Source organism: Phoxinus phoxinus (genome assembly GCF_949152265.1).
Source record: "Phoxinus phoxinus genome assembly, chromosome: 4".
Lineage (NCBI taxonomy): Eukaryota > Metazoa > Chordata > Actinopteri > Cypriniformes > Leuciscidae > Phoxinus > Phoxinus phoxinus.
In genome coordinates this window covers 472578-544666 of record NC_136879.1, presented here as the reverse complement: position 1 = coordinate 544666, position 72089 = coordinate 472578, and the positions used below count along the sequence as shown (strand labels likewise).

The 72089-nt window shown below is 43.5% G+C and overlaps 6 protein-coding genes across 6 annotated transcripts; 4 read left to right on the top strand and 2 right to left on the bottom strand.

Moving 5' to 3' along the window:
* Window positions 1–33029: 33029 nt before the first annotated feature.
* Window positions 33030–34262, top strand: LOC306996470 (uncharacterized protein). The gene has a single exon (XM_079608989.1). It carries the CDS (start codon window positions 33093–33095, stop codon window positions 33726–33728), a length of 636 nt encoding a protein of 211 aa, XP_079465115.1. The 5' UTR covers window positions 33030–33092; the 3' UTR covers window positions 33729–34262.
* Window positions 34263–34469: 207 nt separating this feature from the next.
* LOC306996472 (histone H2A-like) lies at window positions 34470–34958 on the top strand (the record flags this gene model as incomplete). Its single annotated transcript, XM_079608991.1, has 1 exon — window positions 34470–34958. One exon carries the CDS (start codon window positions 34470–34472, stop codon window positions 34956–34958), a length of 489 nt encoding a protein of 162 aa, XP_079465117.1.
* Window positions 34959–41032: 6074 nt separating this feature from the next.
* On the top strand, window positions 41033–41663 carry LOC306996475 (histone H3.2). The gene has a single exon (XM_079608994.1). It carries the CDS (start codon window positions 41116–41118, stop codon window positions 41524–41526), a length of 411 nt encoding a protein of 136 aa, XP_079465120.1. The 5' UTR covers window positions 41033–41115; the 3' UTR covers window positions 41527–41663.
* Window positions 41664–42778: 1115 nt separating this feature from the next.
* Window positions 42779–44750, top strand: LOC306996476 (histone H2B-like). The gene is made up of 2 exons (XM_079608995.1): window positions 42779–44224; window positions 44316–44750. Exon 1 carries the CDS (start codon window positions 43122–43124, stop codon window positions 43494–43496), a length of 375 nt encoding a protein of 124 aa, XP_079465121.1. The 5' UTR covers window positions 42779–43121; the 3' UTR covers window positions 43497–44224; window positions 44316–44750.
* A 10096-nt stretch (window positions 44751–54846) lies between these two features.
* On the bottom strand, window positions 54847–56319 carry LOC306996478 (histone H2B-like). Its single transcript, XM_079608997.1, has one exon. The coding sequence runs from the start codon at window positions 56288–56290 to the stop codon at window positions 55916–55918; it is 375 nt and encodes a 124-aa protein (XP_079465123.1). The 5' UTR covers window positions 56291–56319; the 3' UTR covers window positions 54847–55915.
* A 1374-nt stretch (window positions 56320–57693) lies between these two features.
* On the bottom strand, window positions 57694–58379 carry LOC306996474 (histone H3.2). The gene has a single exon (XM_079608993.1). It carries the CDS (start codon window positions 58294–58296, stop codon window positions 57886–57888), a length of 411 nt encoding a protein of 136 aa, XP_079465119.1. The 5' UTR covers window positions 58297–58379; the 3' UTR covers window positions 57694–57885.
* Between the last annotated feature and the right edge of the window lie 13710 nt (window positions 58380–72089).

The following is a 72089-nucleotide window of genomic DNA, read 5'->3' as shown; positions in this document are numbered from 1 at the left end:
TGTTTGTTTTTCAAAAGTATTTTGTTACAAGAAAACAGAGTTATAGCTAGCTATTTATTTATTTATTTGGCTTTTAAAATCCTCCCTCCTCGCAAGAATCGCGGTTTGTATCGAATCGTGGGTCAGAAATCGGGATACGAACCGAATCGTGGGTTTGCTGTATCGTTACAGCCCTACTAGTCAGCATGTCTCTTTAACATTCTCATATGAAAAAAAAAAAGGTGACGGAAATGGGATGATATTACCATAGACAGTATGGATATTACATGCCCTTCATGAGGCACGCGCGCGGTCTCTTTCTCTCTCTCCCTCTCTGCCGTGCACACGCTACACGGTTTGGAGCACAGTCTCTGTCTCGCGGGCGCGCTCGCTCTAGATTCAGGAGATTTTAACTAATTCACGGGCGTCAGTGAGCCGCTATCAATATGCGGGAGACTCCCGGAACGCTATTTTTTTGGTGCCCCCTCAGCTCTTGGTGCCCTACATGCAGCGCGTGGTGGGAGCGGCGACACTGTCTGCTAAAGTCGTTTACAGCCACGTTCACTCCGGTATTTCGCTCGCATCATCATGTGTTTACAGTGTAAGTTCGATCATAGATTTGAGTTCGATGCATGATGTCTGTGGTTCGATGCGGCTGCTCAGGCGCATAACATACGTCCTAACTAAACTTATCTGATTGGCTTACGGGTAACCAATGATTTTAAACTTCAGACAAGCGCCCCCTATCGAGAGAGAAAACACTTCTCTATTATGCCATTTAAGACTCGGTCTACGAAGCAAAGTGAAGTAGCAGAGTCTGGTATTACCAGGCTAACTGTATATACTGACTGTTACCTAAAACAGTTAGACTCCACTGTTGCAAAGGGGTGTAGGCCTTTCACTGTGAACTTGGTCAAGGCTAAGTGGCGTTCGTTGACCCTCTCCTCAGGCATCCTCCCACTAGCTGCCAGGGTGAAGGGGCTTTGGGCTTGTCTTTGACTTGGACCAGAGGTATTAGGATGAGTGGGTTGGTTCATATAGCTTTAAAAGCTATAGCTTTATAGCTTTATGAATCCATGTTCACATGTGCCTGCATTTTATCATTACAAATTCATTTCTGGGTATAATTTCTAAATATTTAACATCTATTTGTTAATCCACCAGTGTGAAGGCATTTTTTTAGTGTTCAAGATTTATATACTGCAGAAAAAAATACTCTAAATATTTATATGTAGGCTATTTGTAAACTAACTTAAAGTGCTGTGCGGTTAGCCTAATGTTTACATACTGATTTGTCTTTATTTGGGATTTTAAAAACAAGCAACGTTAGAAAATATGTTGAATGCATAACGTCGACGTTTCTCCCAAATGAAATCAACATAATTTCAACGTAAGGTAAGCAAACCAATTAGGGAGATTGTATATTTATTTTAAATGGCATGAACAACGTTGATTCAACATGATTTTAATGAGCAAAAAGATGTTGGATCAGTGTCGGAGATTGTTGACATCGATTATGCAATGATTTTGTCATTGTTATCTGGGAAGGCTGCTAGCATACATACCTGACGTAGATGGGGCAACCAGAGACGAGCTAGCTAGACAGTCAAAAACTTCATTTCTCTGTCTGCACATGATGCACTTTGAAAAGATGCTTTGACAGATTGCTTGTTTCCGCCCTTACATGCAAACATCTTGTTGCACTTCTGACAACGAGCGTTGTCTGCATCGACTCTAGTGAAGTGTAACCACACTTCGAACATTTTAGTCTCTCCGACATTATCACTATTTGTATTAAGCGGGAGTTTTCGTGCGGTTGTGTGTGTGTGCGCAGCGCTCGCTGTTGTGTGTGTGACAGGCAGCCTCCGCCGAGCCTGCGCATGAGAGATCTCACTTCTGAATTGCGAATAACGAAAATGTGGACAAATGTCTTAATATTATTGCAAATTAGAAATGGTTGGTGAGATAAAATGTGCAGGATAACATTATTAAGCAATAATAAATAGTAAATATATTTTCTTAATTTCTCCAGTACTGAAAGCAGAACCGATAGCATCAAATCTTATCGATACTACAGTCTTTCATAATTTAGCACCAGGGCCAGTTTAATACCGGGTTTCGGTACCCATCCCTAATTATTAGTCCCTGTCATTTCAACATTAACAGTGTTCATACTAGTAAAATAAAAAACAAAGAAAACTAAAACACTTGAAGATGACATTTGTCACTATACCTTGAGGTCCAAGTGGAACAGCAAATTCTGATCCAGATAGGACTGGTTGGAGCTCTCTGTCACTATTACCTCTGGAATCTGAACCGCTTCTGCTGCGAAGCCTGATCAGGGACTGGTCTTCTCCCTCAGAGGTTTGGGAGCTTTCATCACCTTGTAGATCTAAAACATAAATCAAATAATACCATGTTAAATATGCATCTATGAAGTGGGATCATGTGAACTGGCTGCAAAGGTAAAAGCTAAGAAAATGCATGAAAGGTCCATGTTCTGACTTCCAGCTGTTGCTGCAGATAGGTGGTGCTGACGTAGCCCTCACTGGTCCTCTCAGGCCCCATCCACACTACTGCGTTTTCGTTTAGAAACGGAGACCTTTTGCTACGTTTGCACCTCCCGTCCAGACTACAACGGCAAAAACGAAGACCTAAAACTGAGAAGTTTAGAAACGCTCCGACCCCATTTTGCGTTTTGAATCTCCGGAGGGCGTTTTAGTGAAGACGGTCAAAACGGAGGACTTTAGAAACGCTGACGCAGAGGCTCACGCTCGGCTCTATGATCGGGTGTCATCAGTCATGGCATATCCTTCCCTGATTCGTCAGACACCCATCACATGACCCGTCCCCGGGAAGAAAACATACAAACCAGCCTGGACTACGTAAAGTTAGTGACTGCAACATGGATAACGAATTACAAGCGTTACTGACGTTGATGTCTTTGCTAACAGTTGTTGTGCAAGTAAATTCTGCATTTTACAATGCTATCACTGCCTACATGCGCCCGTGTACACCGGCACACACACGCCCAGTGTTGGTGAATGGTCACGTGATCCACGTTTTAATGTGGACGGAGAACAATTCTAATACGCAGCTAAAACGCTGGTGTGGACTGAGATCGTATTCGTTTTAATTCTCCGTTTCTAAACTAAAACGCAGTAGTGTGGATGAGGCCTCAGGCTGGCTATACACTGTGCTGGCAGCTTCTTGCTCATTTGTTGGCCCTGCCTGGTGGAATTTTGGCTGTGACCTGCACCGGACTGTCCCCGACAAGGCGTCTTCTTAAAGAAACCTTGGATGTCCTGTTGCTGTGTCTGACTCTGTCCTCTTTTCATTCATAACTTTTTTTTTACTAAATGCTACCTTAAAATAAACAAACACATTTAATAATATGAATAGTTCACTTTAAATAAATTGTCATAACTTACTCATCCTAAAGTTAATTTAAACCTGTATGAGTTTTTCTTCCGCTGAACACAAAAGAAAATATTTTGAAGAATCTTGGTAGCCAGAAAGTTGATGAACCCCATTGACTGCCATGTTATTTTTTTCCTACTTTGGAAGTCAATGGGGTTCATCAACTGATTTTGGTTACTGACATTCTTAACTCTATTCTCTTTTGTGTTCAGCAGAAGAAACAAACTAGGTTTTAGGGTGAATAAATTACCATTTAAATTAAGTGAACTAATCCTTTAAGTAGGCAAATTTATCTAAATTACACAGAGTTGCATGTAGCTGGTATTAGTTAACGTTCAAACATTTCAGTGTTTATCAGGCCTTTTTGGGAAAATAGTATTGTGCCTTTCTTTAGTCTTTAAAACAACAGATAAAGTAATATTTATCTAATGTATGTGGTTGTGTGTGCATTGCTGCTGAATAACACTTGACAAAGTCAATTATATTCAGTAGCCTGCCGAAGTTACGTTAGCTAACGTTAATCTACTACAGTTGTCTCAAACCGGTTCCACGGAGGGCCTAGTGTATGCAGGTTTTCTCTTTTACCTTGAACCAAACTGATTGAGTAGGTCACTAATTGGTTAAGATCTCCCCTCACCTGGTAGTCTAGGTCTTAATTGGGCACTAATTGAAGGGAAAGACCAAAAACCTCCATACACTAGGCCCTCCGTGGAACCGGTTTGAGAACTCTGATCTACTAGCTAGCAGCTACATGCAATAGCTTGGTCAGTCACACACATGAAAGTATCAGACTACTAACATACGATGCAATATTTCAAAATATATAATTTAGTGTGTACATACCGATGTGTCGTGGTGTCTCTCCTCCTGTTTTAAAAACGCTCAACTGCTTGCTTACTCTTTGCGCCAGTCTCAAATCAAGCAGATTGTTGAATCAAAATAGCAGTGATCCAAAAACAAATATCAAAATCAAAACAAAAATGGGTCACTGAGCACAAAAGCAAGTATCTGCAATGGCCATCCAAGTCCCTGGCCTGAGCCATATAGAAGATGAGTGGAGAACTGAAGAGAAGAAGCGCCAACATGGATCTGGGAATATGAAAGGATCTGGAGAGATTCTGTGTGGAGGAATGAAGGATCTGGAGAGATTCTGTGTGGAGGAGTGAAGGATCTGGAGAGATTCTGTCTGGAGGAATGAAGGATCTGGAGAGGTTCTGTGTGGAGGAATAAAGGATTTGGAGAGATTCTGTGTGGAGGAATGAAGGATCTGGAGAGATTCTGTGTGGAGGAATGAAGGACCTGGAGAGATTCTGTCTGGAGGAATGAAGGATCTGGAGAGAGTCTGTATAGAGGAATGGAGGATCTGGAGATATTCTGTGTGGTGGAATGAAGGATCTGGAGAGAGTCTGTGTGGAGGAATAAAGGATTTGGAGAGATTCTGTATGGAGGAATGAAGGATCTGGAGATATTCTGTGTGGAGGAATGAAGGATCTGGAGAGATTCTGTGTGGAGGAATGAAGGATCTGGAGAGATACTGTGTGGAGGAATGAAGGATCTGGAGAGATTCTGTGTGGAGGAATGAGGGATCTGGAGAGATACTGTGTGGCGGAATGAAGGATCTGGAGAGATACTGTGTGGAGGAATGAAGGATCTAGAGAGATTCTGTGTGGAGGAGTGAAGGATCTGGAGAGATACTGTGTGGAGAAGTGAAGGATCTGGAGAGGTTCTGTGTGGAGGAATGAAGGATCTGGAGAGATACTGTGTGGAGGAATGAAGGATCTGGAGATGTTCTGTGTGGAGGAATGGAGGATCTGGAGAGATTCTGTGTGGAGGAATGAAGGATCTGGAGAGAGTCTGTGTGGAGGAATGAAGGATCTGGAGAGATACTGTGTGGAGGAGTGAAGGATCTGGAGAGATTCTGTGGAGGAGTGAAGAATCTGGAGAGAGTCTGTGTGGAGGAATGAAGGATCTGGAGAGAGTCTGTATAGAGGAATGAAGGATCTGGAGAGGTTCTGTGTGGAGGAATGAAAGATCTGGAGAGGTTCTGTGTGGAGGAATGAAGGATCTGGAGAGGTTCTGTGTGGAGGAATGAAGGATCTGGAGATATTCTGTGTGGAGGAATGAAGGATCTGGAGAGATTCTGTGTGGAGGAATGAAGGATCTGGAGAGATTCTGTATGGAGGAATGAAGGATCTGGAGAGGTTATGTGTGGAGGAATGAAGGATCTGGAGAGATTCTGTGTGGAGGAATGAAGGATCTGGACAGGTTCTGTGTGGAGGAATGAAGGATCTGGAGAGATTCTGTGTGGAGGAATGAAGGATCTGGACAGGTTCTGTGTGGAGGAATGAAGGATCTGGAGAGATTCTGTGTGGAGGAATGAAGGATCTGGAGATATTCTGTGTGGAGGAATGAAGGATCTGGAGAGAGTCTGTGTGGAGGAATGAAGGATCTGGAGAGATTCTGTGTGGAGGAATGAAGGATCTGGAGAGATTCTGTCTGAAGGAATGAAGGATCTGGAGGGGTTCTGTGTGGAGGAATGAAGGATCTGGAGAGATTCTGTGTGGAGGAATGAAGGATCTGGAGATGTTCTGTGTGGAGGAATGAAGGATCTGGAGAGGTTCTGTGTGGAGGAATGAAGGATCTGGAGAGGTTATGTGTGGAGGAATGAAGGATCTGGAGAGGTTCTGTGTGGAGGAATGAAGGATCTGGAGAGAGTCTGTGTGGAGGAATGAAGGATCTGGAGATGTTCTGTGTGGAGGAATGAAGGATCTGGAGAGAGTCTGTGTGGAGGAATGAAGGATCTGGAGATGTTCTGTGTGGAGGAATGAAGGATCTGGAGAGATTCTGTATGGAGGAATGAAGGATCTGGAGAGATTCTGTGTGGAGGAATGAAGGATCTGGAGAGATTCTGTGTGGAGGAATGAAGGATCTGGAGAGATTCTGTGTGGAGGAATGAAGGATCTGGAGAGATTCTATGTGGAGGAATGAAGGATCTGGAGAGATTCTGTGTGGAGGAATGAAGGATCTGGAGAGGTTCTGTGTGAGAACCTGTGTGTTCTGTTCTGAGTCATAACGATACGATGCGATAATTCAGCATTAGTTATTAGATCAAGTTTATGTGGTGATGTGAAAGAGGATGCTGTGCCATTGAATGAGTTTGATTATTTGATTATTTATTAACCAAGTAAAACCAATACTTTTTTACAAACTGGCTTTTCTCTCAGAGCCTGAGTGTCGGTTTTACAGTAGAGGGCCATTTTAGAACACATGGCACATATTATTTAAGTATTTTAAGTATTTTAAGATAAACAGAAGTGCAATATATACTAAAAAAAAAGGTTTGCACTCTTTCAACAGAAAGAAGGCTTACCATTGCACAACAAGAATTGTGATTTTACTTTTCAACAATGAAAATAAGTTTTACAAAGAGATATTTTGCCACTGAATTCAAAACTTAACGTTGTGAACTAGAAGTGTTATGCTGCTTTTACTTTGAAACATCACGGTCACTGTAAACAACAGGCTTATTAAATTAAAGAAAATTTTTATAAAATTCTAAATAAAAAAAATGTCTTTTAAAATAGTGCACATTGGTCAGTCACCTTCAGTTAAAGGTTTTTCTTCAGAAATATCAACTGATCAACATGTTCAGGGTGAAGCAAGCTACGCTGAGATGTAACTATGTCTCCAGCTGTGCTGAAAACTCTTTCAGCTGGTACGCTTGTTGCTGGGATGGACAGATATCTCTTTGCTAAAGCTGCAAGTAGCGGAAGATCTACTTGCAGTCTCCACCACTGCAACACATCCTCATCCAAACCTAAAGTGTCCCTTTCTCTATATTTTAAGATTTCATCCTTAGCTTTCTCCCTGATGGTCTTTGCTGGTGGTCTTGCACTCAGGAAATCTCCAAACATCTGGTCCATGGCAGTCTTTTTCTTTGGAGGGGCATCATCTACAGAAGAGAGCAGAGGAGAGGCTCATTAGTTGTGCTAAAAATATTCCTTTCATTTACAATCTGAAAATTACTTCACTATATTGAATCTTCACTACACACTTATGTACATTTTTGGCATTGTCTCCATTTAAACCAACCTGTCTCGTCCTCTTTGGAAGGGCTTTTGTCACCTTCTGTTTCAGCTGTCTGGTCCTCTTCCAATGTGCCGATTGCATTCGGCATTGCTGTGTCACTGACTTCTTCCTTAAAAAGGCATAAACATGTAAAATAATGCATATTCATATATTATTAGTTCTAAACTGCAATAACAATCTTACTTTAAATGTTCTTACCTCTCCATTCATCTGTACCACCTCTGTTGTTATCTTCATGAATACCATATCCTTGGCATCACTGTCATCCAGAAAAGCCAGGTCTTTAAAACGCGGGTCAAGTGCTGAGGCACAGTGAAGAGTGCCTTTAAGATATGTATAACGGCCATCAAAGTCCTGCCTGAATCTGTCTTTCATATGGAAAATAACCTCTAGATCACTCTCATCTGGTTGGAATTGTCTCTGCAATTTGGCTTGAATTGGAGAGATTATGGAGATGGTAGTATTTTTTTCCTGACTGAGGAGTGTGGTTGCCACTTTCAGAGGTGACATTAATTTGATGATCTCTGGGATCAGTGTCATGTCATCTTCTGTCAAACTGGCCATAGCCTCACGCCTCTTTATCTTCCTGGACAGCAGGGTGTTCAGCACAGCAGGCTGCTGCTCCCAGAAACGCTCCAACATGTCGAGGGTACTGTTCCATCTGGTGGAAACGTCATGGATGAGCTTGTGGTTGGGTAGGTGTAACTGGGTCTGCATTTCACGCAGCACTTCAGTTGCCTTGGGGCTTTTGTGGAAAAAGGTGACAAGCTTCCACCACCAGCTCAGAGACACTGTCCACCTTAAAGGCTTTTTGAGAAGCCAAGTTCAATGTGTGGGCGATGCATCTCACGTGTGGGTCCATTTTGGCACTTGCACCAGCCAGGATCATGTTTCTGGCGTTATCTGTGACTAACGCGGGGCTCTTCTCTTCGATCTTCCACTCGCGGCAAACATCTTGAAGTAAAACGGCTAGATTATTACCCGTGTGAGCCTCGTTGAACACTCTGGTTTGCAAAACGTGGTTTTTGAGAACCCACCAGTCATCTATGTAGTGTGCTGTGACCGTTACATATGATGCTGTAGCGCACGATGTCCAACCGTCCACTGTTACAGCAACTCTTTGAGCTTTTTGCAGAGACTCGTCTATCTCTCTTCTGACTTTGTCATACAGAGCAGGAATCTGTTTATCGGAGAATAGCTTTCGGTTTGGTATCTTATAACGAGGCTCCAAAACATGGAGGAGGTGTTTAAAACCTTCGTTCTCCGTGACACTACAGGGCTGAATATCTTTGCAGATGAACAATGCAATAGCATCTGTTATTGCCGTAGAGCGCACGGAATTGTTAGCAAGCGGAGCATGGAAAAAACTTTCAATACTTTTCTCACCACTTTTGGAGCTGGTAGCTACAGGTAATTAGAGCAGGATGCAGAGGCACTGGCAGATGCTTCCACATCAACACCGTGGCGCCGCTTCAAGTGAGATATCAGATTAGTCGTACTGCCCGTGTATTTTACAGATGCGCGGCACATTTTACAAATTGCACCTGTCTTGTCAAGTCGTTCATCTTTCTTGTAAAATCCATAGTGTTTCCAAACTTTAGATTTAAAACTCAGTGGAGGATAAATTATCTCGGCATCCGACATGTTTGTTTTGCTTACTCACGCTTCCCGGCAACTACCTTTGGGCGCATCACTGGCTTCATCCGTGCAGCTGATATATTGAGTTGTAGTGTACACATCCGCAAATCCGTTGCTTAGTCCTACTTTATGTAGGTCGATTAAATTATGTGCCAAAAACAAGTTGACAACACTTGCTAATAAATAAAGAAATACATTCTGTAAGCTGTATCTCGCAAAAACCGATGCATCTCGATTTGCTTCCAAAATTGAATTCATCCTCTGCTGCTCTACCGATGCACTCGCATTGTGCACGCGCATGACCGCATATCGATACATATCGGTTAATCTTCCCATCCCTAGTGTGGAGGAATGAAGGATCTGGAGAGATTCTGTGTGGAGGAATGAAGGATCTGGAGAGAGGTCTGTATGGAGGAATAAAGGATCTGGAGAGGTTACGTGTGGAGGAATGAAGGATCTGGAGAGGTTCTGTGTGGAGGAATGAAGGATCTGGAGAGATTCTGTGTGGAGGAATGAAGGATCTGGAGAGGTCTGTAGAGAGGAATGAAGGATCTGGAGAGGTTACGTGTGGAGGAATGAAGGATCTGGAGAGGTTCTGTGTGGAGGAATGAAGGATCTGGAGAGAGTCTGTGTGGAGGAGTGAAGGATCTGGAGAGATTGTGGGTGGAGGAATGACGGATCTGGAGATATTCTGTGTGGAGGAATGAAGGATCTGGAGAGAGTCTGTGTGGAGGAGTGAAGGATCTGGAGAGGTTCTGTGTGGAGGAATGAAGGATCTGGAGATGTTCTGTGTGGAGGAATGAAGGATCTGGAGAGGTTATGTGTGGAGGAATGAAGGATCTGGAGATATTCTGTGTGGAGGAATGAAGGATCTGGAGAGAGTTTGTATGGAGGAATGAAGGATCTGGAGAGATTCTGTGTGGAGGAATGAAGGATCTGGAGAGAGTCTGTGTGGAGGAGTGAAGGATCTGGACAGATGCTGTGTGGAGGAATGAAGGATCTGGAGAGATTCTGTGTGGAGGAGTGAAGGATCTGGAGAGATTCTGTGTGGAGGAATGAAGGATCTGGAGATGTTCTGTGTGGAGGAATGAAAGATCTGGAGAGGTTCTGTGTGGAGGAATGAAGGATCTGGAGAGATTCTGTGTGGAGGAATGAAGGATCTGGAGGGAGTCTGTATGGAGGAATGAAGGATCTGGAGAGGTTATGTGTGGAGGAATGAAGGATCTGGAGAGATTCTGTGTGGAGGAATGAAGGATCTAGAGAGGTTCTGTGTGGAGGAATGAAGGATCTGGAGAGAGTCTGTGTGGAGGAATGAAGGATCTGGAGAGGTTCTGTGTGGAGAAATGAAGGATCTGGAGATGTTCTGTGTGGAGGAATGAAAGATCTGGAGAGGTTCTGTGTGGAGGAATGAAGGATCTGGAGAGATTCTGTGTGGAGGAATGAAGGATCTGGAGAGAGTCTGTGTGGAGGAGTGAAGGATCTGGAGGGAGTCTGTATGGAGGAATGAAGGATCTGGAGATGTTCTGTGTGGAGGAATGAAGGATCTGGAGAGATTCTGTGTGGAGGAATGAAGGATCTGGAGAGATTCTGTGTGGAGGAATGAAGGATCTGGAGATGTTCTGTGTGGAGGAATGAAGGATCTGGAGAGATTCTGTGTGGAGGAATGAAAGATCTGGAGGGAGTCTGTATGGAGGAATAAAGGATCTGGAGAGGTTCTGTGTGGAGGAATGAAGGATCTGGAGAGAGTCTGTGTGGAGGAGTGAAGGATCTGGACAGATGCTGTGTGGAGGAATGAAGGATCTGGAGAGGTTCTGTGTGGAGGAATGAAGGATCTGGAGATATTCTGTGTGGAGGAATGAAGGATCTGGAGATATTCTGTGTGGAGGAATGAAGGATCTGGAGAGATTCTGTATGGGGGAATGAAGGATCTGGAGATATTCTGTGTGGAGGAATGAAGGATCTGGAGAGATTCTGTATGGGGGAATGAAGGATCTGGAGAGGTTCTGTGTGGAGGAATGAAGGATCTGGAGAGAGTCTGTGTGGAGGAATGAAGGATCTGGAGAGATACTGTGTGGAGGAATGAAGGATCCGGAGAGAGTCTGTGTGGAGGAATGAAGGATCTGGAGAGATACTGTGTGGAGGAATGAAGGATCTGGAAAGATTCTGTGTGGAGGAATGAAGGATCTGGAGAGATTCTGTGTGGAGGAATGAAGGATCTGGAGAGATTCTGTCTGGAGGAATGAAGGAACTGGAGAGATTCTGTGTGGAGGAATGAAGGATCTGGAGATGTTCTGTGTGGAGGAATGAAGGATCTGGAGAGGTTCTGTGTGGAGGAATGAAGGATCTGGAGAGATTCTGTGTGGAGGAGTGAAGGATCTGGAGAGATACTGTGTGGAGGAATGAAGGATTTGGAGAGATTCTGTATGGAGGAATAAAGGATCTGGAGAGGGTCTCTATGGAGGAATGAAGGATCTGGAGAGAGTCTGTATGGAGGAATGAAGGATCTGGAGAGGTTATGTGTGGAGGAATGAAGGATCTGGAGAGAGTCTGTCTGGAGGAATGAAGGATCTGGAGAGGTTCTGTGTGGAGGAATGAAGGATCTGGAGAGATTCTGTGTGGAGGAGTGAAGAATCTGGAAAGATTCTGTGTGGAGGAGTGAAGAATCTGGAGAGATGCTGTGTGGAGGAATGAAGGATCTGGAGAGATTCTGTGTGGAGGAGTGAAGGATCTGGACAGATGCTGTGTGGAGGAATGAAGGATCTGGAGATGTTCTGTGTGGAGGAATGAAGGATCTGGAGAGAGTCTGTATGGAGGAATGAAGGATCTGGAGAGGTTATGTGTGGAGGAATGAAGGATCTGGAGAGAGTCTGTGTGGAGGAATGAAGGATCTGGAGAGATTCTGTGTGGAGGAATGAAGGACCTGGAGAGATTCTGTGTGGAGGAGTGAAGGATCTGGATAGATGCTGTGTGGAGGAATGAAGGATCTGGAGAGATTCTTTGTGGTGGAGTGAAGAATCTAGAGAGATTCTGTGTGGAGGAGTGAAGGATCTGGACAGATGCTGTGTGGAGGAATGAAGGATCTGGAGAGGTTCTGTGTGGAGGAATGAAGGATCTGGAGAGATTCTGTGTGGAGGAGTGAAGAATCTGGAGAGATTCTGTGTGGAGGAGTGAAGGATCTGGACAGATGCTGTGTGGAGGAATGAAGGATCTGGAGAGGTTCTGTGTGGAGGAATGAAGGATCTGGAGATGTTCTGTGTGGAGGAATGAAGGATCTGGAGAGAGTCTGTATGGAGGAATGAAGGATCTGGAGAGAGTCTGTGTGGAGGAGTGAAGGATCTGGACAGATGCTGTGTGGAGGAATGAAGGATCTGGAGAGGTTCTGTGTGGAGGAATGAAGGATCTGGAGAGAGTCTCTATGGTGGAATGAAGGATCTGGAGAGATTCTGTGTGGAGGAATGAAGGATCTGGAGAGAGTCTGTGTGGAGGAATGAAGGATCTGGAGATGTTCTGTGTGGAGGAATGAAGGATCTGGAGAGGTTCTGTGTGGAGGAATGAAGGATCTGGAGATATTCTGTGTGGAGGAATGAAGGATCTGGAGATATTCTGTGTGGAGGAATGAAGGATCTGGAGAGATTCTGTGTGGAGGAATGAAGGACCTTGAGAGATTCTGTGTGGAGGAATGAAGGATCTGGAGAGATTCTGTAAGGAGGAATGGTCTCTGATCTCTGGTCAGGTGTTCTCCAAACTCATCAGGCATTATAGGAGAAAACTCAGAGCTGTTATTTTGGGAAAAGGAGATTGCAAACATATGTAATAAAAGAGGGCAAATAATTGTTCCCAAAGTATTTTGGAGAAAAACATTTATTTCATAATGTGATTTCTCCCCCACTTTCAATTATTTTACTTCAATGAAAGGTTAGATTTTTGCAAATTTTTATAATATAATATCAAAAGGATTAACAATGCAGATTTATTTTTTACAGCCATCTTTGATCACCAAGGGGGCAAATAATTCTGACCAGCACTGTACATTTGACAACTTACATGCTTAACCACTCTAAGTCTGTTAGCCTTCTGAGAAGAGTAGACATGAGGATTGACTGTGTTGTTCCTCTTCTCTGAGGTCTGAGGTCCTCTCCAGATCCAGAGAAGCCGAACCATCTCGAACAAGCCTGGTGTGATTTTGTTTGGCGCTGCCGCGCTAGCGTTGCTGGGCAACATGAGATGTATACAGTGACGTAAGATCTGGCTATGTTGTGGCTCTCTAGCCTGTGGAAAGGCAAACCGGTTCTTTGAAGACCCGTCAGTAACTCTGAACCAGCAAAAAGTATTATTGTGGCTTCATAACATTAAGATTGATCCACTGTAGTCACATGGTCTATTTTAACAATGTCTTAATTGACTTTCTGGACCTTGAAAGTTGCAATGATTTTGCTGCCTATGTGTGGTTCAGAAACCTCAAGGATTTCATCAAAAACATCTTAACTTGTGTTCCGAAAATGAACGAAGGTCAGTAGTTAATTAATCACAGACATTTACTTTTTGGGTGAACTAATCCTTTAACATATACACATTTATATTTAAGTAAACTGTTACCTTTGAACAAATTCAAGTGTGCAGGATGCCTCTTGCTGGTACACCAGATTAAAGTTGTAGTAAGTTGCCAACAAAGCAGCAAATCCAGCCATAAAATTGGGGTGTCAACCACTTGACCCTCAATACTCAGCATCCACTGGGTTGCAGTGAGAATTTCACCTAAAAATAATAAATATAAGAAACACTTTATAAAAATGTATGCTAAAAAAAACAACAGGCAAAATGTATTAAGTAATTTAAAGATTTTGGAACGTACATTACCTAAGACAGTCAGTCTCGGAGAGTCTGGAAGTGTATAACTTTTTTCCACATCAGCTGCTGTTGCTGACATCTACAAGAAGGAAAAAAAATTGTAATTAAATGCAGTATATGAAAACAAAATATAACCCCACAACTAAATCTGGCAAATCGGTGTTGTGTCTATTTGGTCAAATCTGGCACCTTTACGAGACTTCTGATAACCAGTATAGTCTCTGTATAGATGAGACATAAAAGCTGCAAATGTTGTAAATGCACGGGCAAAGTCATGTACACCACAGGTAAACACCAGTTTGGAACATTACTGTGACCTTTCATATGCTTAGTAAAACCTACTCTGTTACCTAACGTAACCTCGGTTCTCTCTAGTAGATGAAACGAGTACTGCGTAATGAAATTACGCACCGGGTAAAGTCATCTTTGCTCGAGATATGAAGACAAAAATGTATCCTTAAATTTGTATATATTGTCAACGCAGTGCAGCAGCAGGCAGACCTAGAGCGGGCTGTCTTGTGCGCTCATTGGCTGCCTCGCGGCAACTGCAGCAGCCTACCACTGAGCCGGGCGTAACGTCGCGCCCTCACATAGCCCGCCAGAATGGGGGTGGCTAAGCGTATATAAGACGGCTCGGGGGCTGCTTATACTGGTTTTTCATCGCCTGAAGCGAAGTGAGCTTGGGGCGCGATCACGGCCGGGGAACGCAGTACTCGTTCCCTCTTCTAGAGAGAACCGAGGTTACGTTAGGTGAAATGATCTGCGCTCTGAAGGGGGTGCCGATCGCTTTGGGGACATAACCATGTCTCGGTTTAAGGACAACTTTAGAGTCATTAGGTCCGAACTCGAGACACGCGGCGTTAACAGATCACCCACACGTCTAACTGATGCGAGAACGATCAGAAACGCAGTTGAGCGCAAGGTACTTCAGATCCAAAGAGTGTAACGGTTCAAAGGGATGTGCTTTCAGGGCGTCCAGGACCAAGGAATGATCCCAGATAGAAACCGATGGGGGCCGCGGGGGATTCATCCTTCTGGCTCTAAAAGCGGATGAGCTCGTTCCTTCCTATTGTCTGGCCGCGCGTCGATTCAGCGAACGCTGCGATGACCGCGACATATACTTTGAGCATGGAGTGGGACCTGCCCATGTCCAACAGCTCTTGAAGGAAGCAAAGCACCCATGAAACCCCACAAGTTTGTGGATCTAAGCCTTTGTCAGTGCACCATTTAGTAAACACAGACCATTTTGACGCATAAAGCCGCCTGGGAGAGGGGGCTCTAGACTGCGCGATCGTGTTCACAACCCCTTCTGGCAGAGCAACGGGTATCTGTTGATTATACATGCATGCAGAGACCAGCGCTCTGGATGAGGATGCCAAATCGACCCGCTGGCTTGAGGAGATCCTTCCTCACCGGGATCGGCCATGGGGCTGAGTCTGACAGCTGCACCAACTCCAGGAACCATGTCTGGTTCTCCCATCGGGGGGCTATGAGGAGCACCGGATGGCGCGTTTCCCTGATTCTCCTGATTACCTGAGGTAACATTGAGACCGGGGGAGAACGAGTACAACGGGCATCTTGGCCATGTCTGGGCCAGGGTGTCCTCGTTCTTCGAAAAGAACCTTGGGCAGTGGGCGTTGTCTTTCGACGCTAACAGGTCGACTTTCGCCCTGCCGAACAGTCGCCACAGTAATTGGACTGACTGCGGGTGCAGGGACCATTCCCCCGGGGGAACGTTGTCCCTGGACAGTTTGTCTGGACCATCGTTCAGGCGTCCTGGCACATGCGCGGCTCTGAGCGAGTGCAATGAGTGCTGAGCCCAAACAAGCAAGCGTTCAGCCAGATTGCAGAGGGCTCTGGATCTGACACCGCCTTGGCGGTTCACGTATGATACCACAGAAATGTTGTCCGTGCGAACCAGTACGTGGTGGCCCCGCAGAGATGGGAGGTATTTCAAAGCGTTTCGACCGCTATCATCTCCAGACAGTTTATTTGGAGGCGCTTCTCCGGGTCTGACCAGAGGCCAAAGACCGGTCTGCCCTCGAAAAGACCGCCCCAACCTATGTTGGAGGCGTCCATCAAGATAACTTTTCGGTACGAGACAACTCCCATTGTCACTCCCCGCTGATACCAGTTGGTCACTATCCAGGGCTCTATCCAGAGTCACTCTGATTGGCGAGCTACCGGCGGCCCAGGCTTGGTGAGGCACATGAGCATTCAGCCAGCGTTGCAGAGGGTGCATACGCAATAGACCCAGCCGGAGCACTGCTGCAGCCGAAGCCATAAAGCCCAGCATTCTCTGAAACGTTTTCAGGGGAAAAACACTGCCTTTCTGGAAAGACGCGGCCAGACGCTGAACACGGCGCGCGCTGTGTTGACAACGAGTCGAGCTCTATTCCCAGAAAAGAGGCTGACTGACGGGGCGGCAGTGAGCTCTTGGTCCAGTTGACCGTGAGACCCAGGCTTTCTAGATGACTGAGTATCACAGTTCTGTGAGACGCGAGTTCCGCCTCTGTGCTAAAATCAGCCAATCATCCAAATAGTTCAGAATTCGCATACCCTGACTTCTCAGGGGAGCGAGAGCCACGTCCATGCACTTCGTAAATGTACGGGGTGCTAGTGACAGGCCGAACAGTAGGACGGTGTACTGATATACCTGACCGTCGAAGGCGAATTTGCGCGAGGATTTGTCTGGTCGTGAGCATTTTGAACGGTTTCCTCATGAGAGCTTTGTTCAAACGTCTCAGATCTAGTATAGGTCTGAGTGCCCCGTCCTTCTTGGGTACAAGAAAATAACGGCTGTAAAAGCCTGACTCGCTTATAGAAGGATGTACCGGCTCTGTCGCCCCTTTGCACAGCAGTTTTGCTATTTCTGTGCGAAGTAGGTGTGCTACTTCTGAGTTCATGCTCGTCACGGTCCGGGCTCGAAAGCGCGGGGGACGGCGATCGAACTGCAGCGAATAGCCCTGCTTTACAACGTTCAGAACCCATTCTGACACGCCTGGAATCGCTTCCCATGCTTTCGCACGCATAGCTAGGAGCAGAATGGTCTCCGGGTTCTGATCGCCGCACTGCGCAGGGTCGAGAAACTGAGACGGAGATATCAGCGCGGCACGCGCTCTCATTGTTTGAATAGGGCGGCTCGCTGACAGCGGCGGCCGGCTGTTTCACATTCAGTGACTCTGTCGCTTTGGTCGGAGAACAGTTTGTGGCACGAACATGTGAGCGGCGTTGGGGTTACGGTGTTTGTTAGTAAGCATGAGCGCTTGTGAGCAGTCACAGAGCTTACTACACGGCCGGTAGGCTTTAGTGGTTTCGTCCCCTGGGATAACTGTGTAACAGAGCGGGCAGTGTGTAGGTGTGGGCACTGGGACGTGGGCACAAATCCTACATCTAACACTCGAGCGGCGCGTGCCGCTTTATGTGAGTGGGCTCTGTGACAGAGAGAAACACCGGGGGGGACGTGCTTGTGTGTAGGGGTGAACACATTGGTGTGGGCACATTGTCTACACTTATAACACAGTCGACGTGAGCCGTATAAACAGACATTACACTCTTTTTGAGATTTATCTGGGTCGTGTGTGCAGGCGAGCGGGTTGCATAACTGGCTCGTTGGCTGCTGAATACACTGCTGCAGTAGCCTTTCCTAAAGGGGACTGTCAGAGAGGGTTGCTTTGATGGCGGTCCGGCTGCAGCGGGACTCGCGCATCTCTTCCTCTCTGCAAACGCAAGGAGTATTTCGCAGGCTCGGGCTTCAGCGTCCCTCCCGGGGGAGGCGGCTTGTGACGGCTGTTAGAGCGCGATCTAGGGCAGCCGCCCTGTCGTCGCTGCGAAGATGGCAGAGGCTGGGACGGGCGCTGTGTGGAGCTTCGTGCAGGAGGCTGTGCTTGAGAGCGGCCTGCAGAGGAGCTAGAGCGCCATGGAAGGAACAAGTTCATGGCCTGTGACGTTTTCTGAACCTCCGAAAACCGATCCACAATCCCGCTTACTGCTGGGCCAAAGAGACCGGCGTGAGAGAGTGGGGCGTTGAGGAACACAGCACGTTCAAATTCGCTCATGTCAGCCAGAGGTGCCTCTCCGTAACAGTCATGCACCTTCCCATAGCCTGGGCTGCGGATTTAGTGGCATGGAGGGAAAGGTCCGGTGTCGCGCTGCGCAGATCCGTGACGACGTCCTGAACCGGGCACTTCTCGTCCATACGGCGGTGGAGATCAGCCTGGAGGATCTGGAGGACGGCCATTGAGTGCAGGGCGGAAGCGGCCTGTCCAGCGGCGGTGAAGGCACGGCTGACAAGGGCTGAAGTGGTCCTGCAGGCTTTAGACAGGAGGGCAGACTTTGAGCGCCATTTTGCAGATGGCGGGAAAAGATGCATTGCGACCGCCTCTTCCACTGGGGGAATCCGGCTGTAACCTTTCTCAACGGCTCCGTCCACGTGGGAGAGAGTCGAAGAGGCAGGAGAGCGGAGTCTCGTGGAGAATGGAGCGTTCCACGTCTTCGAGAGCTCGGCGTGGAGCTCTGGCAGGAAGGATGCTGACCTAAAAGCGGGCGCTAGGCGGCTAGGTAGAAAGCACCCGTCGAGCCTGTTAGGCACGGGCGCCTCGGGCGGAGACCACTCGAGGCCTAGTTGTTCGACGGCCATGGTGAGGAGGCGGAGCAGTTCCGTGTCCACTTTAGACCAGGCCCGGCCAGATTCCTGTGTCGAAGAGGATGCGGAGCGGAGAGATCCGGACCACTCTTCACTGTCCGACGCAAGGAGAGAACAGCTGTCGTAGATGGCATCCTCATCCCCTAGGTCGACGGCAGTGAGGGCCGAAGCCAGCATCTGCACGTCGGGAAGCGGGGGGTGGTTAAGGGGAACGCGAAGCTCAAGGGGAAAGTTCCGGCGAGCGTTCGCATGTGACGGGTTCCGGAGGTCTCTGGGCACGGCGCTTCTTTTTCCGTGGCCACTGGAGAGAGGCGGAGCGACAGCTCGCTCTTTTAAACACGCGAGTTGTGGCGGCGAACTCACGGAGAGATTCTCAGTTTGAAAAGAATACGTTATGTCACCAGATAGCGTAGCAGGTACGGATGGCTGAAGGTGGCGAAAGTCACGTGTTCCTCAGACACTTTCCAAGGCTTGCTGGTCGCTGGTTTCAACGGCTGACGGCTTCTCTCGGAGTCCAGCGATGCGTAGAGCTCGCTGAAGAGATGAAAAACCAGTATAAGCAGCCCCCGAGCCCTTCTTTTATACGCTAAGCCACCCCCATTCTGGCGGGCTATGACGCGTGAGGGCGCGAAGCTTTATATTAAGAAAACGATAACTATGGGAACTTTGAACAGAAAATAAAATGAACATTCAAATCTTCTGCCAGTCATTTTGAATTTAATTTTGACGCGGGCCTTTGTTAAACACTGGTTTACATGCTCTCAATAAGAAATCCAAACTAGTGAAATAAATGAGAAAATGGCAGCATCCAACGATGTAAATATATATTCTAATGTTTTTTATCAGCAAAGCTAACTTCATGTGCGTATAGTTTTGTCTCACCAACACTTCAGTGGATTTGTATTGTCTGCCAAACTGCAACTGCTCTAAAAATCTCTCTCTCTCACACACACACTTTTTTTTTGTCCTCATGTTTGTGGTCTATCACATTTGGAAAATATGATGTAAAAAATATTTTGGTATGTACCTAGCATAAGCTAAATAATAACTTCTACTGCTGGGAACACACCAAAATATTTTTTACATCTTATAAGATTTTGTGATAGACACAAACATGAGGACAAAAAATCCTAAATTTAACCGGTTTGCTCCAATAGTGTGTGGTGTGCCATGATGTGACAAAGACGGCCCACACACACCAACAGATTTACAGAGTCTCGACTGTGAACACAGGAAATCCCACAAAGTGTGTGTGTGTGTGTGTGTTCCGGCATGAGAGAATGGAGCGCAACTGGAAGAAAACAAAACTAGAGGTATTTTGGATTTCATGGAAGGAGAGCTCGATTGCTTACAGAGAGGCTTTAAAAGCTGCTCGATCTGCTTATTTTTCAACCCTATTAGAAGAAAATAAACATAATCCTAGGTATTTATTTGAAACGGTGGCTAAACTAACGAAAAAGAAAGCTTCAAGCCCAGAAGTTTCCAAGCAACACAGCAGTAATGACTTTATGAACTTCTTCACTTATAAGATCTATAATATCAGGGACAAAATTATAACTATGCAACCGTCTAATACAGTATCGCATCAGGAAGTGCATTGTAGTCTCCCTGAGGGAAAATTTTATTCATTCGTTGCTATAGGAGAGGAAGAATTTTTATAACTTGTTAAATCATCTAAATCGACAACTTGTATGTTAGACCCTATACCAACTAAGCTGCTGAAAGAGATGCTTCCAGATGTCATAGATCCTCTTCTTAATATCATTCATTCATCTTTGTCTCTAGGATACGTACCAAAAACCTTTAAGCTAGCTATGATTAAACCGCTTGTTAAAAAAAACAACTGGATCCTACAGAATTAGTCAATTACAGGCCGATCTCGAATCTACCTTTTCTGTCAAAGATATTAGAAAAAGCAGTATACTCACAACTGTTCCTTTCTTGAAAGAAATGATATCTGCGAGGATTTTCAGTCCGGATTTAGACCGTACCATAGTACCGAGACAGCTCTCGTTAGAGTCACAAATGATTTGCTCTTATCATCCGATCGTGGTTGTATCTCTTTATTAGTGTTACTGGATCTTAGTGCTGCATTTGACACCATTGACCACAACATCCTTTTAAATAGACTCAAACATTATGTTGGCATTAGTGGAATTGCACTAGCATGGTTTAAATCATACTTCTCTGACCGTTATCAGTTTGTAGCAGTAAATGAAGAGATGTCTTATCAATCACAAGTTCAGTATGGCGTACCACAAGGCTCAGTATTAGGACCGCTGCTGTTCACTCTGTGCATGCTACCATTAGGAGATATCATTAGGAAACATGGAATTAGCTTTCACTGTTATGCCGACGATACTCAGCTGTATATTTCTTCATAACCTAACGAAAGCTACCAATTCACAAAATTAACGGAATGCATAGCTGATATAAAAAGTTGGATGACTAGTAATTTCCTACTACTAAATAAAGAAAAAACAGATTCTAATTATTGGACAAAAAACTTCCACACGTAATAACCTAGAGTACTGTCTAACACTTGATGGCTGCTCTGTTAAGTCTTCGTCGTCGGTTAGGAACCTGGGTGTGCTCTTTGATACCAATCTTTCATTTGAAAGTCACGTGTCTAGTATCTGTAAAACCTTAAAATGATATCTAAATTACATCATATGCTCTCATTGACAAATGCGGAACAATAAGTTAATGCGTTTATGACCTCAAGGCTAGATTATTGTAATGCTCTACTGGGTGGTTGCCCTGCACGCTTAATAAACAAACTACAGCTAGTTCAAAACGCAGCAGCTCGAGTTCTTACTAGAACCAGGAAGTATGACCATATTAGCCCCGTTCTGTCAACACTGCATTGGCTGCCTATTAAACATTGTATAAATTTTAAAATATTGCTGATCACTTACAAAGCACTAAATGGTTTTGCTCCGCAGTACTTGAGCGAGCTCTTAACGCATTATAGTCCTTCACGTCTACTGCGATCTCAAAACTCCGGCCAGTTAATAATACCTAGAATATCAAAATCGACTGCTGGCGGTAGATTATTTTCCTATTTAGCACCAAAACTCTGGAACAGTCTTCCTAACATTGTCCGGGAAGCAGACACACTCTGTCAGTTCTAGACTAAAAACACATCTCTTCGGCCTAGCATACACAACACATTATAGACTTCTATAACTCAATGTTAGGCTGCATAGATTAGGTCAGCCGGAACTGGGAACACTTCCCTTAAATCCTGACATACTTGTTACATCATAAGAAGAATGGCATCTACGCTAATTTTAGTGTCTTTGTTTATCCCCAGGTTTTCCCGGATCCAGGCCGTATCCAGATCTGAGGAAGGACCTTCGCCTGGACCCGATGACAACGCAGTGCTGAAGTGCCAACTAGCCTCTCCCTATGGAGGATCCCTTTACCACTCTACAGATAAAGCGTTGTGGGAAATTCACGTATCTCCCCCGTAGTGATAAAATAAAATTCTGTATCAAATTTATAGGCCAGACAAGTAGTTTGTTTAGGCTTGGTTTGTATAGAATTACAAACATGCGGAAGATGCGCATGCGCAGCGGACGGTGATGGCTGCTTAATATCGACGCTCCACCTCAGTGCCTATTTTTCGCCCTTTTTCAATCCCTACTAAGTTTTTGGCCGCATTTTATGATAATATCTGGATCTAGTGCTATTCTAGATGGCATCTAAAAGAGATTTAATCCAGTCCCCGGCGAAGAAAAAGCAGAAAGATGACGATCGCCTTCATGACGCCATTGCCGAAATGCTTGATAATCAACTGAGCGCCATAAAGCAATCTATGACGATGATTGTTCGCGAGGAAATATCGACGATTTCAGCACGACTGGATTCGCTGGAAAAAGATGTCAAATCGTTCGGCAGTAGATGTGACAAGATGCAGGCAACGGTCCGGGATGTTAAGAGGGACTCGATTGCTAACAAGTCCGGTCTGGAGGAGCTCCAGGAGAAATTACTTCTTTATGAGGATAAATCCAGACAAAATAACCTAAGGTTGGTGGTCCTAAGAGAAGGAGCTGAAGGCGGGAATGCAATTCAGTTTCTGCAGACCCATATTCCCAAGTGGATTCCGGCTCTTAAAGGGAAGACGATAGAGATCGAACGCGCGCACCGCCTGTACGCGAATGAGGATTCCTCTAGGAATAGAGCGCGCACTTTAATTTTCAAGCTTCTTCGTTACAATGATCGACAGGCGATTCTACAGGGAGCCAGGAGCGCTTCACCTCTGAGTTTCGAGGGGGGTATCTTACGGTTCTTTCCTGACTTCAGCAAAGGAACGTCCCAAAAAAGGAAAGCTATGGCTGAAGGTCGGAAACGTCTCCAACTACTAGGGATCGAGTCATTCCTGCTCTACCCCGCGTCGGTTAAAGTTCGTCACGGCCAGGAGCAATTGTTTTTCAAGACCCCTGCAGACCTGGAGCGGTATATCTCGTCTCTGAGCGTCGCCACCACGGAGATTGATACCTCCGCGCTTTTAGATATGATAGATCAGAATAGACATTTTAAAATGATAGCTTTCTCTTCGCATAATAGTGCCTCAAGAGGAGTTATTATACTCCAGAACAGGAAATTCCCGTTTCTAATAGAGAAAATAGGAGGGGACGAAAACGGGCGGGTTACATATGCTTCTGGCTCATGGAATAATTTAAAAATAGTTCTCTTCTCAGTTTATTCTCCAAATAACTACGATGTAGATTTTTTCCCATCTCTTACTAAACTTTCTTAATTTTGTCGACTACAAACTGGTCGTAGGTATGGATGCTAATGCAGTTTGTAACCCCTTAATTGATAGATCCCTTGTCGCTGTCCATGGTGATCCGGCTCCACAGTCATTAAACGATCTCATTGTTGATAACAATTTATGTGATATTTGGAGAGTGAAAAATGGGAACTCTAGAGATTATACTTTTTACTCGGCACGCCACAAATCATTTTCGAGATTAGATTACATCTTAATTTCTAAATCTCTTATCCAAGGAGTAAACCACATTGATATTCTACCTATTCTGATTTCAGATCATTCCGCTGTGATTTGTAATCTATCTCCTCCGATAATTCCCTTAAGCGCCAAAAGGTGGCGTATGAATACAACTTTCTTGCAAAATGAAGATTTTTTGTCCCAATTACGTTCTAAATTATCTCTCTTCCTTCAAGAAAACTTAAATTCATCTATTAATCCTCAAATTCTATGGGAGACGACTAAATGTATTTTGAGAGGATACTGCATTTCTTTTGCCTCCCATGTAAATAAATCCAGGGGGGAAAAATTAACCCATCTGGAGGCCCAGATTAAACATGTAGAGAAGGATCTTAAAAAAACCTTTACGGAAAATAAAAGCAGACTCTTGGGCAATTTGAAAACTGACCACAAGGCTATTCTATTAAAAAGGGAATTTTTCATACACCGTACCAAACAAAATTACTATCTTAATGGTGAGCGGCCAGGAAAACTTATGGCTTTAAGGTTGAAACGTAATGAGGCCTTGGCCTCAATAACAGCCATTAAGGATAATATGGATGTTCTTCATACGGCTCCAGGGGATGTAAACAGAATATTTAAGGACTTCTATGAGTTGTTATACAGATCTGAGGTGGGAGCGAATGAACAAGCTGTTAGTGAATTTTTGACAAACTTAGATCTCCCTCAATTAAGTGAGGAGCAATGTGCTTTTCTCGATTCTCCAATTGATTTAAAAGAGTTGGAGGCTTTAGAGGTTTTGAATAAAGGTAAGACCCCGGGTTTGGACGGGTTACCTCCGGAGCTGCATCTGGCAATATGGGATACGATTGGACCACTCCTCCTCGACTCCATAAATTTTGCTTTAGATACTGGTTGTTTTCATAGAGACCAGAATACTGCTCTTATCTCCCTGCTGCTGAAAAAGGGAAAAGAACCCCTATGCTGCTCTAGTTATAGGCCGATTTCACTAATTGGTACGGATGTCAAGTTATATGCCAAAGTTCTAGCCCACCGTTTGGGAACGGTTGCCAGTTTTCTAATTGCCCACGATCAGACAGGTTTCCTTAAGGAACGTTTTGCTGCGGACAACTTGCGACGTCTTTTGAACATTATTGACTCACCCGACCCGGTTAACGAACAACGTGCTATCCTCTCGCTAGATGCTGAGAAAGCCTTTGACCGGGTCGAGTGGACATATTTATGGTCTGTCTTAACCCGTTTTGGCTTTGGCCCGCGTTTTATACATATGATTCAGACCCTTTATGTTAACTCGTCTGCACGAGTCTCAACGGGTTTGTGCTGTTCGGAGGCAATTCCATTGAACCGGGGAACTAGACGGATGTCCGTTATCCCCGTTACTATTCGCAATTTCTTTAGAACCCTTAGCACATGCAATTCGACAAGACCATATTATTTCCCCGATTACTGTAGGTGACTAAGCATTTTATCTCTCTTTTTGCAGACGACATCCTGCTCTATATGTCTAATGTTTCCTCTTCTCTTCCTCAATGTCTTAAAATATTTAATAATTTTAGCATTATAAGTGGTTACAAAATTAACTGGGGAAAATCTGTATTAATGCCCTTGTCAGCGTTGAATAGTACTGCATTAGCATCTTCCTTGATCCCAATTAGCTCGATCCCAATCAGCAAGACATTTAAATATCTCGGAATTCAGATTTTTCCTTCTCTGCAGACTATCTCTAAAGAAAATTACAGTTCGTTATTTTCTTCTATCAGGCAAGATTTACAGAGGTGGGATGTTATTTTAACCTCACTGCAAGGCAGAATTTCTATCATCAAAATGAATATTCTCCCTCGACTTTTATTTCTGTTCTCCATGATCCCTTTATCTCCCCATAGAACTTTCTTCAAAGAATTAGATTCCTTGATTACCAAATTTATATGGAATAAGAAGCGACCAAGAATTAAACTTTCAACACTGCAGAGAAGATCCAATAAAGGAGGTTTGTCACTTCCAAACTTCCATTTGTACTTTTGGGCATGTCAGTTGCGATCTCTTAAGGTTTGGTTAAAGGACGATTCCCAGATCGCCTGGAGGGATGTGGAAGCATCCGCTGTGCTCCCGCATCGGCTCCAGGATATTTTATTCACGGGTATATTAAAGAAAGAGGTGAAGGTTGGGAACACAATTGTGTGTAATTCTCTGAAAATCTGGTATGAGGTATGCAAATTCATGGGTTGTTCATTTAAGTTCACATCTTTCGTCAGCGCAGGATTCTACACACTGCTCTAACTGCAGCCAAAAAGATAATTTTTAAGATCTGGCATGAGCCTACGGTCCCAGCAGCCAAACTATGGCTTTTAGAAACTAAATATATTGCACTACTAGAGCTCTCTACAGCGAGAATCAACAAAGCTAAACCAAAGACACTTAAGGCCTGGACTGAATTGGTTACAAAAATATCTCATATAATAACTCGTTAGCTCGTAGGTACTGAATGTTTCAGAGTGTTATTAAGGAGCAGTGGAAATCCTAGAGCTGTGCTAACGTTAATCATTCCCCTAACTTATTCATCTATGTGTAATGTTATTAATTTATTAATTTATTTATTTATTTTTCTTATTATTATTATTATTTTTTATGTGTTTTTTTTTCAAAGCAAACCCTGGTCCTGTATATAGTTAATGGTGGTCTCATATGGACCATGTTTAACCTTGCAAAAAATTAATAAATAAAGAATCATAAAAAAAAGAATTACAAACATGCGCACATATATTCAAACACACAACTATAGAATTAATTCTTGATGCGCACGTGAGCGCCATCAGTGTTTCTCGGAGGTTCAGTTTAAAGTCTGTGTAGAGAGAACGGTGTCGTCTTAGCGGCCCCTAATTTAATAACTAATGATCGTTGCGACGGAAGTGAATCAATCAAAACTAACTTTAGCTGGAAAATAACATTATTCAAGAACCGCTATAAATCCAAAACAATCTGTTACCTTAAATTATAAGTTTATCTCTGTAAAGCAGCTTTGAAACAATCTACATTGTTAAAAGCACTATATAAATGAAGATGACTTGACCCAGCATCAAGCGCTAGCTGTTGTTGTAACTGTAGTTTAGACATCAACGCGATTTTGTGCTTCTACCATTTATTTTTTCATTTCCGTTTTAATTATCAACTGTTTTTTTGTGTTCAAATGTTAGATTAGACATTGATGTTGCACTAACAAAAGCATCTTCCAAAGATTGAGAATCAAAAACTCCGCGTTCAGATAATTATAGTTTTGATACTATCTTTTAGACGTTTGTCTTGACAAACTAATTTTGTAATGAGTTACTTGCAGCGGGTTTTTATGTGTTTGAAATGGCAACCGATTAACAAGTCACCATTACAAAACACGGACGTGTTCCCGAGACAACTGCTCTTGCCTTCACCACAAAACAAAACAAAATAAAAAAGATCGGAGCATTCCGGTGTTGTGCCGAAAACTACGGAGCCCGGGAAGTCACCTGTGGGAGAAAAAAAAAAACAATCCGTGGCGACGGTTTTGCAATCCGTCCGCTCAGTTTATAAACCGCACTCACGAATTCTCAAACTGTTCCCTCGGTTTAACAAATCATGCTCACAGATTAATAAACCGTACCCACGAGTTTCTAATCCGCGCTCTCAGATTTGTAAACCATGCGTTCATTTTTTACAATCTGTACCCACAAATTCATAAACCGTGCCCACGCTTTCGCAATCCGTTCCCACGGGTTTGTAAACGGGACTTTCTTCCTCACCACAGAGAAAGCACAAATCTTTCAGATCATCTATGACAATGCCAGGGGAGAAGAGCCAATATAAGAGGACAAGGCCAAACCTCACATTACTTTAAACAGGCTCCTGAATAGACTACTTTAAACAGACAGTCTGGATATGTGGATTTTTTGGCAAGGTGATAGTATTCCACACGTACCTGTGTTTTGTAGGAGGCAAGTAGCGATGTCCAATCTGATGGAATTCACACTTGTCGTGCTTGTTGAAAACAGAACAGGCTTTTTTTCCAGCATACATTCAGCAAACTAAAAATAAACAATCAATGGAGAACAATTTAATTGTAATAAAGACAAACAGCTGTGTTGGTATAAAAGATGGCAGCCAATACATTGACATCAATAAAGAACACTATGTAAATCTTACTGTGTAACTGTCAGTGAGTGGTGAATGTGGTCAGCATATTAACGCTGGAGTTTGAGCTGATTTTTATGCCATTCATTAGGGACTACGGTCTTTTTATTCAGTACTTTTAGCCAATTCCATCATTCTTACTTTTAGGACAAAGGCCCCACAGGAACTGCTGTCCTTTTGCTGTGGATGTGGCAGTGTGTCACATGCCCACGTGGACACATGGATGCCTTTTTCATTCATCAATGACCTGTAATCAATAGAAAAAACTCAGAACAGCACAATTTTTTTCCATTCAACATTCATTGATAATTTGTCCCATCGTATGACTTGTTTAAAAGGTGTAATTACCTTGTCACTTCTTGGCATCTCTTAAGGTCAGGTTGCCTCTCCCCAAGAGGATCCAAATACAGAACCCGCTGTTCCTTTGGGATCATAACCTTAATAATTGGAATATTACAAATGTTTTTTTAACAAAAGCCACAAAAAAGTCCCACCTACTCACACATTAGATGTTGTATTATTGGCACAATTATTATTTAAACTGTATTTATACATATTTGAAGTTACTACCCACAATGGATTTTAGAACTATAAAATATTACCAACAAAGTCCAGTGATGACAGTCATTGATGATCCCAAATATATATTTGTACAGCATTGGATCCATCTAAAATTTAAACCGTTGTAATCTTACATGTAGTTCTGAAATGTGTAAAAGTTACAATGAAGATTTGAGAGTGTAATTAAAAAAAGAAATCGACCAACCTTCACTTTGGCGGTTTCCTCTTCCCAAACGCTCATCATTTCAAAAGAATCGATTGCTGTACTAGATAGTACATATAGGCGATCATGACCTTACAGGAATCAATGGAGTAAGATTATCCGTTTCAGGTGAAATAGGACAACACACAGTAACAGACAGTACATAAATAAATAGTAGATTTTGATGATCTTTGCAAAAGAAGTTAATCAATTAATCAAAACTAACTTTGGCAAGACAAACTTTATTCTAGAGCTGCTGTAAAGCCAAAACAATCTCTGTTACTTTAATTTCCTATTATCACTGATTTGAAACAATCTATATTGTTAAACGCGCTATAAATGAAGGTGACTAAGCATACCCCGCTAAACCTAAACAGGGGAAAGCATAAACCTCCCCTCATATAGTCAATACTTACCGAAGCCAAACTCCCGTGAAGCAGACCGACCTAAAAAAAAAGAAAAAGAAAAAAATACTATAATCCTCCACGAAATTTCAAAATTAAATAATTAACAAACATTAATAAGAATAAATACATATTTTACAAATTAATCATCGAAAAATTAACTAACGAAATCAACTATTTAACCAACACACTTGGACGAGCCTCCACATTTGTCACGACCGGCTAAAAGCCATGGCATACTGGAGGACATAGTGAATGGTTTGCAGAAGACAAAATACTAAACCAAATAACAAAAGCAAATTTAACCTCAGACCAAACCAGAGCCCAACTCAAAGTAACCCGCGAAAGACCTCTCCTCTCCTCAACACTAGCCAGCCCAAATGAACAGGTGGACCTCGTTCCCTGATGAGTCTCCAGCCACACCCACCAGCCACCGTACAAGAGTGAGCGACTCGCCACGCCTCCTCCTGGCCACTGTTAGCCCCTCCCTCCTGAACAACTCAATTATATCATTCATATTTATTAATATCCTACATGAATGCCCTGATACTAATAATTCGGGGGAAGGATTAGATAAGGTGAATGTTCAAACTTATTTATATATTTTCTATAGATGCACTTTGATGATGGATAGATGCAATTTTATGATGAATAAATGCACTTTTATGATGATAGATGCACTTTTATGATGGATAGATGCAATTTTATGATGAATAAATGCACTTTTATGATGATAGATGCACTTTTATGATGATAGAAGAACTTTTATGATGAATAAATGCACTTTTATGATGAATAAATGCACTTTTATGCTGGACAGATGCACTTTATGATGGAGAGATGCACTTTTATGATGGATAGATGCAATTTTATGATGAATAAATGCACTTTTATGATGATAGAAGAACTTTTATGATGAATAAATGCACTTTTATGATGAATAAATGCACTTTTATGCTGGACAGATGCACTTTATGATGGACAGATGCACTTTTATGATGATAGATGCACTTTTATGATGATAGATGCACTTTTATGATGATAGAAGAACTTTTATGATGAATAAATGCACTTTTATGATGGACAGATGCACTTTTATGCTGGACAGATGCACTTTATGATGATAGATGCACTTTTATGATGATAGATGCACTTTTATGATGGATAGATGCACTTTTATGATGGAGAGATGCACTTTTATGATGATAGATGCACTTTTATGATGGACAGATGCTTTTTTATGATGGACAGATGCACTTTTATGAAGGACAGATGCACTTTTATGATGGACAGATGCACTTTTATGATGGATAGATGCGCTTTTATGATAGAAGAACTTTTATGATGAATAAATGCACTTTTATGATGGACAGATGCACTTTTATGATGGACAGATGCACTTTTATGATGGACAGGTGCACTTTTATGATGGAGAGATGCACTTTTATGATGATAGATGCACTTTTATGATGATAGAAGAACTTTTATGATGAATAAATGCACTTTTATGATGGACAGATGCACTTTTATGATGGACAGATGCACTTTTATGATGGAGAGATGCACTTTTATGATGATAGAAGAACTTTTATGATGATAGAAGAACTTTTATGATGAATAAATGCACTTTTATGATGGACAGATGCACTTTTATGATGGACAGATGCACTTTTATGATGGACAGATGCACTTTTATGATGATAGATGCACTTTTATGATGGATATATGCACTTTTATGATGGATATATGCACTTTTATGATGAATAAATGCACTTTTATGATGATAGATGCACTTTTATGATGGATATATGCACTTTTATGATGGACAGATGCACTTTTATGGTGAATAAATGCACTTTTATGATGATAGATGCACTTTTATGATGAATAAATGCACTTTTATGCTGGACAGATGCACTTTTATGATGGAGAGATGCACTTTTATGATGGATAGATGCGCTTTTATGATAGAATAACTTTTATGATGAATAAATGCACTTTTATGATGGACAGATGCTTTTTTATGATGGACAGATGCACTTTTATGATGGAGAGATGCACTTTTATGATGGACAGATGCACTTTTATGATGGACAGATGCACTTTTATGATGGAGAGATGCACTTTTATGATGATAGAAGAACTTTTATGATGAATAAATGCACTTTTATGATGGACAGATGAACTTTTATGATGATAGATCCACTTTTATGATGATAGATGCACTTTTATGATGGACAGATGCACTTTTATGATGGACAGATGCACTTTTATGATGGAGAGATGCACTTTTATGATGATAGATGCACTTTTATGATGATAGAAAAACTTTTATGATGAATAAATGCACTTTTATGATGGACAGATGAACTTTTATGATGATAGATCCACTTTTATGATGATAGATGCACTTTTATGATGGACAGATGCACTTTTATGATGGACAGATGCACTTTTATGATGAATAAATGCACTTTTATGATGATAGATCCACTTTTATGATGAATAAATGCACTTTTATGATGGATAGATGAACTTTTATGATGGACAGATGCACTTTTATGATGGACAGATGCACTTTTATGATGGACAGATGCACTTTTATGATGGATAGATGCACTTTTATGATGAATAAATGCACTTTTATGATGGATAGATGCACTTTTATGATGGATAGATGCACTTTTATGATGGATAGATGCACTTTTATGATGAATAAATGCACTTTTATGATGGATAGATGCACTTTTATGATGGATAGATGCACTTTTATGATGGATAGATGAACTTTTATGATGACAGATGCACTTTTATGATGATAGAATAACTTTTATGATGAATAAATGCACTTTTATGATGAAACAAAGCTGGAAACACTGTTAGTTTATGAATAAAATAACTCTATGATTGTTTAATCAGTTTCAAGAGCAAAATTATATTCAACATTATATTAAAATGTTTCAGGTTGAGAAGTTTCTCAGTTTTGGTTCAGAGTTAATGAGAGATGAGTATGTTTGGTTTTACATGTGAATCCCAAAAATATCTGCACTAATATAACATGAGGAAAATTATGATTCATAATTACTGTGTTTCATGAGACCCATTTATTTCCACAAGAACAAGAGAAAGAAAAATATATTCCTGGGTCAGAAAACTAATAGTTTGACCAAAACCCCAACATCTGTGCAAATATAGCAAACATATACTGTAAATATATGACGATTTCATTTCAAATTAGCTTTTAATAGTGGTTTAATCAAAATATAACAAAATTACAATGAGTGACCTGTGCTTTATTATTTACATTCATTCATTTATTCAGGCAATGATATAAGAAATGCAATACAAAGTTTCAAACAGTGTCCAGAAAAGTACAAGCCAGAACACGGAGGGAAATAAGAACGAGTGAGGAAAAGCAGTTGTTGTGAAGTAACTTGCTTTAAATGAGAAACTCAGATGAGCTTTAACACGTTCATCATTCACAAGCTGAAGCCTGAGAAACAAATGAAGATTTACATTTATTGACGTGATATGATGTACATCCGCTTATGAAAACAAGTAAAACCTTGATTCTGTGTGATCAGAAGTATGGATGATTATGAGGATTATTATAAGGCAGAGATGAGAGTCACAGACTCGGATGATGTTCTTGTGCTTCAAGCGGCCAAACCAACATCTGTACCAAAGCCTCCTCACGACCCTCACGGAAGCTGGTTTCATTAAAGTCTCCCTCAGACTGTTTGCTGGACACACACAGGACGCCTTCAGACTTCTACACACTTTTACATTAAAACTATCCACCACATTTACCCGCAGCGTTTCCCCGCGGCTGATGCTCGCCTTGGGTTTGATCTGACGGAGGCAAAAGAAACATTTCCTCTTCGCGTATTTTAGTCTCTAATGAAAGCCCAGAACCTCTGCTTGGTGTTCACTTTGTTTTGACCGCGACAAACTATTTTATCGCTCCAGTTTTGGCCCAAATGTAAGAGAAGAAAACACAAGAGTCCGCGGCTCGTGGACGCGCACAGACGCCGAGCGGACGGGTTGAGTCTACGAGGTTCTCATGTGTTGTTTAAGAGCGCGGCGCCGCGCGAGGGCTGTTCATTCGCTGATCGCTGAAAGCAGACCGTGTGTGGAAGCCCGCAGATCATCATCCGACCAGAGAGAGAGATGGCAGAAACCGCGCCCGCCCCGGCCGCTGCCGCCCCGGCCAAAGCGCCCAAGAAGAAGTCCGCTACTGCGAAAGCCAAGAAAGCAGGTCCCGGCGTCGGCGAGCTGATCGTCAAAGCGGTGTCCGCGTCCAAGGAGAGGAGCGGCGTGTCCCTCGCCGCGCTGAAGAAAGCGCTCGCTGCCAGCGGCTACGACGTGGAGAAGAACAACTCCCGCGTCAAGATCGCCATCAAGAGCCTGGTGACTAAAGGCACCCTGGTGCAGGTCAAAGGAACCGGCGCCTCGGGCTCCTTCAAGCTCAACAAGCAGCAAGCCGAGAGCAAGAAGAAGCCCGCGGCCAAGAAACCCGCGGCTCCTAAAGCGAAGAAGCCCGCGGCCAAGAAACCCGCCGCCGCCAAGAAGCCCAAGAGCGCCGCGGCCAAGAAGCCCGCAGCCGCCGCTAAGAAGTCGCCCAAGAAGGCCAAGAAACCCGCCGCCAAGCCCGCTAAGAAGGCGACGAAGAGCCCCAAGAAGGCGAAGAAGCCCGCGGCCGCGAAGAAAGCCGCCAAGAGCCCGAAAAAGGCCAAGGCGGCGAAACCGAAGGCGGCGAAGCCTACAGCCGCCAAGCCCAAACGGGGACCTCCCAAAAAGAGATAAAAACTAAAAACCTGCTGTGTTCCCCAACGGCTCTTTTAAGAGCCACCCACAACTCCCAGTAAAGAGCAAAACTCGCGTGTCGAAAGCAAACAGCCGCTGTAATCTGAACAAACGATATATAATGGTAACACTATAAGGTTCATTAGTTAACATCAACTACCAACGAACAATAGCCTACTTAGAACTACAGCATTTATTAATCTTAGTTCATATTAATTTCAGCATTTACTAATACATTATTAAAATCAAAGGTTGTAAAATAACATTATGCACTGGAAAAACATGAACAGCTGTATTTGCATTAACTAACATTAACAAAAAATAATATTGCTCATTGTTAGATTGTGTTAGTTATGACATTAACTAATGAACTTTATTGTACAGTGTTACATATAAAACACAATATCTAAAATGAGTCAAAATAAAATGATTACAGGTAAAAATGGCCAAAAAGGTTATGAGGGTTCAGACAGTTATCACTCAATGTATAACAGTGCAGAATATATACAACAGAACTGTCACAATACAAACAACAATAAGCAGTGATTTAATTCCAATATTACAATAGGAACATCATTAATGTGCAGAATATGTGAAAGGTGAAGCACTTTTGTTGTTACTTTGTTCAATTTTTGTACGAATATTTAACTGGTTTCATCTCCTCTGTCTGCATAATTAAGGGCGGTTGGGCTTGGGAGGGAAGGTCAGTGATTGGTTGAAATCTTCTCAGACTCTAAGCCAATGAATGGGCGACTGGCTCTCTCGTGTAGGCACAGTGTGTGGAGGCGCTGCTCTTCATCTGTTAACTTCTTCGGCTGTGGCGGTTGTAGGAAGACTGTTAAAATGAGCGGCAGAGGCAAAACCGGCGGCAAAGCGCGAGCGAAGGCCAAGACCCGCTCGTCCAGGGCAGGGCTGCAGTTCCCCGTCGGCCGCGTCCACAGGCTCCTCCGCAAAGGCAACTACGCCCAGCGCGTCGGGGCCGGAGCTCCTGTGTATCTGGCGGCTGTGCTCGAGTATCTGACCGCGGAGATCCTGGAGCTGGCTGGAAACGCCGCTCGGGACAACAAGAAGACCCGCATCATCCCCCGGCACCTGCAGCTGGCGGTGCGCAACGACGAGGAGCTGAACAAGCTTCTGGGCGGAGTGACCATCGCTCAGGGCGGTGTGCTGCCCAACATCCAGGCCGTGCTGCTGCCCAAGAAGACCGAGAAGCCCGCCAAGGCCAAATAAGCGCTCCGGCCAACGGCTCTTTTAAGAGCCACACACTTCATCTGAGAGAGGCTCTGTGTTCATGGTTATAAACCCGTTCGGTTGAGGAGAAACATGGCATCTTTAGTGTCGCAAAACTGGGACCCATTCACACCCAACCCATCTCTCCTTATTACATTCTGTCTTCCAAGACGGATATTAATAAATTATCCAAAATAAAAAATGCTGTTCCTGGGATTCGCTCATATTTCAGTCCCCCAGACTTTTTAGATATTTTATAAAACTAAACGAACACAGACTATAAAGTTAGTCGCATATATCTTCTCATTGTTTAATGGTTAAACATTTGTTTTTCCCTTGATTTATGAATCATTTTAATAAAATAAAAAATAGTCATGTTTCAGTAAAGATATAATCATGCCAATTAATAATTGAGTTATGAATATAATATGTGATGTGTCAGTGAAACCCTGAGGAGCCTCTGGTCTCAGAAATGGAGCCGCTTCAGCAGCAGAAAGACTTTATTGTTCATGAAGAAATGATGACCAGAAAGACGGCACAATATGAGAGAATTAAACATATCATATTGAAGGAAATGTCTCCCTTCAAACCGGTTTCAGTCTTTAACCCCGTCACAATATCAACTATTCTTTTGGGGGAAAATATGGAAGATGATTAAAAATGAAGACATTTTTTGCTGATCACTGACACAATAAAATAGTGCTATTAGTCTAAATTGAAAACATTTTTTTTTACAAAAATAAAGACCACAGACAAGCAATTTGTCTATTTTTAACTTCCGCCCCATAAAAATGTGAGAATTATCATAAACATTTGTAGTTATTAAATTGTTATGAGGGACACTGGGAATTATTTCAGAACAACTGAATCCAGCAATGTGAGAATAAAGCCTGTTACACCGACTGATGAGCAAAGTTTGTTCCATTCATAGTTTTTATGAAACATTACAGAGCATTAAAGCAATACAGACAAACATGAGAGCAACTAAACAAGTAAGACAAAAAGATACACAGACAAGTTGCCATGGCAATGAGAAAAACTAGAACAATGCAACATCTTGTTTTTGGTCTTTATTAATTACAATAATGTACCGGTAACTTGATCTTTCACAAGGATATTGCATAGAGAGAACATTATCTCAACATTTGTTCATATTTAAACAGACCCGAAGCTCTGGAAAAGGAATCAATCAATCTTAAAGCGTCAATTGTAAATGACTGGAATATGCAGAGGTAAATATTGCGAGGCAAACGGGAATAATGGAGATCGGACAGCCTTACTCCACGTGACGAGTGGAATCTGATCTTTAACTGAATGACACCATTATTATTTCTATAATGTCCTGACGGCTCTAACAAACCTCCAGAGCCGGAAGTATGAAATGAGCTCGAGTGAGTCAAAGGTAGAAGTCTGAGAAAGGAGGAGATCCTCTAAAAGATCTAATCTTATATTATTGGTAATGTGATGTTTCTCTCTCTCCATAAATCATGATAATACAGTTAAGGACATCTTTCATTCTTACATTTTCTTCTAAATGTATAATTGTGTAATCATTATTCAAGAGTGTGATTGGTCTCCAGTTTTCCAGATTCTTTTCTTTCTTGTGTTCGAGTCAAAGTGAGGATTGCAAACTTAAACACTCTTAGTAAGAAAGGGGAACAACTAAAGGAAAACATCTCAGAGATTACACCATCACGGGACTTTTATTAGTATTTTCAACTATATTCATATATATCTCCTTTATCTTATAAACAAATAACTTTTAATAATTTTGATTAAAAAAAGATGTCTGAATTATCTTATTAAATTAAATTATTAAACTAATTAAAGGATTAGATGATTAACATCTCCTTTATCTTATAAATAACTTTATTTATCTTGATGTTATTATAGCAAATGATTTGCATTTGGAGCAGAAAGAAGCCATTTCCCAGTATTATTGAGAACTTGATCATGTGCGGAGATGATCAATATAAATACATAAAAAAACAATAAAAAAACAGGCTGAATTTAGCTTCTTGTCCTTCTTCCAGACATTTTCCTGGATCTAACATAGGCTTCTTTTGCTTTGGCTCTATATTGGTCATCTCATTATTTAGTTTGTAATATTCAATGCTTCAGTGATAGCAGAAAGAACTTCATCCTCTATATTTTGCTTTGCTATATTACTTCCAAATGTTCTGAAGAACTTCCCTAATTCATATTTTAAAAGCTCCCAGTTACGTCCATAAGCCTTTTGTGATTTCGCCCTTTCCCAGTATATTTGCATTAGTTCAATAATCTGTTGCTTTGCCTATTCATATTTAAGGAGGGAGTCATTTCATTTCCAGGACAACAGTTTAGAGGCATTAATTGCGATATTTTGTGATAAATTAACTGAAATATAAATGGCATTATATGGTCAGTCAGTGCGCTGTTGCTAATATTAATAGAGATATGATTAATGTTTTACGGGAAGTACCGGGAAGTACCGCCAGACGGAGTACCGTGACTAAGCCCAGAACGCCCTCTGCTGACGTTTAATCGTAGGCTACACGGACACATGCTTTTCTTACATTCAAAACTACCAAAATGTGAAACACTTCAATAATGAATGAACCAGTCTGCACTCTGCACACTCCACTAGGCTAACTTTAAAGGAATATAAATAATAATAGAAGTTGGTAAACAAACAAATGTGTATTTAAAGTAAAAACATTCTTCAATATGAAGAAGAATTATAAAGGACTTATGCAGCCTACGAGATTTACAGTACTAGTGAATAAAATAGAAGCAGAACTGCAGCAAAACTATATTGCACACTGAATATTAAAACAGAGAATATTGCACAGAATGTGAAGTATTGCACTACAGAGTCCAGTTTCATAACAAAGTGTCAGAAGTTACTATCTTGAGGCCATGAGTTACTATCTTGAGGCCACGAGTTACTATCTTGAGGCCACGAGTTACTATCTTGAGGCCATGAGTTATTATCTTGAGGCCACGAGTTACTATCTTGAGGCCACGAGTTACTATCTTGAGGCCATGAGTTATTATCTTGAGGCCATGAGTTACTATCTTGAGGCCACGAGTTACTATCTTGAGGCCACGAGTTACTATCTTGAGGCCATGAGTTATTATCTTGAGGCCACGAGTTACTATCTTGAGGCCACGAGTTATTATCTTGATGCCACGAGTTATTATCTTGAGGCCACGAGTTATTATCTTGAGGCCACGATCTATCTTGAGGCCATGAGTTACTATCTTGAGGCCATGAGTTACTATCTTGAGGCCACGAGTTACTATCTTGAGGCCACGAGTTACTATCTTGAGGCCATGAGTTATTATCTTGAGGCCACGAGTTACTATCTTGAGGCCACGAGTTACTATCTTGAGGCCATGAGTTATTATCTTGAGGCCATGAGTTACTATCTTGAGGCCACGAGTTACTATCTTGAGGCCACGAGTTACTATCTTGAGGCCATGAGTTATTATCTTGAGGCCACGAGTTACTATCTTGAGGCCACGAGTTACTATCTTGAGACCACGAGTTACTATCTTGAGGCCACGAGTTATTATCTTGATGCCACGAGTTATTATCTTGAGGCCACGAGTTATTATCTTGAGGCCACGATCTATCTTGAGGCCACGAGTTATTATCTTGAGGCCACGAGTTACTATCTTGAGGCCACGAGTTATTATCTTGAGGCCACGAGTTATTATCTTGAGGCCACGAGTTATTATCTTGAGGCCACGAGTTACTATCTTGAGGCCATGAGTTATTATCTTGAGGCCACGAGTTATTATCTTGAGGCCACGAGTTATTATCTTGAGGCCACGAGTTACTATCTTGAGGCCATGAGTTATTATCTTGAGGCCACGAGTTATTATCTTGAGGCCATGAGTTACTATCTTGAGGCCATGAGTTATTATCTTGAGGCCACGAGTTACTATCTTGAGGCCACGAGTTATTATCTTGAGGCCACGAGTTATTATCTTGAGGCCACGAGTTATTATCTTGATGCCACGAGTTACTATCTTGAGGCCACGAGTTATTATCTTGATGCCACGAGTTATTATCTTGAGGCCACGAGTTATTATCTTGAGGCCACGAGTTACTATCTTGAGGCCACGAGTTATTATCTTGAGGCCACGAGTTATTATCTTGAGGCCACGAGTTATTATCTTGAGGCCACGAGTTACTATCTTGAGGCCACGAGTTATTATCTTGAGGCCACGAGTTACTATCTTGAGGCCACGAGTTACTATCTTGAGGCCACGAGTTATTATCTTGAGGCCACGATTTACTATCTTGAGGCCACGAGTTATTATCTTGAGGCCACGAGTTATTATCTTGAGGCCACGAGTTACTATCTTGAGGCCACGAGTTATTATCTTGAGGCCACGAGTTATTATCTGAACCGCAACGTAAAAAAAAAAAATCTGTAAAAAAAAAAAATCTGTAAAAAAAAAAAAATCTGTGGAAAAAAAAATTGTGCCAATTTTTTTTCTAGCATTTCGAGATTAAAGTAAAAATATTTCGAGAATAAAGTCGAAACATTCCGAGAATACAGTCTTCCGTAGAAGTTGCGTGTGCATTCATAAAGTTGCGCGCGTGTGTGTGTGTGTGTGTGTGCGTGCGTGTGTGTGTGTGTGTGTGCGTGTGTGTGTGTGTGTGTGTGTGTGTGTGTGTGTGTGTGTGTGTGTGTGTGTGTGTGTGTGTGTGTGTAAATGCACTTGTGCAGTCTAACTGCCTCGGACATATTTACAGAAAATAGCTTTTTACTTTTATCTGGGCTTTCAACTAAAGGAAATTCTACAGGTGCCAATCTACCAACATGCATTACGGCTATAGACCCGTTTATATACTGTCTATGCTATAGACGAGCACACAGACTCCGCCGGAGTGGTCATCACAATCTGGTCCAAACTTTCTGTGGCAGTGTTTGTGTGTGTTTTCGTGCTCGTCTAGAACACCATCTGGGTCGAGAACACCAACAGTGACCGTTCTGTCTCCCTCTTCACCGTAAATACGTTCTGGATACGTTTAAGTGCATCATTAATTCTGTATCCAATCATTTGGCCGGATCCCGTGATTTCCTCAGATATAATAATAACCACTGGTGTTGAGGAGATTCCCTGATATGGTTGTAAAGCGCTTTAGTGTAGGCCTACAGTAGACATATGAAAGCGCTAAATGCCTCATTCATTCATTCATTCATTCATTCATAAAGCTGGAAATCTCCTTTATGAATGAACGAATTGAATGAATGATGGTGACCAGTCTGAAAAATGTTTTCGCCTGCTAGTCTATTACGGGCAGGCGCAGTATATTGTGTTACGTCCTAATGCCATGTTAGATTGGCACCTGAACTTCCTTTAGTTGAAAGCCCAGATAAAAGTAAAAAGCTATTATTTTGTGTAGATCCATCCATGTCCGAGGCAGTTCGACTGCACAAACGCATTTACACTCACTCACACACACACACACACACACACACACACACACACACACACACACACACACACACACACACACACTCACACTCACACTCACACACACACCCACACCCACACCCACGCGCGCGCGTTCAGTGCTTCCGTATGGGTTTGTCTTTAACTTGTCAGTGATCAGCAAGAAATGTCTTCATTTTTAATCATCTTCCCTATTTTCCCCCAAAAGAATAGTTGATATTGTGACGGGGTTAAAGACTGAAACCGGTTTGAAGGGAGACATTTCCTTCAATAAATTAACTGAAATATAAATGGCATTATGGTCAGTCAGTGCTGTTGCTAATATTAATAGATATTATTAATGTTTTACAAATCCACCAATAATCAATTCTGGACTCCTTGAACGGTCTTTACTCCAGGTGTGTTGTATTACATCAAATCTATCCATAAATGCTACAATAATATTTGAATATGAGGAAACTGATTGATGAGGAAAGTAGAGACTGAACAAAAGCGTGTTGAGCGGGAAACCCTCGGCTTGTTTGTAAAGAGGAAACGCGCAGTCATTGGCTAGCAGTCATAGGCACACGTCACACACTAGCCAATCACAAGCCTCTGCATCATCGCGCCACTATGAGCTCGTGACGGTCCAACGCTATAAAGCAGGCGTGTAACAGACAGCAGCATTTCATCCAGCGAGAGAGAGAGAGAAGAAACCACAGCGATGGCCAGAACCAAGCAGACCGCTCGTAAGTCCACCGGCGGCAAAGCCCCGAGGAAGCAGCTCGCGACTAAAGCAGCGCGGAAGAGCGCGCCCGCCACCGGCGGCGTCAAGAAGCCCCATCGGTACCGGCCCGGGACCGTGGCTCTGCGGGAGATCCGCCGCTATCAGAAGTCCACCGAGCTGCTGATCCGCAAACTGCCTTTCCAGCGGCTGGTGAGAGAAATCGCCCAGGACTTCAAGACGGACCTGCGCTTCCAGAGCTCCGCGGTCATGGCCCTGCAGGAGGCCAGCGAGGCTTATCTGGTGGGTCTGTTCGAGGACACCAACCTGTGCGCCATCCACGCCAAGCGGGTCACCATCATGCCCAAGGACATCCAGCTGGCGCGCCGCATCCGCGGAGAGCGCGCCTAAACCCGCCGCCGCTGCTGTGCACGCGCGCCAAACCCCAACGGCTCTTTTAAGAGCCACATCACTTCCTGTAAACGAGACCATTTCCAGTGTAACGCTGAGTATAAAGCGACAGCAGTGTGGGGTTCGAGCTCGCTAAATGCCATCTAACTATGAGGGGGAGCATGCGATAAACGTGGGTTTGTTAAAAAAAATTTATATGATCAGTTTATGGCATTTACACCAGACTGCCAGTGATTAACACAACTAAATGATTCCAATGCGTGTGTGTTCATTAAGAAAAATACAGATTATAAAGCGTTTTCTAATGACACTTAACAAAACCAGTACGTGAGAGTGAATCTGAACAAGGGTTTCAGATATTGCTCCCTTTGTGCGCACACACACACACAGGTATAAAGAGAATATTATAATAGTTGTCACTATTCATATTTTTACAATAATCAATGTTGTGTGACACTGGATCACAAACCCAGTCTGGAGCCGCACGGGTATATCTGTGGCAATAGCCAACTATACGGATGGGTCAAAGTTATTGATTTTTCTTTTATGCCAAAAATCATTCGGATATTAAGATCATGTTCCATGAAGATATTTAGTAAATGTCCTACCGTAATATATAAAACATGTATTTCTGTGAGTGAATGCAGCACAATCGTGAACATACATGCACAACTTTAAAGGAGATTTTCTAAATGTTTAGATTATTTTGCTCCTCAGATTCCAGATTTTCAATAGTTGTGTCTCGACCAAATATTGTCCTATCCTAACAAACCACACATCGGTGGAGAGATTATTTATTCAGCTTTCACATGGACGTTAGTGTCCCTCTTTACTTTGCTGAGCTTGTACAACAGCGCTATTCATTATCAACCATATTATTGTAAATGACATGATCTGAAACATTATTAATATTTAATATAATAAGAAAATGCTCCTTCAGATTGGGGTGGCGGTTTTAGATGTGTTTGTTTTGATATTATTTTTCAGATTGCTAAATATGATTATAAATATTTTATAAAACACAATGCTAAACAACCTTCACTGCTAAACGTGGTCTACAAACTGAAGAATTATTCCCGAACTGTACCAGAGCAGAAGTGGAAAAGCAGAAACAAGAACAGGTTTTCCTCAAAGGGCTTTTATTTGCTCCTCCTGCAGTTTGACCCGTTCTACAGTGTAATGACCAATGAAGTTCTGAGGAAAAGCTGCTTTTAACGGTCTGACTGTTGACCTCTTTCCCCCAAAACTCCTTCGGTGTGTTTATAAGGGGGTAAATTCATTTAACCGCTTATTTTTATTCAAATATCACGCAAATCTATAAATAAAAAGAGCGGGAAATGAAACAAAGGAAACGGTCTCGCTGAAACATGGGGCGGTGGGCGGGGCTATTATTGAACCGCCTGTGATTGGCCCTCGTTCCGCTCATGATGCTTTGGGTTGTCCAATGAGACACGAGTTTATGGGTTTGGCCAATGGAAACAGGCCATCAGAGGGTTAGAGCGTCTCCTGGTAAATTAGCATAGGGCAGTGAATAAAAGCCTCTGTGTCGCTGCTGAGCTCACATTGACTCGTCAGCTTCACGATCACTCCTCATCATGCCGGAACCAGCCAAGTCCGCGCCGAAGAAAGGCTCGAAGAAGGCCGTCACCAAGACCGCCGCGAAGGGAGGAAAGAAGCGCAGGAAGTCCAGGAAGGAGAGCTACGCCATCTACGTCTACAAAGTGCTGAAGCAGGTCCACCCGGACACCGGCATCTCCTCCAAGGCGATGGGCATCATGAACTCTTTCGTCAACGACATCTTCGAGCGCATCGCCGGTGAGGCGTCTCGTCTCGCGCACTACAACAAGCGCTCCACCATCACGTCGAGGGAGATCCAGACCGCCGTGCGTCTGCTGCTGCCCGGAGAGCTGGCCAAACACGCCGTGTCCGAGGGCACCAAGGCCGTCACCAAGTACACCAGCTCCAAGTAGAGCCGGAGGCTCTCACACACACACAACGGCTCTTTTAAGAGCCACACACTTGCTCCTGAGAAAGAGCTTATGCTTAGATCATGATAAACCGTTATTGTAACATACTAACTTAAGTTTATAGTTTAACAGTTATGTAAGTGTTTATCTCTTTGCGTGGATGTTAACGTATTCTGGGTTACAGTGAATTGGGTCAATCAGCAAAATGTTTAATTCACTAAAATGTGTAAACAACTGCATTTTTTTTTTTTTTTTACCAAAATAAATGCAGACTTTGCCCAAACTTACAACTGCTTAAATTCTTGATATAAAAGTGAGGATAGGAGCAGGCTTCACTCGATGTATGTTTATAAACTTTAATTACATAATTAGACTTCTTAAAGTAGGAAAGAGGCAAATGAATAAAAGCATTAATGCATATAGTGTGTCCTCTTTCCTAATAAAACAACTACATGTTTTTTACATGGCACATGTTTAAGAACGTACACAACAGCATCATGTATTACAATTATTTTCCACAATCAAATACACAAGTAAATATGATCAAAGATAATAATGTTGGTATTTGATTAAAGGACAAAACAAACTGAAGTTATGAAAAGGTGAAAAGATGAGATCTGAGTGAGTGACAGAAACAGATGAAAACTTGTGTAGGAAAAACTGTCACTTCAATAAACTGAGATCAGATTTTATTATGTGAGTTTTTAATTTAATGTTATTGTAGTGAGTTTGTAAATATGGATAATGTATTTTTTCTGCCACGGAGAGCATTTAGTTTACCGGACAGATATCCATCCGCTGGAAAACAGATCTCCGAGTCAGCCTGACATTAACTGTGAACGTGTGGCTTTCTGCTCTACATATTTATAGAGTTTATATTTAAGTTGTAACGTGAGTTATTTCACATTTGTTACACTTTACAATAAGTCTCACTTGTTAACCCGGTAATGCATTTACTAACATTAACAAAGGTTATTAAACGATGCAAAAAATGTGTTTCTATCCATGTCAGCTCTCAGTGCATTCATGTTAACATACAACTGGATATTAAACATGTGTTAGTAAACTTTGGGATTAACATTAACTAAGGTTAAATATATGCTAGAATTGTCATTCATTGTTAGTTTATGTTAACTATAATGTATAGCTAATGTTAACAAATAACTAGTGTTACTAAAAATATCTGCCAACTCTCATTTACTGAAGCCAATGATGTTTATTTCCTAACACAATCTTATTAAAACTATATTAAGATTTTAAATTAGTTTTACCATTTCTACCAAAATGTAGCCTAATTGTCTTCCCTGAATATTAATGTTGATTATTATTCTGTGTATATTATGATTATCTTTACACTATATCAACTGTTGGACAGCGGCTGGTGGGCGGTGATGCCGGGTTCACTCGTATGCCATGGTGTGTGATGACCACAGAGAGGCCTCGGTTTACCGGCTCAACACGGGCATCTTCAGTGGGAAACCAGTGCGCTGAAATGCTGCCGGCTCACTGAACTGACATCACTTCCTTGAAAGACAAACCTGTTGGTATGTATGACCCGTATGTACAGGCGCTGGCCTATAGACTAAACGCGGGATACACACGGTCATGCATCATCATTTTCACAGATCCACGTTTCTGAAGTTTACACAGAGGTGATAATGGTATCGGCTTCAAAACTTGTCTTTAGAAACCGGTTTCAACAGCCGTGTTGTGAAACAGCCGCCATCGATGGTCTCTCCCTCCACCTCATCCCCTGAGGCGACAGCAGTGAGGGCCGAGGCCGGCAGCTGCGCGTCGAGAGGGAGGGGCGGAGACGGGGAGAGCGAAGCGGGCCACACCAATCTCCTGAAGTGTCTGGGAGCGGCGCTTCTTGTTGCGCCGCCCGCCGGTGACAGGCGGAGTGACAATTTCAGCATCGAACATGGCAAGTCGAGCCCGCAGGGTTCTAGTAAGTGTCTAATTTTTCACATTGACAGCTCGTCGCAGTGGACGCACGAGCACTCACACTTACTGATAAACACTGCAACCCCGGCACCGCTCACGCGCCCCGCTGTTCTCGCCACAAAATGTTCTCCGTCCAAAGCGATCGAGTCATTGGGTGTAACGGTCAGCGAGCCGCCCTATTCAGACAACGAGAGCGCGCGCGCCTCGCTAATACCTCCGCTACAGGTTCTCGACCCCACGCAGTGCGGCGATCGGAACGCGGAGACCATTGTATAACCGGCCGTGTTGTGAACGTAAGCCCTGTGACCACTCACGAGCACTCACACTTACTGATAAACACTGTAACCCTGGCACCGCTCACGCGCCCCGCTGTTCTCGCCACAAAATGTTCTCCATCCAAAGCGATCGAGTCATTGAATGTGAAACAGCCGGCCGCCACTGTCAGCGAGCCGCCCTATTCAGACATTGAGAGCGCACGCGCCGCGCTGATATCTCCGTCTCAGTTTCTCGACCCTGCGCAGTGCGGCGATCAGAACCCGGAGACCATTCTGCTCCTAGCTATGCGTGCGAAAGCATGGGAAGCGATTCCAGGCGTGTCAGAATGGGTTCTGAACGTTGTAAAGCAGGGCTATTCGCTGCAGTTCGATCGCCGTCCCCCGCGCTTTCGAGCCCGGACCACGACGAGCATGAACTCAGAAGTAGCACACCTACTTCGCACAGAAATAGCAAAACTGCTGTGCAAAGGGGCGACAGAGCCGGTACATCCTTCTATAAGCGAGTCAGGCTTTTACAGCCGTTATTTTCTCGTACCCAAGAAGGACGGGGCGCTTGTTGAAGATTTTATTATTTAGAAGATCAGTAATTTAGCTACATATTAAGACACTATTATTTATTTCCTTTGTGAGTGTGTGACTTTGGATGCACTTTTAGGGGCTTGAAGAAAGGTCAAGCTGCTGGTGCAGCAGATAATTCTATTTGTGTGTGTCACATGGTGTGAAACTTCAGCCCAAAAATATCTATAGGAGGTATTACCATTTTTGGAAGTGATGTGGGTATATATGTGAAGCTGACCACATGTCTGGAGCGACTTTTTCTGCAGAAGGGCGCTCGGCTTTGTTTGTGAATAAAGTCTAACATTTCTGGCATCAAAGATCTCTGAGAAGTGATTTCATAAAAAGATTGAAACCACATCACGCTCAGACCTATACTAGATCTGAGACGTTTGAACAAAGCTCTCATGAGGAGACCGTTCAAAATGCTCACGACCAGACAAATCCTCGTGCAAATTCGCCAGAGGGACTGGTTTATTTCTCTTGATCTGAAAGACGCGTACTTTCAGATCCAGATCATACCCCGTCACAGGCCATTCTTGAGATTCGCCTTCGATGGTCAGGTATATCAATACACCGTCCTGCCGTTCGGCCTGTCATTAGCACCCCGTATATTTACAAAGTGCATGGACGTGGCTCTCGCTCCCCTGAGAAGTCAGGGTATGCGAATTCTGAACTATTTGGATGATTGGCTGATTTTAGCACAATCAGAGGCGGAACTCGCGTCTCACAGAACTGTGATACTCAGTCATCTGGAAAGCTTGGGTCTCACGGTCAACTGGACCAAGAGCTCACTGCCGCCCCGTCAGTCAGCCTCTTTTCTGGGAATAGAGCTCGACTCGTTGTCAACACAGCGCGCGCCGTGTTCAGCGTCTGGCCGCGTCTTTCCAGAAAGGCAGTGTCGTCCCCCTGAAAACGTTTCAGAGAATGCTGGGCTTTATGGCTTCGGCTGCAGCAGTGCTCCGGCTGGGTCTATTGCGTATGCACCCTCTGCAACGCTGGCTGAACGCTCGTGTGCCTCACCGAGCCTGGGCCGCCGGTGGCTCGCCAATCAGAGTGACTCTGGATAGAGCCCTGGATAGTGACCGACTGGTATCAGCTGGGAGTGACAATGGGAGTTGTCTCGTACCGAAAAGTCATCTCGACGGACGCCTCCAAGCCTGGGTTAGGGTGGTCTTTTCGAGGGCAGACCGGTCGCCTGAACGATGGCCCGGACAAACTGTCCAGCAGTCAGTCTAATTACTGTGGCGCCTTTTCGGCAGGGCGAAAGTCGACCTATTTGCGTCGAAAGACAACACCCACTGCCCAAGGTTCTTTTCGAAGAACAAGGACGCCCTGGCCCAGATGCCCGGTGTACGCGTTCCCCCCGGTCTCAATGTTACCACAGGTAATCAGGAGAATCAGGGAAACGCGCCATCCGGTGCTCCTCATAGCCCCCCGATGGGAGAATCAGACGTGGTTCTCGGAGTTGGTGCGGCTGTCAGACTCAGCCCCATGGCCGATCCCGGTGAGGAGAGATCTCTCTCAAGCCGGCGGGTCGATTTGGCATCCTCATCCAGAGCGCTGGTCTCTGCATGCATGTATAATCAACAGATACCCGTTGCTCTGCCAGAAGGGGTCGTGAACACGATCAAGCAGTGTAGAGCCCCCTCTACCAGGCGGCTTTATGCGTCCAAATGATCTGTGTTTACTAAATGGTGCACTGACAAAGGCTTAGAACCACAAGTTTGTGGGGTTTCATGGGTGCTTTGCTTCCTTCAAGAGCTGTTGGACATGGGCAGGTCCCCCTCCATGCTCAAAGTATATGTTGCGGCCATCGCAGCGTTCACTGAGTCGACGCGCGGCCAGGCGATATGAAGGAACGAGCTCATCATCCGCTTCCCTAAAGGAGCCAGGAGGATGAATCCCCTTCCCTTTGAACCGTTACACTCTGTGGATCTGAAGCACCTCACGCTCAAAACCGCGTTTCTGATTGCCCTGTCATCAGTTAAACGTGTGGGCGACTTGCACGCGTTATCTGTTAATGCCGCGTGTCTCGAGTTCGGACCTAATGACTGAGACAAAGTCGTCCTTAAACCGAGACATGGCTATGTCCCCAAAGCGTTTGGCACCCCTTTCAGAGCGCAGATCATTTCACTCTCAGCTTCAATCCGGCAGAGAGGTCGACACGAACCTCTTTTGCCCTGTCAGCAGCTTTTCGTTTCGTTTCATTTGGTGGGCGCACCAATGGTCTCGCCGCCTTGAAACATAGCCTATCCAGATGGATAGTGGACGCTATTGCTGCGGCTTATGCGTCTAAAGACCTGCAATGCCCTCTGGGCGTCAGGGCTCACTCCACCAGAGGCATGGCCTCTTCGTGGGCTTGGTCCAGCGGGATATCATCACTACATTGGTTACCTATAAAGTTCTGTATTAATTATAAGGTATTGTTACTTACTTATAAAGCCCTAAACGGCTTAGCTCCAGTCTATTTAACGGATCTTCTATCGCCCTATAATCCATCGCGCTCTTTAAGATCACTAAATTCAAGGCTTTTGGTTATACCTAGTGTTGTCACGGTACAAAAATTTCAGTATTCCGTACCGATACCTGTGAAAATCCACGGTTCTCGGTACCAATTTCGGTACCAAAGCTAATTTAGATTAAATTTGCATATATTAAAGTGTATATCCATTTGTTAGATAACATTAGATAAAACGACCTAACAATAGTTATATACACTGAAGCAATTATTCTCCTTGGGGTAATTTAAAAATGTAGCCTACTAATACATTTTTTAAATCAAAAGTTTTATCTGTTCATGAACAGTCAAGTGTTAGTATTAAATAACATTCACAAACATACATTAATGTTGTAAAAATATATTGTTCACTCAATGTGTTGATGTTAGATAAGGCATTAAGTAATGTTAATGAATGGTATTGTTATGTTACCAACTAAACAGGAGATAAAACGTGTTTTGTTTGACTTGACTGTCCTTTAATCCAAAACTGCGTTTATATTTAAAAGGCATTTTAAACTAGATACAACCGCACACGATACCACTTTAGGGGCCGTTCACATATCGCGTTTTATGCGCGTGCAAATTCAGTGAGACAAAAACCAGCGGCCTTTCCGTAACAACATGGAAAGCTCGGCCGAACAGCTGATCATCGCTGTACAGGGCGGCTTTTTATTTCTCATCTCAATGAATATATCTAGTAGTAAAGCTAATGCAAGGGCTAGAAATCAATAAATTTTTTGATGATACTTCCTCGTCATCATGGAGAGCACAGTTTGCACCGCTTTCTCCTTTCCACAAGCGCGTGCTTTCCCGTTGCGTCTGCCGTTGCTATGCAACCATGAACAGAGGCGCGACTGGAAAACGAATTTGCACGCACAAAAAATGCGCTATGTGAACGGCTCTTTCCTCCTTTCTTGTCAACAAGTGGATTCAAAGAAACCGCATTAGCAGCGCCGCCGGTCGCCATGTCTCAGTGTGTTTATGAAGAGGATGCAACTGTGCACCGTTCAGACAGGGCATCAAGAACCGGATTAATCCGATACTTCGGTACCACCGGTACTTAAGAAAAGCTGGTACCGTAACCATTTAATTTTTTTAGTACCGAAATGGTACCGAAGTACCGGGTCTTTTGACAACACTAGTTATATCTAGGATATCTAGGTCCACCAAAGGAGGGAGAGCATTCTCACATTTAGCTCCAAAACTCTGGAATAGCCTTCCTGATACTGTTCGTTGCTCAGACTCGCTCTCCCAGTTCAGAACTAGATTAAAGACGCATCTCTTTAACCAGGCATTCATATAAATGTTTTAATCTTACAGTTAAATCCGGCCTCTAGTTCATAACCGCCAGAGGAGAACTGGCCCCCGACTGAGCCTGGCTTCTCCCAAGTTTTTTTTTTTTTTCCATTAGGTCACCTGATGGAGTTTTAGGTCACCATTAGGTCACCTGATGGAGTTTTAGGTCACCATTAGGTCACCTGATGGAGTTTTAGGTTACCATTAGGTCACCTGATGGAGTTTTTCATTTCCTTGCCACTGTTGCCGTTGGCTTGCTCAGTTGGGGATATTCAATTTAATTAATCAATGAATAATACTATTGATTAGCATTACAAAACATGGATGTTTTATTATTTTTTTTATTTAATACTGTGAAGTTGCTTTGATACAATATGTATTGTGAAAAGCGCTATACAAATATTCTTGACTTGACTTGACTTGGATATCTATTCATGACATTTGTACGGCGGCAGGCTTCTACATTTGTTGGAAGTTCCCGCCCTGCAGGCTAAACTCCTTTCAGTCTTAAAGTCTCTAACAACTGCCCTGGTTGAGCTGTGCTATAAGGGTCGATGAGTTCAGTATAGACCGGTGTGCTTATGTACATGTGCGAGCCCACTCTGTTGAAGTGAAGTGCCGCTCGCAGAGACCGCCAGAATGTGATCCTGTTTGCGAGAGCACGCCGGTGGAATCGCTTGCCGCGTGCATCGCTTCCTGAGTCTCCCACTTTGCTCACGGATGGTCAGTGCCCGGCTTCCGCCACCGCTCCCACCATGCTCGACGAGTTTGATGGGGACAACGTGGAAGAGGACAGCTGCTCTCTTCGGGGAGCAAAGAGTGGCCGGGCCCCGTACCGGACCCCGCCGCTTCGCTGCAAGAATCCAGTGGAGTACGGGCCAGCGTCGACTCCGAACTTCTCTGCCTCCTTACCAAGGCCGTGGAGGACCTCGGCGTCGATTGTTCGCTGCCCGAAGAGCCTGCGCCCAACAGGCTTGACGGCTGCTTCCTCCCCTGACGCCGTTCGACGCCTCACTCGAGGCCCGCTCCCTTCCTCCCCGAACTGCACGAGGAACTGTCTAAATGTTGGAAGGCGCCATTTTCGGCCAGACTACGAACTTCTGTCTCTTCGACGCTTTCCACTATGGACGGCGCGAAAGACAAAGGATACCAGTCCATTCCTCCCGTCAAGGAAGCTGTGGCAACGCACCTTTGCACGCCGTCTGCCGGATGGCAGTCTAAGGCTGCTCTGCCATCGCGCCTTCGCCGCTGGTCAGGCTGCTTCAGCACTTCACTCTATGGCGGTGCTTCAAATTTACCAGGCCAACCTTCTCCGCTCTATGGACGAGGCGGGCCCGGATCCTGAGAGCTTCACGGATCTAAGAAGCGTCCGCTGCACAAGCCATTGGGAGGAGCATGGCGTCTCTCACTGTCACCGAGAGACACTTGTGGCTCACGCTGTCGGAGATGAAGGACAGAGCCACCTTCCTCGACGCGCCTGTGTCTCCTTCCGGCCTCTTCGGCCTGTCTGTAAAAGGCTTTGCTGAGCGCTACACGGAGGTACAGAAGACGTTGCAGGCCATGCGACACTTCATTCCCAGTCGCTCGAGTTCCACGACAGGTCGCTCTAAAAAGCAGCCGCCTGGCCGGAACACAGCGCACCCGCCGCCAGCTTCTCAAGCCGCGTGTGTTTCAAATGTAGGAAATGTGCCCGCTATTCAGTGCTCACCCCTACTCATAAACACTTCCCGTTCAGTGACACACACTCACTTAGGGCTCCCATCAATAAACACCCAGGGTGATTTAAGTGTAAAAAGTGTGCCCGCTTCTCAGCGCCCACTAATAAACACTGTGCGCCCTGTGTCACACACACATATAGGGCTCCCTTCAATAAAACACCTCCCCATCCCCGCGACAGGAGTGTTATGTGTGAACCGGCCGGCCGCTGTTTACAGTGCGCCGCCCCATATAAACACTGTAAGCACAGTGTCAATGTATCAGCCCAATCGGGTCTCCGGGTCCCTAGTACACAGCGACCAGTGCCCAGATAGCATTCTACCCCTAGCCATACGTGCGAAAACATGGGAAATTATCCCTGGCGTGTCAGAATGGGTGTTGGACATTATAAAGCGAGGCTATTCGCTGCAGTTTGTTCGCAAACCCACGCGCTTTCCAGCCGGGGTCAAAACTACGGTGAAAGGCGAAGTAGCGCATCTACTTCACGCCGAGATAGCGAATCTGCTGAGAAAAGGGGCCATAGAAACCGTCCCTCTGCCACAGAGAGAAGCGGGCTTTTACAGCCGGTACTTCCTAGTACCCAAGAAGGATGGCGGTCTCACACCCATCCTGGATCTCAGGCGTCTGAACAAAGCTCTTATGAAGCGAGCGTTCAGAATGCTCACGACCAGACAAATCCTCACGCAAATTCGCCAGAGGGACTGGTTTATTTCAGTGGATCTGAGGGATGCATATTTTCAGATACAAATAGCGCCTCGTCACAGGCCTTTCTTGAGATTTGCCTTCGAGGGTCAGGCTTATCAGTACACCGTCCTTCCGTTCGGCCTGTCTTTAGCACCTCGTACATTTACGAAGTGCATGGACGCGGCGCTCCCTCCCCTGAGACAGCGGGGCATGCGAGTACTGAACTATTTGTACGACTGGCTAATTCTAGCGCAGTCAGAGCCGGAACTGATGACGCACAAGGCTTTACTACTCAGCCATCTAGAAGGCTTGGGTCTCAAAGTCAATTGGACCAAGAGTTCACTGTCCCCCAGCCAGAAAATCTCTTTTCTGGGAACAGATTTGGACTCGGTGTCAACGGCACAGCGCGCTCTGCGAATACAGCGCCTGGTGGCATCATTCAAAGTTGGCAATGTCACTCCTCTCAAAACTTTTCAGAGGATGCCATGGCCTCAGCCTCAGCAGTGCTTCGGCTGGACTTGCTTCACATGCGTCCACTTCAGCACTGGCTGAAGACACGTCGGGCGTGTACCTCTGGTCATGCACGCCTCAAGGCAACCCAGAACTGTGTTACAGCTCTGGAGCCTTGGAAGGCGACCAACTGGTATCAGTCATTGGAATTGACATCAGTATTGACTAATGACCACAGCATTATGCTTAATATAATTTAAACAGATAAGTTATAAAAAAGTCACCCCCCTCGCAGTTGTCATGAAGGGCAAAATTAGCTGTATAGACCAAAACCACTTCGAGTTCCAGGCTGTAAACATGTTTTTTCTGCTGTAAAGTTGGGCATTTCAACATGGGGGAGATACTGACCTGACTCACTTCTGCAGCCCCAAGCGGCCAGTCCATGAACTGCAGTTTAACTCACTCCTGTGTTGGTGTCAAGAGAGAGAGGGAGGTTGTCGCTTGATTAAAACGTTATTTTCAATAAATCCTCGCTTCATTCTCAAATGTTATTGTTATTGTGAGTGGTGTAGACAAACTATATAATAAACTATGATAAGGGATACAATCAGCCGTCTCTCACAGTAAAAAGGCAGATTTTCCTCCTCTTTGTTTACTTCCGGTGTGTTTACTGCAGTTCTGTTGGAATTTCCCTGTTAATTCTGACCAATCGAAGTGCAGTTATGAAAATACGTTCAAGACCCATCTGGCCAGCGAGTGATGTGGATGTTGTCACGTGACTGCATTTCGGTTCGCTTCATCAGCTGGTTCGGACCAGAGCATCAGTGTGGGGTGAAAAGAACTAAAACTCCTGAAAATGCTGCAAAGTATAATTTTTCTCCCTTGGTCCGGACGAAATGAAGCGAATACAGATGTGAACGCACCCTTAAATAGCACATTTGAGCAGTTTACAGTTTATATAGCAGTTTAACACACTTTTGAAGTGTGTCAAGGGGATGTTTTATGGTATTTGTTTAGGCTACTTAATAAATAATTTCTTCATTTCTAAACTTAATTTCTTCTAAATCAGGCATAGTAACTTTCTGAGGATCTGATCTGTCTGACCTCAGCAACAAAGATTGGTCTGTACAGCAGATCTAGAAGAACGTCAGTGTCCAGTGTAAGTTCAGCGTTGATTCATTTCCGTTGTAAAAATCACTAGTTATTAATTTAGGTGCCGTTTACACGACAGAAAACTTTTACTGCGTTCTGGCCATTCATTCACACGATAGCAGCGGTTTGGTGGCCTGAGAACACGGCTGTTGAAACCGGTTTCTAAAGACAAGTTTTGAAGCCGATACCATTATCACCTCTGTGTAAACTTCAGAAACGTGGATCTGTGAAAATGATGATGCATGACCGTGTGTATCCCGCGTTTAGTCTATAGGCCAGCGCCTGTACATACGGGTCATACATACCAACAGGTTTGTCTTTCAAGGAAGTGATGTCAGTTCAGTGAGCCGGCAGCATTTCAGCGCACTGGTTTCCCACTGAAGATGCCCGTGTTGAGCCGGTAAACCGAGGCCTCTCTGTGGTCATCACACACCATGGCATACGAGTGAACCCGGCATCACCGCCCACCAGCCGCTGTCCAACAGTTGATATAGTGTAAAGATAATCATAATATACACAGAATAATAATCAACATTAATATTCAGGGAAGACAATTAGGCTACATTTTGGTAGAAATGGTAAAACTAATTTAAAATCTTAATATAGTTTTAATAAGATTGTGTTAGGAAATAAACATCATTGGCTTCAGTAAATGAGAGTTGGCAGATATTTTTAGTAACACTAGTTATTTGTTAACATTAGCTATACATTATAGTTAACATAAACTAACAATGAATGACAATTCTAGCATATATTTAACCTTAGTTAATGTTAATCCCAAAGTTTACTAACACATGTTTAATATCCAGTTGTATGTTAACATGAATGCACTGAGAGCTGACATGGATAGAAACACATTTTTTGCATCGTTTAATAACCTTTGTTAATGTTAGTAAATGCATTACCGGGTTAACAAGTGAGACTTATTGTAAAGTGTAACAAATGTGAAATAACTCACGTTACAACTTAAATATAAACTCTATAAATATGTAGAGCAGAAAGCCACACGTTCACAGTTAATGTCAGGCTGACTCGGAGATCTGTTTTCCAGCGGATGGATATCTGTCCGGTAAACTAAATGCTCTCCGTGGCAGAAAAAATACATTATCCATATTTACAAACTCACTACAATAACATTAAATTAAAAACTCACATAATAAAATCTGATCTCAGTTTATTGAAGTGACAGTTTTTCCTACACAAGTTTTCATCTGTTTCTGTCACTCACTCAGATCTCATCTTTTCACCTTTTCATAACTTCAGTTTGTTTTGTCCTTTAATCAAATACCAACATTATTATCTTTGATCATATTTACTTGTGTATTTGATTGTGGAAAATAATTGTAATACATGATGCTGTTGTGTACGTTCTTAAACATGTGCCATGTAAAAAACATGTAGTTGTTTTATTAGGAAAGAGGACACACTATATGCATTAATGCTTTTATTCATTTGCCTCTTTCCTACTTTAAGAAGTCTAATTATGTAATTAAAGTTTATAAACATACATCGAGTGAAGCCTGCTCCTATCCTCACTTTTATATCAAGAATTTAAGCAGTTGTAAGTTTGGGCAAAGTCTGCATTTATTTTGGTAAAAAAAAAAAAAAAAATGCAGTTGTTTACACATTTTAGTGAATTAAACATTTTGCTGATTGACCCAATTCACTGTAACCCAGAATACGTTAACATCCACGCAAAGAGATAAACACTTACATAACTGTTAAACTATAAACTTAAGTTAGTATGTTACAATAACGGTTTATCATGATCTAAGCATAAGCTCTTTCTCAGGAGCAAGTGTGTGGCTCTTAAAAGAGCCGTTGTGTGTGTGTGAGAGCCTCCGGCTCTACTTGGAGCTGGTGTACTTGGTGACGGCCTTGGTGCCCTCGGACACGGCGTGTTTGGCCAGCTCTCCGGGCAGCAGCAGACGCACGGCGGTCTGGATCTCCCTCGACGTGATGGTGGAGCGCTTGTTGTAGAGCGCGAGACGAGACGCCTCACCGGCGATGCGCTCGAAGATGTCGTTGACGAAAGAGTTCATGATGCCCATCGCCTTGGAGGAGATGCCGGTGTCCGGGTGGACCTGCTTCAGCACTTTGTAGACGTAGATGGCGTAGCTCTCCTTCCTGGACTTCCTGCGCTTCTTTCCTCCCTTCGCGGCGGTCTTGGTGACGGCCTTCTTCGAGCCTTTCTTCGGCGCGGACTTGGCTGGTTCCGGCATGATGAGGAGTGATCGTGAAGCTGACGAGTCAATGTGAGCTCAGCTGCGACACAGAGGCTTTTATTCACTGCCCTATGCTAATTTACCAGGAGACGCTCTAACCCTCTGATGGCCTGTTTCCATTGGCCAAACCCATAAACTCGTGTCTCATTGGACAACCCAAAGCATCATGAGCGGAACGAGGGCCAATCACAGGCGGTTCAATAATAGCCCCGCCCACCGCCCCATGTTTCAGCGAGACCGTTTCCTTTGTTTCATTTCCCGCTCTTTTTATTTATAGATTTGCGTGATATTTGAATAAAAATAAGCGGTTAAATGAATTTACCCCCTTATAAACACACCGAAGGAGTTTTGGGGGAAAGAGGTCAACAGTCAGACCGTTAAAAGCAGCTTTTCCTCAGAACTTCATTGGTCATTACACTGTAGAACGGGTCAAACTGCAGGAGGAGCAAATAAAAGCCCTTTGAGGAAAACCTGTTCTTGTTTCTGCTTTTCCACTTCTGCTCTGGTACAGTTCGGGAATAATTCTTCAGTTTGTAGACCACGTTTAGCAGTGAAGGTTGTTTAGCATTGTGTTTTATAAAATATTTATAATCATATTTAGCAATCTGAAAAATAATATCAAAACAAACACATCTAAAACCGCCACCCCAATCTGAAGGAGCATTTTCTTATTATATTAAATATTAATAATGTTTCAGATCATGTCATTTACAATAATATGGTTGATAATGAATAGCGCTGTTGTACAAGCTCAGCAAAGTAAAGAGGGACACTAACGTCCATGTGAAAGCTGAATAAATAATCTCTCCACCGATGTGTGGTTTGTTAGGATAGGACAATATTTGGTCGAGACACAACTATTGAAAATCTGGAATCTGAGGAGCAAAATAATCTAAACATTTAGAAAATCTCCTTTAAAGTTGTGCATGTATGTTCACGATTGTGCTGCATTCACTCACAGAAATACATGTTTTATATATTACGGTAGGACATTTACTAAATATCTTCATGGAACATGATCTTAATATCCGAATGATTTTTGGCATAAAAGAAAAATCAATAACTTTGACCCATCCGTATAGTTGGCTATTGCCACAGATATACCCGTGCGGCTCCAGACTGGGTTTGTGATCCAGTGTCACACAACATTGATTATTGTAAAAATATGAATAGTGACAACTATTATAATATTCTCTTTATACCTGTGTGTGTGTGTGCGCACAAAGGGAGCAATATCTGAAACCCTTGTTCAGATTCACTCTCACGTACTGGTTTTGTTAAGTGTCATTAGAAAACGCTTTATAACCTGTATTTTTCTTAATGAACACACACGCATTGGAATCATTTAGTTGTGTTAATCACTGGCAGTCTGGTGTAAATGCCATAAACTGATCATATAAATTTTTTTTAACAAACCCACGTTTATCGCATGCTCCCCCTCATAGTTAGATGGCATTTAGCGAGCTCGAACCCCACACTGCTGTCGCTTTATACTCAGCGTTACACTGGAAATGGTCTCGTTTACAGGAAGTGATGTGGCTCTTAAAAGAGCCGTTGGGGTTTGGCGCGCGTGCACAGCAGCGGCGGCGGGTTTAGGCGCGCTCTCCGCGGATGCGGCGCGCCAGCTGGATGTCCTTGGGCATGATGGTGACCCGCTTGGCGTGGATGGCGCACAGGTTGGTGTCCTCGAACAGACCCACCAGATAAGCCTCGCTGGCCTCCTGCAGGGCCATGACCGCGGAGCTCTGGAAGCGCAGGTCCGTCTTGAAGTCCTGGGCGATTTCTCTCACCAGCCGCTGGAAAGGCAGTTTGCGGATCAGCAGCTCGGTGGACTTCTGATAGCGGCGGATCTCCCGCAGAGCCACGGTCCCGGGCCGGTACCGATGGGGCTTCTTGACGCCGCCGGTGGCGGGCGCGCTCTTCCGCGCTGCTTTAGTCGCGAGCTGCTTCCTCGGGGCTTTGCCGCCGGTGGACTTACGAGCGGTCTGCTTGGTTCTGGCCATCGCTGTGGTTTCTTCTCTCTCTCTCTCGCTGGATGAAATGCTGCTGTCTGTTACACGCCTGCTTTATAGCGTTGGACCGTCACGAGCTCATAGTGGCGCGATGATGCAGAGGCTTGTGATTGGCTAGTGTGTGACGTGTGCCTATGACTGCTAGCCAATGACTGCGCGTTTCCTCTTTACAAACAAGCCGAGGGTTTCCCGCTCAACACGCTTTTGTTCAGTCTCTACTTTCCTCATCAATCAGTTTCCTCATATTCAAATATTATTGTAGCATTTATGGATAGATTTGATGTAATACAACACACCTGGAGTAAAGACCGTTCAAGGAGTCCAGAATTGATTATTGGTGGATTTGTAAAACATTAATAATATCTATTAATATTAGCAACAGCACTGACTGACCATAATGCCATTTATATTTCAGTTAATTTATTGAAGGAAATGTCTCCCTTCAAACCGGTTTCAGTCTTTAACCCCGTCACAATATCAACTATTCTTTTGGGGGAAAATAGGGAAGATGATTAAAAATGAAGACATTTCTTGCTGATCACTGACAAGTTAAAGACAAACCCATACGGAAGCACTGAACGCGCGCGCGTGGGTGTGGGTGTGGGTGTGGGTGTGTGTGTGAGTGTGAGTGTGTGTGTGTGTGTGTGTGTGTGTGTGTGTGTGTGTGTGTGTGTGTGTGTGCGTGTGTGTGTGTGTGAGTGAGTGTAAATGCGTTTGTGCAGTCGAGCTGCCTCGGACATGGATGGATCTACACAAAATAATAGCTTTTTACTTTTATCTGGGCTTTCAACTAAAGGAAGTTCAGGTGCCAATCTAACATGGCATTAGGACGTAACACAATATACTGCGCCTGCCCGTAATAGACTAGCAGGCGAAAACATTTTTCAGACTGGTCACCATCATTCATTCAATTCGTTCATTCATAAAGGAGATTTCCAGCTTTATGAATGAATGAATGAATGAATGAATGAGGCATTTAGCGCTTTCATATGTCTACTGTAGGCCTACACTAAAGCGCTTTACAACCATATCAGGGAATCTCCTCAACACCAGTGGTTATTATTATATCTGAGGAAATCACGGGATCCGGCCAAATGATTGGATACAGAATTAATGATGCACTTAAACGTATCCAGAACGTATTTACGGTGAAGAGGGAGACAGAACGGTCACTGTTGGTGTTCTCGACCCAGATGGTGTTCTAGACGAGCACGAAAACACACACAAACACTGCCACAGAAAGTTTGGACCAGATTGTGATGACCACTCCGGCGGAGTCTGTGTGCTCGTCTATAGCATAGACAGTATATAAACGGGTCTATAGCCGTAATGCATGTTGGTAGATTGGCACCTGTAGAATTTCCTTTAGTTGAAAGCCCAGATAAAAGTAAAAAGCTATTTTCTGTAAATATGTCCGAGGCAGTTAGACTGCACAAGTGCATTTACACACACACACACACACACACACACACACACACACACACACACACACACACACACACACACACACACACAACTTTATGAATGCACACGCAACTTCTATGGAAGACTGTATTCTCGTAATGTTTCGACTTTATTCTCGAAATATTTTTACTTTAATCTCGAAATGCTAGAAAAAAATGGTCAATTTTTTTTCCACAGACTTTTTTTTTTTTTAACAGACTTTTTTTTTTACGTTGCGGTTCAGGGCTTCCGTACTGCCAATAAAATAGTGTGTATATAACCACTTATAACCACAAAAAAACACTTTGTAAAAAAAAAAAAAAAAAAAAAAAAAAATCTAACTCGTGGATAGTAAATCGTGGCCTCAAGATAGTAACTCGTGGCCTCAAGATAGTAACTCGTGGCCTCAAGATAATAACTCGTGGCCTCAAGATAATAACTCGTGGCCTCAAGATAATAACTCGTGGCCTCAAGATAATAACTCATGGCCTCAAGATAATAACTCGTGGCCTCAAGATAGTAACTCGTGGCCTCAAGATAGTAACTCGTGGCCTCAAGATAATAACTCGTGGCCTCAAGATAGTAACTCGTGGCCTCAAGATAATAACTCGTGGCCTCAAGATAATAACTCGTGGCCTCAAGATAGTAACTCGTGGCCTCAAGATAATAACTCATGGCCTCAAGATAATAACTCATGGCCTCAAGATAATAACTCGTGGCCTCAAGATAGTAACTCATGGCCTCAAGATAGTAACTCGTGGCCTCAAGATAGTAACTCGTGGCCTCAAGATAGTAACTCGTGGCCTCAAGATAATAACTCATGGCCTCAAGATAATAACTCGTGGCCTCAAGATAGTAACTCATGGCCTCAAGATAGTAACTCGTGGCCTCAAGATAGTAACTCATGGCCTCAAGATAGTAACTCGTGGCCTCAAGATAGTAACTCGTGGCCTCAAGATAATAACTCATGGCCTCAAGATAATAACTCATGGCCTCAAGATAATAACTCGTGGCCTCAAGATAGTAACTCATGGCCTCAAGATAGTAACTCGTGGCCTCAAGATAATAACTCGTGGCCTCAAGATAGTAACTCATGGCCTCAAGATAGTAACTTCTGACACATTGTTATGAAACTGGACTCTGTAGTGCAATACTTCACATTCTGTGCAATATTCTCTGTTTTAATATTCAGTGTGCAATATAGTTTTGCTGCAGTTCTGCTTCTATTTTATTCACTAGTACTGTAAATCTCGTAGGCTGCATAAGTCCTTTATAATTCTTCTTCATATTGAAGAATGTTTTTACTTTAAATACACATTTGTTTGTTTACCAACTTCTATTATTATTTATATTCCTTTAAAGTTAGCCTAGTGGAGTGTGCAGAGTGCAGACTGGTTCATTCATTATTGAAGTGTTTCACATTTTGGTAGTTTTGAATGTAAGAAAAGCATGTGTCCGTGTAGCCTACGATTAAACGTCAGCAGAGGGCGTTCTGGGCTTAGTCACGGTACTCCGTCTGGCGGTACTTCCCGGTACTTCCCAGGTGACGGCAATTGTAGAAGAACAGCAGATGATCATAATCATCGTGACGGCTTTACAGAGGTAAGAGTGTTCAATTAGCACGGTGAACATTTAGATGGGGAAATTACTGATAACTGATAACTAGCTAGGTGTTCGAGCTGGAAGCATTAGCGATTAGCATAAAGTTAAGCAGGCTAATTTAACGTTAACGGCTATCATTAGGCTAACGGTTCTTTGGCCTCGGTAAAGTCCGGTAACATTTGTAACGTTATTAACAGGGACAAAGCCCGGCAGTTCATGTGGTGGTGTTCTAGTTAGTTAACGTTAACTGATGCTGTCAACACTATGGCCATTGACTATTAGTGGATGCAGTGATCAGTTATGTCTGTGTATAAAGTAATCATATAATAATAATAATATTAGAGATAATAAGAGACACCAGAATAACAATATTCATGATTCTGAAGCTGAAAATACAGAATAATTATTTTAGACAAATATGCTTTCAATCTTCACAGACTAAATGTATTTAAAATAATGTCAGTTAATATGGTAACATTAGACATTTGGCATTATCAGGACACACAAATATTCCTCCATTGGTTTATTATACACTATATTCAACATTAGTAGTTTAATGTAGTACTGTCACTAAAACTCTGAAAACTTTCTCACTGTACAGTATTATTTTGTGTAATAATAACTATAATATTTTGGGTGAACTATCCACGATACATATTGTTGCATTTTTGTATTGCGATAAATTGTGACACGATATAGGCTATTGTTACCATAGACATGTATAGAAAGGCTAGATGGCTTACCGGCGCTGAGAGCCAATGGGACCCGACGACGTCACACGGCGGCCATCTTAGGACAGGACCGCTCGTCCAGTTATAACTAGGGGTGGTTAATCTGTCTGATTTCCCGATTCGATTACGATTTTGAAGTCCCGATTCGATTACAGTCGATTTTCGATTATTAACGATTCTCGATTCTCGATTATTGATTTTCCATTTCACAACAGTAAATTCACTACAGTAAAAATCACAACAATAACAAATTATAACAAACTTCAACATATTCTGAATCTCTATTAACATAAAATACAGATGTCCACGCATCACATGTTACAGCTCCTACCCGCTTTCTTCAGTGGTTCCATGACTTCGGTTTTGGTCTTGTTGTAGAGTGTGGGGATCGCTGTGTCTGTAAAATATCTCCGAGATGGGACGTTGTATCTCGGCTCCAAAGTGTGCAACATAGAGCGAGAGCCCTGGTTCTCAACGACTGGATGCAAATCCTTGGCAATAAAAGTTGCGATTGATTGTGTAATGCGCTTTGCCCTTTCCGAGCCGGGTGGAAGCTTTGACAATATTGTTTCCACGCTTCAGAGTTCCGTCTTTTGCGTTCCGGCAATATTACAATATTACGTAAAAATATATATATATATTTTTTTTTTTGAAAATCGATTTTTGGCATTTGTGAATCGATTCAGAATCGTCCACGTCCGCATCGCGATGCATCTAAGAATCGATTTTTTTCCCCACCCCTAGTTATAACATTAAAGTCTATTGTGCATGTAGTACTGAAATAACTATATTTTGCTCAATTTTCAACCGATTTTAAAAACGGCTTGGTGTGTCATAAACGTCAGGGATGCGGCTATTTAACTGCATACTTGTGAAAAATTATAGCCACAGAGTTTATTAAACATCGGCATCAGCACAAATCATAGCCACGTTAATAAGGTTTGTAATAAACCAAACCGTTTGTAAATCCGTCAAGAATTCAGCAAGTTACGAGCATTTTAATTGGCGTATGTCACTCACCTTCCGTCCACAGCAGCAGCGCAGTCTCCTGACCTAAGATGGCCGCCAAGTGACGACACAGCTGACTCCGCCTTGAGCCATCTAGCCTTTCTATACATGTCTATGATTGTTACACCCCTAGAACACAACACACTATCTTAAAGCATATCACCATACATTAAACACTAAAGCTATATGCTATATAACACAACAGTAAAGTGGAGGGGGAGCTGGTTGTTGAAGTAGGAGGGGGTTGATAGGTCGCAGGAGTGTGTGAGCAGGAGTGTGTGTGTGTGAGCAGGAGTGTGTGTGAGCAGGAGTGTGTGTGTGTGAGCAGGAGTGTGTGTGTGAGCAGGAGTGTGTGTGTGTGTGAGCAGGAGTGTGTGTGTGAGCAGGAGTGTGTGTGAGCACTTTATTTGAAAAACAACTTATTTTAAAAAAGATTTACAACATATTACACTTATTATTCTTTATTCCTTTTTTAAAATCAACTTTTCATTTCAAATACTAAAGTCCTGACAGAAAGTATACGTTTTTGCATGGCTTCCTACTTCCTCCTCCTCCTCTTGTTCCTCTTCTTCTTTTTCTATCATTCCACTGATTAGCCTAATCTTAAGAATGATTCTTTTGCTATTCTGTATTATGTATTAAAAGAAAATACAGTACACCCAGAAATGTTCTCGTAATTTACTCATCTTTTCGCTACCGACCAACTGTCACCAGCGTCCAGCGAGTGCATGAGAGTCGGCTTGGCTTCGTGTTTGGTGAAGCTTCACGCGTTCATTACGTTCTCGCGGGAGTTAGATGTGAAACTCGCGCGAGAACTGCCATCTCTGTTCTTCTGTATTGTTTGTTTTTCATTATTATTATGTGTTATTGTTTGTATTTTGTTGTGAGCATTAATAAAAAATAAAAAAATAAAAAAATCGACATTCGGTTTCTCGGCGCGCTTACGTCACGCGTGTCAAGCGTGAACTCAACCCTCTCATGCACGCGCAAGTGACAGTTGGTCGGAACGGAAGCGATAGTCTTTAAAATGTTTAAATATTTGGTATTTTTCTTACAAACACTTATCGTCTCACTTCAGAAGACATTGATTCATCCATTGGGGTCGTATGGATTACTTTAGTTATTGCTGTATGTGCTGTTTGATGTCAACTTTTAGGAACACATGGGCTTGCATTATGCATTCACAGAGATTATATATTTTTCAAAAAAAAAAAATTTGTGTTAATCTGAAGAAGGAAATTCATATACATCTCGGATGACATGAGGGTAAAAGATGAGTAAATGGTGAGGACATTTCTGTACTGTATTTTCTTTTAACACATAATACAGAAAAGCAAGAGACATGGGATTCCTTCTTAAGATTTATCAGTGGAAAGAAAGAAGAAGAGGAACAAGAGGAGGAGGAAACCAAGCAAGAGAAAGTGTTGTAAATCCGTTTTAAAATAAGTTGTTTTTCAAATAAAGTTTTCCAAGTGATATCAGATTGTGTGTTTACATGTGTTTTTATTGTACTTACCCTGTAACTACATGAAACAAGAGGGTAAGAAGCACCACTTTAATTTACGGCCCGCAATGTCATACTTACCCTGTAACTACAAGAAACAAGAGGGTAAGAAGCACCACTTTAATTTACGGCCCGCTATGTCATACTTACCCTGTAACTACATGAAACAAGAGTATATTTCCCCAGCATTTAAAAAAAAAAAAAAGTTGCAATAGTTTTACTTGCCTTGAAACAACTTAATCAGTGCACCTTTGCAATAAAAACAAATTAGCCTACTTTATAAATGCACTGATATATAGGCTACCCCGTAATTTGAAAAAAGCCTTTATGTATTATTTTGTATACACTATTATTACAAAAAGGTGCAGTGTATGTAGCCTACTCGCTAAATTGCTCCCAAAAGTAAGATTGTATTATAGTATAAGTACCCCGTAGTTCTAAAATACTTAATAATTTGCCTAAATACTTTTTTTTTTTTTCTTCTGGTTGTTACCCCTTTATTCCAAAACTTTAAATTGTTTCCCTATATACTTACACGTACGTACTTTATAGGTACACTGTAATTACCGAAAGTTACACTGTAATTTAGTTTTAATTACGCAGTATTTTCCTGGTTGTTACCCCTTTATTCCCAAGACTTTACATATTGTTCCCCTATACTTACACATTAGTACTTTATAGGTACACTGTAATTACCGAAAGTTACACTGTAATTTCATTGTAATTACGCAGTACTTTCCGGGCTGTAATCTAAAGCGTTACCATGTTTTCTTATTTTACAAACACAACTCTGCCTGGCATTTATTTGTGAATCGGTTCCTGTGCATTTGTGAATCCCCTCACGCATTTGTGGATTTTGAAACACTTCTAGCGCAGACGTGCAGAGAAATCCACAAATAGGTGGACTCCACCCACCGCCTACTCAAGCCAATCAGATAACGGCCACATCGAGCTGGCCAATCGTAGCACGTTATCGCTTCAACCAATCACGTTAGGCTTTACGCTCGGGGCGGGAAGTGGGAACTGATTCTTGCATAAATGAAAGGAGCACTGGAGCGCAGTAGTAGCGCTGAACTGTGTGTGGTAAAAACACTCTGTTTTCAAAAGATTGTTGGAGTTTAAGGCCTCTTTATATTTCCATCAGGATACACTCAGGGAATTATGATAATCAGAGATGCCGAGCATCATGAACAGTCTCTACACCGGCAAGAGGCGCGACACAGCGCGTCAAAAGCAAATAGGCACTGTCTGTTCACTGCTGCCGCTGCAGTTTAAATCATGTAAAACTAGCATGTTTGAAATGTTAACACACATTCCCTATGTGACGTCTGCTTAGCTTTATATGCATAATCGTGCTCGTAACGGCTCTGATCGTAGCCTGCTTATTGACTAGTGCTGGTTAAATCATATCGTGATAGTGTACTGGACGCGGGGCAGTCATTGATAAACGGATGTCCGCACTTCTGATGCAGCGGCTAGCCTACTTCACGCAATTAGGACAAATGTTTTTGTATTTATACATTTGGGCTTATATTTGGTATTCTACATTACATTTATTTATATCCTATTGCTTTTTGTCACTGCGATTGTGCTTTAAAAGGCAAAATCGTATAGTGTCATGCATCGTGTCTACCCTGTGCGAGGCAATCTACACTGGGCAAAGCGAATGTGCAAAAACATTTGTCCTAATTGCGTGAAGTAGCCGCTATTATGTAATAATGTAATAACCTGTAGGGCGGCGGTGGCAGGGCGGCGGCGGCAGGGCGGCGGTGGACAACAGAGAACAGATATTAAAATACTCTTCTGAGTTTTATGATGTAGGCCTTGTGTTTTATTAAAATGTATTGGCCTGTAATTTATATCTAAAGGATGCACGCAATTTTAATAATAAAATTAGCCTATTCAGAAATAGTGTAATAGACTGGTAAATAAAATACAAATTGAACATTGTAAACACTATTAATAACATATAGGCTATGCATATTTTACTTCCCCCATATGTCAAATCCTTAAATGAATGGTAGCCTACTCAGAAAACAACAAGAATGAAAAATAAGTAGCCACGTATAATAAAAATATAAAAATGGCCTATTGTGCCCTTTATTACAAACAACATTTAGCCTATTTTAAACGCCAAGCCTAAGCGAAATTATTTGAATCTAAACTGAAACTGTACCGACGTCGGGTTCGCGCATCTCTCATTCGGTCCAACGTTTCCATATTTGCAATGTAGTAACATGCTAACTATATGAATGTGAAGAAGGCTTCGTACTCAAGTCGAGTCCTAATACACGAAGGCTGAATCAGCGTCTTCAAGGGAAAGGAGTTTGGAATAACAGCAAGTTATGTCTGACCGGCACGGCCTTTATATTGGAGACGAATTAAATTAAAGGGCACCTATTATGGAATTTGAAATTTACCTTTCATGTAGTGTGTAACATAGATCTAAGTGAACAAAAACATCCTGCAAAGTTTGAAATATGAAAGTGCACCGTATATAAAGTTATTGTCTTTCAAAAGTAAGAGTCGACTCTGAGTCATTTTTATGAATCGTTAGAAGACCGAAGCTTTTTCTCTGACTAGATGACGTCAACTTGTCAAGTTATTTGAATACGATACGCCCACTTATTGCGCTCCAAGACCAGCAGGGAAACATCATGGCGACGAGACGCTGTGTTCTGAAGTGCGACTCAAAAGCAAACTGTTTTAATCTGCCCAAGGAGGAGCATTTGAAGACTAAGTGGCTACAATTCACTATACCACAGAAGTATAGTCCGAGCCGTGTGCTTTGTTCGCGCCATTTTGAAGACGATTGCTTTACCAACTTAAATGCAATCAAACTTGTATTCGCGAGACGGCTGATATTGAAGGAAGGTTCAGTTCCAAGTGTATTTGCATCAGCTTCCTCCTCCGTATCACAACCTGTAAGTGTTATTAATAATTGTTGCTTTTATGTTTTATGTAGCATGCTTAAATTATTATTTGTTTGTTGTGTAAGCACCGTTTAGTTTTTAGGTCTTCAATGATATGTGAAGTGTTTGTCGTTGTTTTCGGAGTTGTCTTAAAGAATAGAGTAATACCTCGTAGTAACGTAACTGCATTTTTTTTTTTTGTGTGTGTGTGTGAAAACGTTATGTTCGGGCTAACGCAAACGAAGACTGATTGTGCTTTTACAATATGAACTCTGGGCTATGCTCGCTAACATAACATTAAATTATTTATCTTATTTTTAGTTTTTTACTACAAACTATAAAGCAGTGGACTATAATCATTATTATAATACAATTTAATTGATAAAAGCATAATTGAACTCCGTGTTAAACAATAAGTATTATCTCTGTAAACACTGCTGGGTCATCTGACCAATCAACGCAGATTAGCGTCGCGCAAAGGAGGGGTTTGGAAAAATGAGTCGTTGAACGAATCATTTGGGAGTCGGTGAGCAAATCAGGTAAAAATAAATGCATATTATACGACAACAAAAGTGTTTTTTTGACATTGCATGCATGTAAAACGTACTCGGTTACTAACGTAACCTCGGTTCTCTCTAGGAGAGTTCTCTCCTACTGCGTCGATATAGCGACGCTACGGGAAAGATATTTCTTTTTCGAGATTGAAGCATAAAAAATTAATCCTTAATTTTGTAAAATATGTAAAACGCTTTTCTGTAGCATACAACCTTAGGCAGAGCAATATCGCGCGCCCATTGGCTGCTCTGCCAGAAAAGCACAGCCTATGCGAGGCCAGAGACGCTGACCAATGAGGGCGCTTCGCGCCCTTCTGCGTCATCTCCCGCCGAAACAGGCGTGGCCTAGGTCTATAAATACCAAGCATAGCTGTCTCCACTCCGATTTTCGTCACAGAAGCGACACAGCGTGGGCACGCACGGCATGAGACGCAGTACTCGTTCCCTCTCCTAGAGAGAACCGAGGTTACGTTAGTAACCGAGTACGTTCTCTTACGTAGAGTTCTCTCCTACTGCGTCGATATAGCGACGCTACGGGAACCCCTGTAAGACGCTGTGCGTGTTCTTGGACCGACACAGACGGCATACAAGCGCCTACACCAAGAGTATACAGGGAGAGCGGCTAGAATTAGCATCATCCCTTTATAATAGTGGCCCTAAGGGCATAATAACATATATATGTAAATATTAGATATATATGAGGGGTAATAGCATGCTCATAGGTCACATTGTCAGTGAGTGATGCTTAAAACATTTTAGTGACCTGGGCCGCAGTGCGGGGCAGGAACACCATACCTGGTCTTTAGACCGAGAGCAGTTTAGCCTGCAACGCAGGAACCTCTAGGTTATAGAACCTTATAAATGTAGACGGGGAGGCCCAGCCTGCCGCCATACAAATATCTTGTAACGAGATTCCGCTATACCAAGCCCACGAAGAGGCCATGCCTCTCGTAGAATGTGCCCTGATGCCCAGAGGGCATTCCACACCTCCCGATGCGTAGGCTAGCGCAATGGCGTCCACCACCCATCGAGACAAACTCTGTTTCGTCGCAGCACGCCCTCTAGAGCGCCCACTGAACGAAACAAAGAGCTGCTCCGACTGTCGAAAAACAGCGGAGCGGGACACGTAAGCTCTTAATGCCCTGACCGGGCAAAGGAAGATATTTCCGTCCTCAGAGGCCGGCAGAGCCGACAGGGAGATGACCTGAGCCCTGAACGGTGTGTTGAGGGACTTAGGTACATACCCATGCCTCGGTTTCAACACGACTATAGAGTCGTTGGGCCCGAACTCCATACAAGAGGCTCTCACTGAGAGCGCTTGCAAATCCCCCACACGCTTCACTGAAGCGAGAGCCAAAAGAAACACGGTCTTGAAAAACAGGTGCTTCATGTCAACTGAGTGAATAGGCTCGAAAGGGGCCCCTTTCATAGCGTTTAACACTGTAGAAAGGTCCCAAATGGGGACTGAAGGAGGCCTTGGAGGATTTAACCTCCTGGCTCCTCTAAGGAAACGGACCACCAGGTCGTTTCTGCCCAGTGCATGGCCAAGCGTTGGATTAACGAACGCTGATATGGCTGCCACATAGACTTTGAGCGTGGATGGGGTCCTACCCTTATCCAACAGCTCCTGCAGGAAGGAGAGAACCTCCGTTTCCCCGCACTGAAGTGGTGACAGACCTCGGTCTGAACACCAGCCAAAGAACACCGACCATTTGGAAGCGTAGAGCCGTCTAGTAGACGGGGCCCTAGCCTGCTCGATCGTGTCTAACACTCCTCTTGGGAGTTTAGCGGGTACCCGTTTATGGCCCACACACGAAGGGACCATAGCTCCGGGTGAGGATGCAAAATCGAGCCCATGGCCTGCGAGAGAAGGTCCTTCCTCAATGGGATTGGCCACGGAGCAGTACTCTTGAGCCGCATCAAAACTGGGAACCAAGGTTGATTCGTCCAGTATGGTGCGACAAGAAGCACTGAGCATCCGCTTTTCCTGATTCGCTCCAGCACTTGAGGCAGGAGTGAGACAGGGGGAAAAGCATAGAGCGGACGGCGGGGCCAGACACTGGCCAGCGCATTCGTGCTCTTTGAAAAGAATTCCGGGCAGTGAGCGTTTTCCTGGTTTGCAAACAGGTCTACCTCCGCTCTGCCAAACGTTTTCCACAACAGACGCACTGTCTGTGTGTGTAGAGACCACTCTCCCGTCGGAACGTTGTTCCGTGAGAGTCTGTCTGGTCCTACGTTCAGACGACCAGGCACATGGATCGCTCTCAGCGAGCGCAGGTTGTGCTGGGCCCATACCAGTATGCGTTCCGTCAACCTGAAAAGGTTTCAGGATCTCACGCCACCCTGGCGGTTTATATAGGCTACTACCGACGTGTTGTCCGAACGAACCAGGACGTGGTGTCCCTTTATCCGAGGACGGAAACGCCTCAGCGCTAAGTCCACTGCCATCATTTCTAGGCAGTTTATGTGCGGTAGTTCGACTCGTTCCGCCCACTGGCCAAAGAACGGTCTGCCTTCGAGCAGTGCTCCCCAGCCTGAGGTGGACGCGTCCGTGGACACCACCTTCAGGCTCGAGGAAGTCCCCAGGCTTACACCTGACCGGTACCAGTCTGACGCTCTCCATGGTGTCAGGGCTGAGATGCATTCCTGATTGACCTTGAGGCGACAATGACCGTGAACCCATGCTCGGCGCGGTACGCGCGCTTTTAGCCAGAACTGTAGTGGGCGCATGCGCAGCAGGCCCAACTGCAGAGCTGCCGAGGCTGCGGCCATGAGGCCTAGCATTTTTTGAAACCTCCTGAGCGGAGCACTATATGACCGCTGCGGAAGGATTTCGCCATCTGCAGGGAGTTTCGCCTGCGCTGTGATGACAGCCGAGCTGTCATAGACAGCGAGTTCAGTTCCAGTCCCAAAAAGGAGATCCTTTGACTGGGAAACAGTGAACTTTTCTCCCAATTGACTCTCAGACCTAAGCACTCGAGGTGATCGAGTATTAGGGTTTTGTGGCGAATGAGTTCTGAAGGCGATTGAGCTAGAATCAGCCAATCGTCCAAATAATTCAGAATTCGAATACCGCGGAGTCTCAGGGGTGCCAGCGCCGCGTCCATGCACACTGTAAATGTACGAGGTGCTAGAGACAGGCCGAATGGCAGGACTGTGTACTGATATGCCTGGCCCTCGAAGGCGAATCTCAAAAATCGCCTGTGACGTGACGCAATTTGTATGTGAAAATACGCGTCTTTCAGATCTATTGCCATAAACCAGTCTCCTCGGCGAATCTGCGCGAGGATTTTTCTGGTCGTGAGCATTCTGAACTTTCGCTTTGTCAGCGCTTTGTTCAAATGCCTGAGATCTAAAATGGGTCTGAGACCCCCGTCTTTTTTCGGTACCAGGAAATATCTGCTGTACAGACCCCCTTCGCTTTGAGCTTGAGATAAAGGCTCTATGGCCCCTTTGCTCAATAGCTTCGCTATTTCGGCTCGAAGTAGGTGTGCTACTTCTGTTTTCACCGTGGTTTCGACTTTCTCCGCGAAACGGGGAGGGCGTCGATGAAACTGTAGCGAATAGCCTCTTTTTATAGTCTCTAGCACCCATTCTGAGACCCCGGGAAGTCTTTCCCATGCATCTGCACGTGTGACTAGGGGTTGAATGTAATCTGGGCCCTGGTCGCGAAATGGCGGCGACACGAGAGCAACCGTGTGCTGTAACATGGACGCCGTGGCGTGTGAGGCGGGGGGCATGTTTAACACAGTATGCATCCCGCGCGCACTCGGCTCTCTGAGTTGAGAGAGAGCGCGCGGGGCGAGCCCCGTAGGGCTCGTTATATTTGTGAATAAACGTGGGCGCTTGGTGGCGGGCACATTTATAACACCGGGGACACTGTGTTTGTGTACTGACTGACCGTTCGTTAGTTTCGTTTTTACAGAAACCGCGGAACGTGCAGTGTGTAGTGGTTGCTTTACGGCCGGTTTGTTGGCTGCTGAATACAGTGGTACAAACACGGAACTTAGGGCTGTACAAGCGGGAATCT

Bases quoted from the DNA above. Each gene is read 5' to 3' on its own strand.
- LOC306996474 (XM_079608993.1), bottom strand. From the start codon at position 58,296: ATGGCCAGAACCAAGCAGACCGCTCGTAAGTCCACCGGCGGCAAAGCC.
- LOC306996475 (XM_079608994.1), top strand. From the start codon at position 41,116: ATGGCCAGAACCAAGCAGACCGCTCGTAAGTCCACCGGCGGCAAAGCC.
- LOC306996478 (XM_079608997.1), bottom strand. From the start codon at position 56,290: ATGCCGGAACCAGCCAAGTCCGCGCCGAAGAAAGGCTCGAAGAAGGCC.
- LOC306996476 (XM_079608995.1), top strand. From the start codon at position 43,122: ATGCCGGAACCAGCCAAGTCCGCGCCGAAGAAAGGCTCGAAGAAGGCC.
- LOC306996470 (XM_079608989.1), top strand. From the start codon at position 33,093: ATGGCAGAAACCGCGCCCGCCCCGGCCGCTGCCGCCCCGGCCAAAGCG.